Source organism: Mercenaria mercenaria, chromosome 19 (genome assembly GCF_021730395.1).
Source record: "Mercenaria mercenaria strain notata chromosome 19, MADL_Memer_1, whole genome shotgun sequence".
In the NCBI taxonomy this organism is placed as follows: Eukaryota; Metazoa; Mollusca; class Bivalvia; order Venerida; family Veneridae; genus Mercenaria; species Mercenaria mercenaria.
The window spans coordinates 29,172,024-29,244,112 of record NC_069379.1 but is presented as its reverse complement, the minus strand read 5'-3'; the positions used below and the strand labels follow the sequence as shown (position 1 = coordinate 29,244,112).

Sequence of the window (72,089 nt, the reverse complement as noted above, 5' to 3'; positions counted from 1 at the left end):
CAGAATAGTACAAAAACTCAATCACAATGGTAGAATAACAGAAAAACTCCAGCAGCATGGCAGAATAGCTCAAGCATAATAGCAGCATAGCAGAATGACACCAGCAGAATAGCAGAATGACAGAATAGCAGAGTAGCGCAATAACTCCAGCAGAATAACTCAAGCTGAATAGCAGTAGAAACGCCAGCAGAATAGCAGAATAGCTAAATAACTCTTACAGAATAGCAGAAAAACTCAAGCTGAATAGCAGAATAACTGCAGCATAATAGTAGAATGACTCCAGCAGAATAGCAGAATAACTCCAGCAGAATAGCAGAATAATTCCTGCACAATAGCTCCAGCAGGATAGCAGAATAAAAGAATAACTCCTGCAGAATGGAAGAATAGCATAATACCTCAAGCAGAATGGACAAACAGCAGATTAGAAGTATAAGAATAGCAGAATAACACCAACATAATTGCAGGATAACAGAATAACTCAAGCAGAATGGCGGAAAAACAGAATAGCAGAATAACTCCAGCAAAATGGCAGAACAGCAGAATAACTCCAGCAGAGAAGTAGCATCACTTCAGCAGAATAGAAGAATGGTAGAATAACTCACACAGAACAGCAGAATAGCAGAATAACTCCAGCAGATTAGCAAAATAACTTTTGTTCATTTTACCTCGCATCTGTATGATGATATAAGTTGGCCTTAGACTATGTGGGTGGTAAAGAGTTAACCATAGTTTGTTAGAAAATCAGTTTTGACATTGAAAAGAACAACTTTAATTTAAGAACGACTTTGATGCATAATACCTTTCGCATATTACCTCGCACAATTAACATTAGCCTAAGCTAGAAAAATAACAGAATAACTGCAGTAGCGTAGCAGACAAACTCCGGCAGAATAGCAGACTCCAGGAAAAGAGCAGAATACCTGAATAACGCCAGCAAAATAACAGAATAGCACAATATAAAGAAAAGTAAAAAGAAGGCTTTATGGTTTTATTTTGACTTGCATCTGCACGACAATTAATATCAGTGCTTAAGACTACTTTTGCAACAGGAGGTTTTTCTTTCTTCTTTGTTTTAAGCTCACCTGAGCACGAAGTGCTCAAAGGTGAGCTTTTATGATCGCCCTGTGTCTGTCGTCCGTCGTCCGTCAGTCGTCGTCAACACTTTGACTGTTAATACTCTAGAGGTCACAATTTTGGCCCAATCTTAATGAAACTTGGTCAGAATGTTACTCTCAATAAAATCTTGGATGAGTTTGATATTGGGTCATCTGGGGACAAAAATGAGGTCACCAGGTCAAATCAAAGGAAAAGCTTGATAACAATGTAGAGGCCACATTTATGATATATTTTCATGAAACCTGGCTAGAATGTTAATCTTGATAGTTTCAAGATCCAGTTTGAATCTGGGTCATGTAGGGTCAAAAACTAGGTCACCAGATCAAATCAAAGGGAAAGCTGGTTAACACTGTAGAGGCCACCTGCATGACCTTATCTTAATGAAACTAAGTCAGGATGTTAATCTTGATAATCTATAGTTCATGTTCAAATCTAGGTCATGTGGCTTAAAGGAAAAGCTTGTTAACAGTCTAGAGGCCACATTTATGATTGTATCTTCATGAAACTTGGTCAGAATGTTAATCTTGATGATTTTTAGTTCAAGTCTGGGTCATGCGGGTTCAAAAGTCTAGGTCATCGGGTTAAATCAAAGGGAAGGCTTGTTTACAGACTAGAGGCCACATTTATGACTGTAGCTTCATGAAACTTAGTCAGAATGCTAATATTGATGATCTTTAGGTCAGATTTGAATCTGAATTATGTGGAGTAAAAAACTAAGTCACCAGGTCAAATCATAGGAAAAGCTATTTTACATTTTAGAGGCCCCATCTATGACCATATCTTAATGAAACTTGGTCAGAATGTTAATCTTGATGATCTTAAGGTTTAGTTTGAATCTGGGTTATGTAGGGTGAAAAACTAGGTCACCAGATCAAATCAAAGGAAAAGCTAGTTGACACTGTGGAGGAAACTTAATCAGAATATTAATTTTGATGATCTGTAGTTCATGTTCAAATCTAGGTCAGGTGGGATACTAAACTAGGTCACTAGGTCAAATCAAAGGAAAAGCTTGTTAACACCCTAGAGGCCACATTTATGACTTATCTTCATGAAACTTTGTTAGAATGTTAATCTTGATGATCTTTAGGTTAAGTTTGAATCTGGGTCATGCGGAGTCAAAATCTAGGTCACTGAGTCAATCAAAAGAAAAGCTTGTTAACAGTGTAAAGGCCATATTTATGATGTATCTTCATGAAACTTAGTCAGAATGTTAATCTTGATGATTTTTAGATAAAGTTCGAATCTGGGTCATGTGGGGTAAAAAACTAGGTCACCGAATCAAATCAAAGGAAAAGCTAGTTAACACTTTAGAGGCCACTTTTACGACCATATCTTAATGAAACTTGGTCAGAATGTTGATCTTGATGATCGTTAGGTCAGTAGATCAGGTGAGCGATACAGGGCCTTCATGGCCCTCTTGTTTAAGCAAAATAATAGTTCACTACTAGAGTGTCCTTAAAAGTTATGACATTTAAAAGGCGTTTTATGATAATACTGTATGGTGAATACAACCTTCTCTTTCATATATAAATCACCGCCACAAAGGTATTTTCTTTTCTAATAATTTTCAAATTTCAGTGAATAAACATCTAATATTAGAAGTGAGAATCTGACAATTTTGAGAGACAAGTTATATGAGCGGAAAATAGCAATTTATGTAAAGTAGATGTTGCTGCTTTGGTAAGGCTATTTTTTGGAACTTACAGGTCATTTTCAAATGAATTTTTTTATAGGATTATTCTATGTTTTACCCGAAAAGTATACTGCTGGAGTTATTCTGGTATTCTGCTCTTCTGCCATTCTGCTGAAGTTATTCTGCTATTCTGCAATTCTGCTGAAGTTATTCTGCTATTCTGCCATTCTGCTGAAGTTATTCTGTTATTCTGCTATTCTGCTGGAGGTATTCTGCTATTCTGCAATCCTGCTGAAAATATTCTGCTATTCTGCCATTCTGCTGAAGTTATTCTGCTATTCTGTTATTCTGCCATTCTGCTGGAGTTATTCTGCTATTCTGTTTTTCTGCCATTCTACTGGAGGTATTCCGCTATTCTGCCATTTTGCTGAAGTTATTCTGCTATTTTGTTTTTCTGCCATTCTACTGGAGGTATTCCGCTATTCAGCCATACTGCTGAAGTTATTATGCTATTCTGTCATTCTGCTGAAGTTATTCTGCTATTCTGCCATTCTGCTGAAGTTATTCTGTTATTCTGCTATTCTACTGGAGGTATTCTGCTATTCAGCAATTCTGCTGAAGTTATTCTGCTATTCTGCCAATCTGCTGAAGTTATTCTGCTATTCTGTTATTCTGCTATTCTGCTGGAGTTATTCTGCTATTCTGTTTTTCTGCCATTCTACTGGAGGTATTCTGCCATTTTGATGAAGTTATTCTGCTATTCTGCCATTCTGCTGAGATTATTCTGCCCTTCTGCTGAAGTTATTCTGCCCTTCTGCTGGAGGTATTCCGCTATTCCGCCATTCTGCTGAAGTTATTCTGCTATTCTGCCGTTCTGCTGAAGGTATTCTGCTATTCTGCCGTTCTGTTGGAGTTATTCTAATATTCTCCATTCTGCTGACATTATTATGCTATTCTGCTATTCTGCCATTCTGCCATTCTGCCATTCTGCTGAAGTTGTTCTGCTGTTGTGCCATTCTGCTGGAGTTATTCTGCTATTCTGCCATTCTGCTGAAGTTATTCTGCTAGTCTGTCATTCTGCTGAAGTTATTCTGCCATTCTCCTGGAGTTATTCTGATATTCTGCTATTCTGCCATTCTGCTGGAATTATTCTGCTATTCTGCTGGAGTTGTTATGCTATTCTGCCATTCTGCTGGAGGTATTCTGCTTTTCTGTCATTCTGCTGAAGTTATTCTGCTATTCTGTTATTCTGCCATTCTGCTAGAGTTATTCTGCTATTCTGCCATTCTGCTGAAGTTATTCTGCTATTCTGCCATTCTGCTGGAATTATTCTGCCATTCTGGTGAAGTTATTATGCTATTTTGCTATTCTGCCATTCTTGCTGAAGTTATTCTGCCATTCTGCTGAAGTTATTATGCTTCTGCTAATCTAAAATTCTGCTGAAGTTATTCTGTTATTCTGCCATTCTGCTGGAGTTATTCTGATATTCTGCTATTCTGCCATTCTGCTTGAGTTATTCTGCTATTCTGCTGGAGTTGTTATGCTATTCTGCCATTCTGCTGGAGGTATTCTGCTTTTCTGTCATTCTGCTGAAGTTATTCTGCTATTCTGTTATTCTGTTATTCTGCCATTCTGCTAGAGTTATTCTGCTATTCTGCCATTCTGCTGAAGTTATTCTGCTATTCTGCCATTCTGCTGGAATTATTCTGCCATTCTGGTGAAGTTATTATGCTATTCTGCTATTCTGCCATTCTTGCTGAAGTTATTCTGCCATTCTGCTGAAGTTATTATGCTTCTGCTAATCTAAAATACTGCTGAAGTTATTCTGCTATTCTGCCATTCTGCTGGAGTTATTCTGCTATTCTGTTATTCTGCCATTCTGCTGGAGTTATTCTGCTATTCTGTTATTCTGCTATTCTACTGGAGGTATTCTGCTTTTCAGCAATTCTGCTGAAGTTATTCTGCTATTCTGCCATTCTGCTGAAGTTATTCTGCTATTCTGTTATTCTGCCATTCTGCTGGGGTTATTCTGCTATTCTGTTTTTCTGCCATTCTACTGGAGGTATTCCGCTATTCTGCCATTTTGCTGAAGTTATTCTGCTATTCTGCCATTCTGCTGGAGTAATTCTGCTATTCTGCCATTCTGCTGAAATTATTCTGCTATTCTGCCCTTCTGCTGAAGTTATTCTGTTATTCTGCGATTCTACTGGAGGTATTCCGCTATTCCGCCATTCTGCTGAAGTTATTCTGCTATTCTGCCGTTCTGCTGAAGTTATTCTGCTATTCTGCCGTTCTGCTGGAGTTATTCTGATATTCTCCATTCTGCTGAAATTATTATGCTATTCTGCTATTCTGCCATTCTGCCATTCTGCTGAAGTTATTCTGCTGTTGTGCCATTCTGCTGGAGTTATTCTGCTATTCTGCCATTCTGCTGAAGTTATTCTGCTAGTCTGTCATTCTGCTGAAGTTATTCTGTTATTCTGCCATTCTGCTGGAGTTATTCTGATATTCTGCTATTCTGCCATTCTGCTGGAGTTATTTTGCTATTCTGCTGGAGTTGTTATGCTATTCTGCCATTCTGCTGGAGGTATTCTGCTTTTCTGTCATTCTGCTGAAGTTATTCTGCTATTCTGTTATTCTGCCATTCTGCTGAAGTTATTCTGCAATTCTGCCATTCTGCTGGAATTATTCTGCCATTCTGGTGAAGTTATTATGCTATTCTGCTATTCTTGCTGAATTCATTCTGCCATTCTGCTGAAGTTATTATGCTTCTGCTAATCTAAAATTCTGCTGAAGTTATTCTACTATTCTGCCATTCTGCTGGAGTTATTCTGCTGTTCTGCCATTCTGATCGAGTTATTCTGCTATTCTGCCATTCTCCTGAAGTTATTCTGTCATTCTGCTACTCTGCCATTCTGCTGAAGTTATCTGCTATTCTGCTATTCTGCCATTCCGCTGGAGATATTCTGCTATTCTGCTGAAGTTATTGTGCTATTCTGCTGGAGTTATTGTGCTATTCTGCCATTCTGCTGGAGTTATTCTGCTATTCTGTTGCTCTGCTAACTTTACACAGATGAATGATACACACATCATGCCGTTGCAAAGAGTAAAACAGCTTTGTTAGATTTATAGAAACATTTCACATAAAATATCACACACATGTCTTTATATAAATCACGTTGTTAAAAAATCGCATTTTAATTAAATATATTAAAAAATCATTTGGTTCAATTCCTGAGCATCTGAGCTCTGTACCTTGATAAATCAGGTGGAAAACAACTCGGCGGCCTTCTTTATTTTTATTATTACATGGTCATTGAAATTTTATGATAACATTTTGCTGGGCTTCATTTATCCAAGTAGTTATAACCCGGACGTCATGCCACCCTTTGACGTCATAATGGGCTTCGTAATGCTGTCTTACCGGTCCGCGCGTCAAACGTTGTTGATCGCAGAAATTATCACAACCGAATTAATTTTCCTAGCTGATTATTTTGTATTTTTATCTATTCAAATCACTCTGCGTCCGTGGTCGTCGTCCTTCCTTCCCACAGTCCTTCCGTCTGTTAACAATTTCTCGTTGTCGCATCTCCTCAGAAACGTCTGGGGGGATTTTGACCAAACTTTGTCAGACTGATGTATTGGTAACCTAGATTTGTCCCCCTGAAAATCAGTCTGGTTTAACAATTTTTGAGTGAGTTTTTATAATTTACATAGATTTATATAGGGAAAAACTTTAAAAAATCTTCTTGTCCAAAATAACAGGGCCTAGGGCTTTGATATTTGGTATGTAGTATTATCTAGTCGTCCTCTACACAGATTTTTCAAATTATCTCCCTAGGGTCATATATGGCCCCGGCCCAGGGGTCACATGGTTTATACTTTAAAAATCTTCTTGCGAGTAACCTACAACATTCAAATATGGACCACATGTATAGTTTTGAGTGGCAAGATGAACCTTGACATGAGTTGACCTTGACCTTGACCTAGTGACCTACTTTCACATTTCTGTAGTTACAGCCTTCAAATTTGAACTACATGCACAGGTTTTAGTACCGAAATAAACTGTGACCTTGAAATTGCCCCAGTGACCTACTTTCACATTTTTCAAGGTACAGGCTTCAAATTTGGACCACATGCATAGTTTTGTATACCGAAATGAACTTTGACATTGATCTTGACCTAGTGAACTACTTTCACATTTTTCAAGGTACAGGCTTCAAATTGGGACCACATGCATAGTTTTGTGTTCCAAAATGAAATTTGACTTTGATTTTGACCTAGAGACCTATTTTCACATTTCTCAAGCTACAGCCCTCAAATTCGGACCACATGCATAGTTTTGTGTATCGAAATGAACTTTGACCTTGATCTTGACCTAGTGAACTACTTTCACATTTTTTAAGGTACAGGCTTCAAATTTGGACCACATGAATAGTTTTGTGTTCCAAAATGAAATTTGACCTTGATTTTGACCTAGAGACCTATTTTCACATTTCTCAAGCTACAGCCCTCAAATTCGGACCACATGCATAATTTTGTGTGCCGAAATGAACTTTGACCTTGATCTTGACCTAGTGACCTACTTTCACACTTCTGTAGTTACAACCTTAAACTTTGAACCACATGCATAGGTTTGTGTACCGAAAAAATCTATGACCTTGATCTTGACCTAGTGATCTACTTTCACATTTCTGTAGCTACAGCCTTCAAATTTGGACCACATGAATAGTGTTGTGTTCCAAAATGAAATCTGACCTTGATTTTGACCTAGTGACCTACTTTCACATTTTACAAGCTACAGCCTTCAAATTTGGATCACATGCATAGTTATGTACCTAAATGAACTTTGACCTTGATCTTGGCCTAGTGACCTGCTTTCACATTTATGTAGCTACAGCCTTCAAATTTGGACCACATGCATTGTTTTGTGTACTGAAATGAACTTAGACCTTGATCTTGACCTAGTGAACTACTTTCACATTTTTCAAGGTGCAGGCTTCAAATTTGGACCACAAGCATAGTTTTGTGTTCCAAAATGAAATTTGACCTTGATTTTGACCTAGAGACCTATTTTCACATTTCTCAAGCTACAGCCCTCAAATTCGGACCACATGCATAATTTTGTGTGCCGAAATGAACTTTGACCTTGATCTTGACCTAGTGACCTACTTTCACATTTCTGTAGTTACAACCTTAAAATTTGAACCACATGCATAGGTTTGTGTACCGAAAAAAACTTTGACCTTGATCTTGACCTAGTGATCTACTTTCACATTTCTGTAGCTACAGCCTTCAAATTTGGACCACATGAATACTTTTGTGTTCCAAAATGAAATTTGACCTTGATTTTGACCTAGAGACCTATTTTCACATTTCTCAAGCTACAGCCCTCAAATTTGGACAACATGCATAATTTTGTGTGCCGAAATGAACTTTGACCTTGATCTTGACCTAGTGACCTACTTTCACATTTCTGTAGTTTCAACCTTAAAATTTGAACCACATGCATAGGTTTGTGTACCGAAAAAAACTTTGACCTTGATCTTGACCTAGTGATCTACTTTCACATTTCTGTAGCTACAGCCTTCAAATTTGGACCACATGAATACTTTTGTGTTCCAAAATGAAATTTGACCTTGATTTTGACCTAGTGACCTACTTTCACATTTTACAAGTTACAGCCTTCAGATTTGGATCACATGCATAGTTTATGTACCTAAATGAACTTTGACCTTGATCTTGGCCTAGTGACCTACTTTCACATTTCTGTAACTGCAGCCTTCAAATTTGGACCACATGCATAGTTTTGTGTTCTGAATTGAAATTTGACATTGAATTTTAACTTAGTACCTACTTTCACATTTCTCAAGCTACAGCTTTGAACTTTGGACCACATGCACGGACCACATGCACAGTGTTGTGTACCGAAATGAAGTTTAACCTTGATTTTGACTTTGAGCTAGTCTTGAAATTTGGAACATTAAAAAAATGGCTCAATTTTGGGCGCCAAGATCACTGTGTGATATCTTGTTATATATCAATACATTTCCTGACGTCACAATTATTACGTCAGTCGCGCAGGAAAAGAAATCAACACAAAATTGAAAATAGGCAAATACTAGCATTTGATGGATGTCGTCAATGATGTACAATAAAGTCCTTCGTAACGTGTTAGAATCGAAATAATATATCTAATTTAGTGATTTGCTCTTCACTGTTTCTCCTTCTGATGCGTATTCTTATATCACTTGAGCTACGCTCCCGTGAAATTAATCCTTATTTCTTAAATATACAGAGATTGACTACTTTCTTCTTTGTTTTACTTGCAGCCAAATTCAGCTATGTCTGAATGTGCAATTTATTTAATGGTAAATCGCCATGAATGATTCCACTCATTCTTTTTGGGACCACGAACATTTTAATCTAAATACGTAAGTGCGTAGATACTTGTAATTAAGCAATATTATTACACATTAATCACGGTAATGCGACAAATATGCACAGTCTATTTCCATTTACCGATTACCCCCCTTTTAATTGCGTTAACTGATTTTTTTCCGGACAATGATATATTCGATCACGGAAAATGTCACAAAAGTGTAATAATTGTTGTTTTAAGGGTTTTGTATCGAAAAATGAATATTATGTTACAAATATTTTACGGTAATTTTGATAAAAAATAAGAACATATAGCTGTTTATAAACCACAATGAATATTTTTGTCTTTTTCTGAAATATATTATTTATTTACATTATTTCAGTTTTGCATTCCTACAAAAGATAAATTATATAACAATTTTGTCAGGATTCATTAAGAAATATAACTACTGAGAGCATTTTTATCAAAATAACGGAAGTCGTTGCACAAGAAAAAAACTTGAGAGTAAACCTGCTTTTAATAATATAAAAAGAATGATATTAACACAAAAAATACTTAAATCCCAAAAATCTTAAAAAATGAGTTTAATATGACGATTTAAAAAGAAATTTGCTGAAAATATTCTTTATATGAGTTGTCTGTCCCTAACAAGAGAAGGTGCGAAAAGTCAGTGTTCCGTATCCAGATTTTTATTTGACATAACCTTCAATCATTTCATGTTCATGGCTTGTCTCTACTAAAAAGTGCAAAATCGAATGACTTATAAGCCGGGCTAAAAGTATTTTGTTTTCTAAAGAAGAAAATATAAATAATGGAATGTTTGATATTTATAATATTTCGACAGAAATCCAGATATTACTGTGTACAACACCTTCTAATGATTCCATTGCCGATTTTCGCTAAATGACGGACAGTTGAAATTGCCTTCTTGTGACTTAAGACAGAAGCGATGATTATTCAAGATGTTTTACCATCGTCCTTTTATTTGATGGAAAAATAGATTCAATCTGGTAAATCTGCTGATCGTTTTCTTTTTATAATGAAAATTAAAAAGCTCAAAATCGATGTATGCCTTATAAAGAATTGCCTTACATTACTGGATGCACATGCCATTAAAAGGGTCATGAAATTGGCCGTAATTTTTTCAAACGTAAAAACGTTTGAAAAAGTAATGGTGACCTGTTAAAACTTTGTTAAAAAACAGAGTTTTAACAGGTCACCATTAAAATTTACCTATTACTTCTTACTATTTAATGGGATTTTCATGACCATAGTTTTAATGCCATACATTAAAAAGCCATGAAATAAGTATATTAAAACCCTAGTAAAATATACCTTGTTAAAATGACTTTGATGGCCATGAAAAGCTGCTTAAAATAAACCATTAAAATAAGTTAACAGGCTCCTTAAAACTCCATTTAAATTTTTAATTGGCATCAAATTCATTCCATATTAATTAGTAAGAACTAATGGAGCCATTAATTTTTTTGATTCTCTGTTAGTGGTCGTTAATTATTAAAAGATTTTTTAATGGTCTCATTACATATGTCAGATTCAATTTTAATGGGTTCGTAATATCTTAATCGTATATCAAATTAAGGGCCATGAAAATTTGCCATCAGAATTAGACATCTTAAGATAATCAACTTCATACTGATATTTGCCGTATTGATTTAAACTACCTATTACTACATATGTAATAGTATTTTTACATATGTACTGTTTTGTAAAATGCTAGAAGAACATTTGTTTCTCCTTTTTTCTCTCACTATTTTGTAATGTAAACACACGTAACAGCCTCTTACAAACATTTGTCATATTGTATCCTTATTCTGTCATATGTTCATATGAAATGAGAAAATAAATGAATATTGTATTGTGTTGTACTGAGAAGGTTTTACAGGTACCGGTTACTGTTGATGACAATGTCAGCGCACAATGGGCAATCACAATTTAGCTCTACTTCAGTACTTTGTGCTCAGGTGCATGCACTTAAACAGCTAAGAGCAAATGTTTGAGGGATTGCATCACAAGTAGTGACCGCCTCGGTAGCATAGTGGCAGAATGTCCGCTTCGAGTGCGGGAGGTCGTGGGTTCGATCCCCGGTCGCGTCATACCAAAGACGTAAAAAAATGGTACTAGTAGCTTCCTCGCTTGGCGCTCAGCATTAAGAGGGTAGTGCTAGGACTGGTCAGCCAGGTGTCAGTATAATGTGACTGGGCGGGGTATCATGTCACGTGTCTACGGCGTGATATTCCAGTGAGGCAGCACTATAAAGTTGGGCATTGTGCTCACTGCTACAAGTAGATACCGGCGTTTATATGACTGAAAAATTGTTGAAAAAGACGTTAAACCCGAAAACACACACAGCTTCCCCCCTCCCCAATCAAGCGTACCACACTCTTTGATTCATTGAAACGAAGAAGCGATTGATTTGCCCATGCCCCAAATGAATTTAAATCAGACTGTAAATCTTCACAATCATGTGTAATGTTCACTTCTCTATAAACCTTAGTTTCTACTTAAGGATTGGAAAATTTGAAAATCTAATCTGGTCTGAACACAATTTATAATGTAAATTCCTTACCCCACCCATTTTCTTATACAAATGCTGACTATTTGGACAGGAAAAACAAAAAACAGAAAACGTGGCATGCATCAATACGTGTTTACCCTTACCAAAATAATGTAGACTGGTGTTATCAAATAAATTAATATGTTTTCATCCGACTTCCATTGAAATAAATCAGATTTTTTGTAGGAACACAATTTTACAAACATTTGAAAAAAAAATGACGTAACTACATCAAGGGGAAATAACTTTAATGCAACTAAATATAACATCATGATATATTATAGACGATGTGTGCGTAGTATGTATTTATTGTGATTAAAGTCCATTTTAGAACAATATGGGACTGGAATTATAAGCATTTAATAGGGGTGCAAGCCAGAAACCAAAAAAAAAAAAAAATGAAAATATACGAATCACATTGTACAGAATGTAGGAATTAATGGGCATCACATTGCTGTTAAGGGCCATTAAGTTTACTCTTAAATGAAATTGTACAGAACCTGAATCAAATTTAAGGGCCATGAATAATCCTGTTAAATTTAAAATATACAGAATTTTACTATTTTTTCAAAGCCATCAACATTTTTAGCTACCACACTAAATTTGAAATGGCTTTTATGATTATATTATATTATAATTAATGATTCATTGTCAAAAATGGGTGTTTTAATGGTATTTTAACATGTAACCCATTAATATTGTGAAACCTGTTAAGTAAGTGATGCAAGAATTAATGGAGTTTATTAACGGTTTTTCCTATGTTTAACTTAATGGATACTTTACAGGTTTTAAACCATGTTTAATGGTATGTGCATCCAGTAGTGTTATTGGCATCTGTTCGTAACAGATGTATTTTCACCAAAATATATAGTAATTAACAAAAACTTTCAAATGATCGGAATTTAGAATCATCTACTTGGAGCGTGAAGAATGTTAAGAAATAATTATCCGATAATCAATATTGATTTACCAAGTGGGTCCATATAGGAAGTTTATTTTCAATGATTAATTTCAAATAAAAATTTAAGTTTAAGGAACTCGTATGCCAGCAAGTTTATAACCTACGATTCAATATAGATTTTGTTAATGATAACGTTCATATTTGTCTTATTAGACAAAAATAGAAAGAAAAATGAACAGAACAGAATAGTAAAGAGATTTTTTTTTTCCACCCAACTGTTTAAGTGGTTGCAACTGTGTGGTATGAGAAGAATACGGATCAACATAAATTACATTATTTCCGACTGAAATCTTAATATCTTTTGAATATTGAAATATTCGACGGCAGGAGAAAAACTACGTCAAAAAATAATTTTCTTATAAAATAGTGTAATTTGTAAGTTAGACACTCATTAAAAGATGGTGAGAAGGGGAGAGAATGTGTACATCTATTTAAACAAAAGACATAGCATGGTTTCCATGCTGTGCAAAGAAAGGATGAAATTAACAGACGCGCAATATCGTGTCTAGTTTAGAAATGAAATCCAAGCTTGAAACAAAACGAAACAAAACACAAAAACAACAACAACAACAAACAATATGATAGCATCCTTTCCATGAGTTTGCACGGTAGGATTATCTCTTTAGTACCTACATTTTTTTTCACGGTTTTGTTCGTGGAAAGCATGCAAAATAGCCACCTTTACAACTAAGACTTTAGTTCATGATTGAATTGTTTAGTATGTACAAACATATTTCTGAATGGCATATTTGATTTTTTGTATATCATTGATTTTACAAGTAACTTAGACACTATAAATAAGCTGACAGGGTGAATCAGAGCTTTTTTTTTTAAGAAAGTGAGTTCGGATCTCAATGATAAATGTACTTCAATCCTGATAAGAAAATACATAATCGTGATTCATAATGAAACAGATTCTTTCTTTTCTTAATTTCCATGAAAACCCTAAGATCAAGGCCATTAATAAAACATGTGTGTGCGTGTTTTAGTAACATGTATGATTTTTAAGTTTGTTAAGATTTTTTTTGTATTTTTTTTATCCCCCCCCCCATCCCTCCTTCCCCCCCCCCCCCCCCCCCCCCCACCCCCACACACACACCCCTCTTTTTCTCTTTTTTGCCATTGCCTGTCAAATACAGTGATTACATAGTTTATTACATTATTTTATCATGTTTACAGAGTAAACTTCTAGGCATGAAAGTTAAACAAAACATGATTTATATCGGAAACTGCCTACATGTTTTGTTGCTTTCTATGGAGTAACATGCGAGCTTAATCGCCGTGTATTATCTAAAGCAAATTTTAGATAAATGCAAAATCCATGACAAAGAATTATTGACTTGCAACATGATTGTCATGACTTGAGCTAATGTAAGGGAGACAATCCAGTTAGAAGGGAATTGCTTTAACACAGTCAATAATAAAGGGAGAGAATTCTTGCAAATTCTCGTTAAAAGCTGGCCATATAACACACAGTCTGTCAGAATCCGTCCAATGACGGATCTTTCAAACCGCTTTACTGGTTGATTCGAACGTAAAATATCTCATAATGTCCCACCTATGTTCGGCAAAAATAATCAATTTATACAACCGGCCATACAAAATACAACTCCCTTTTCAGGTAGTTAAGAACGCGGTTTGTATAATCTGTCACTTTTATTAAATGTAAATGGAAAAAAGAATTTAAAAAATCTTAAAATTTGTATAACCTATCAAAGTCGTAAATGTGTTACGCCTTTATTTAACACCATAAAAAAAACATTTATGACTGGCCATAATAACATGTAACAATACTAAATATTTTGCTTGGTACTGGAATTGATTTTAGATAGTAATTTTCCTCATTGAGATACCATCTCTCTTAGTAAATTGTCACGGGGTGCAGTTTTCAATTCGAAGTATCACCTGAGTATATTTGTAAGTTAATGCTAATGTACATACAAAAGATTTAATATTAAGTATAAGACTCATGAAATTCCTTTGTAAATTAACAACAGATAAACCCAAAAAAGAAAGCAGAAATACTAGAGATGAAGTACATCCTTATTTTACAAATACTAGAAAAAATGCTTTACTCGAAAAGAATATTAATTACAGATAATTATTTAAATATTTTGAAAATGGTCTAACAAAAACTGACATCATACCATTCTATCCTGCATGTAACTGGTAGCATAAATCCGACGATTATTATTAGAAGTCATACTTATTTCACATCAATACTTCTTACTCAAAACCTTTAATATCATTATATGTACATTGAGATACTTGTTGGGTTTATTGTCGCACAGACATAATTTTAGGTCAACATTGAGATATACTGATATGAGAGATATGAAAACATAAGGTAAGATGACTAGTTGATCAATAAAACTGATAGATTTTTGCGTACCAAATGTCTGTTTTCAGTTTAACTAAATATTTGCCAGCCTTGATTTATCAGGGCTAAAATAACAATTCTACTCGTTGCTTTAAAAACAATATATCTTCTTATCAGTTCATTTTCAAAAGAATGTCAATGTTGACACTAGTTAATTTTATAGTTAACTATACTATCAGCAACTTCTAGCAACTCAATTTAATGATACTCACATTTTAACGAATATTTGCATAACTGTTTGTTTTTACTTTTCTTACTATTGTTTGCTTTACTATATTTCAAAGATTTAAAAAAAAATATTAACTTACAGAGATATGACAGTTCGGTGAAAGAAACGTCTACACATGTTCTTTCTAGAAACAATTTCGTAAGCGATAGGATGTTTATTCTTTTGACTCGGCCGAACAAGAATTTATGCACTCTACATCGACAATGTAAAATGGTTAAAGACATTGGTTTTCATTCATATATCTGTGCAAAGTAAGAAATATTTCTTTGTTATCAAGTTCGAAAAAAAAACAAAAAAGATAACACTGTTCATAACGAAAAACGTTAAGGATGTAACAGCATTTGCCTAGATACAACTAGAAAGTATTAACATACTCATTAATGTGTACAAAAGGTAGTTAAATCTACACTATTACGTTGCTGAAATACAAATAAATTAGGATTGAAGATAAAACATGGCTATTGCATTAAACTTGAGTACCAAAGGTAATAAAACTGCCAGTGGAATTTAAATTATAAGTTTGTTGAAATATATCATCCAAACTGTTATCTACGGTGTTCCGTTTGGACAATCGTGACATTTCATTTAATACTAAACCGCTAATGGTACGATGACGAAAACGCGATGTCGCGATGGCACAATGATGAAACAACGATGGTACGATGATGAAATCGCGATGGTACGATGGTGAAATGTCGATGTAATATCGCGTTTTCATCATCGTACCATCGCATTTTCACCATCGTGTCATCACGTTTTCACCATCTTACCGTCGCGTTTTCACCGTCGTACCATCGTGTTATCACCATCGTACCATCGCATTTTCACCATCGTACCATCGCCTTCCGGTGGTCATGCGCAGTGGTACATGTACAATATACACTGTAAAAGTAGGGGTGTCAGTAAAATACAGGCTTGATACAATCTCATTTTCACATTGCACTATGTACCTTCTACATCCTAAGAAGAACCAGCTGAGTTTGAATAATACCAATAATAACATGTGACTATTACATCCAGCTTTCTATTTACTTCCATGCATACATAAAATACAAAGGACGAGGCCTTGAAGATTTTACAGTTTTAATGAACTGAGCACTGAACATTTTGTAAACCATTTTGCAAAACAGCAGAGTCTAAATGGTAAATTTCTTCTCACAAAATATATTGAGAGATACATTCATCTATTATTGACAAAAATACAAGTGTACGAGACTATAAGGATCTTACATGCCTGCCTGTGTAAGACGGGGTTTTCCCTACCCGAGGGACAGTGTGGAATGGAAAACCGAGCGTTAGTGAGGTTTTTTATCCATGCTGTCCCGAGGGTAGGGAAAACAGCTGTCTTACACAGGCAGACATGTTAGATCATTTTTCTTGCCTATCATGTTCAAAATAGATCGTGGAGACAAATAGGTTTGGGTATTTCCTGACATTATTTATAAAGTTTATGACGTCACAATGGTACCAGTACTATGTGACGTCACCTTAGTGCACGCTATTTTAGACAAGGGTTTTCCCTAGGGAAAGACAGGAATATCTATCCCCGGCGCGTGCTCGGATAAATGTATACTTTCCCCGCTAGGTAGGCAAGAATACGCATTTCTAACTGGAAGGCGATGGTACGATGGTGAAAACGCGATGGTGCGATGGTGAAACTACGCTAGTACGATGATGATAACGCGATGACATCATGGTGAAAACGCGATGGTACGATGGTGAAAACGTGACGGTATGATGGTGAAACCACGATGGTACGATGATGATAACGCGATGGAACGATGGTGAAAAATCGATGGTACGATGATGAAACGCGGTGGCACGATGGTACGATGATGAAAACGAAATGGCACGATGTGCGATGGTGAAAACGCGCTGGTACAATGATGGAAACGCGATATTACATCGACATTTCACCATTGTACCATCGCACAATCGTGGTTTTATCGTCGTGCCATCGCGTTTTCTCCATCGTACCATCGTTCTTTCATCATCGTGCCATCGCGCCATTGTGTTTTCGTCATCGTACCATCGTACCATCATGCATCGCGGTTTAGCATTAAATAAAAAGTAACGATTGTCCAAACGGAACGCCGTAGTTATCTGTAAAAGGGTTTATGAATGTGCTCTTCGAAACAGTGAGGTGTTTACATTGCAAATCAATAACAGTGTGTTAACATAAAACATAAAATATTTTAATCGCACACGAAGGACACATAATATTTTATCAAAGTCCCTATAAATAAAAAAAGTGCAACGTAATAGATACTATACTTCAATAATAACATAACATAACATATTCTTTATTCGACATACAATTTATGGTCTATTCAAACAGTAAAATTTTTGTAAAGCATAACACATGGCAGTAGTTTCCAAATATTTATCTGAGAAGTTCAGTAGATTAAAACCTATTACATGTACACTTCTATATCATAACTCCCGACAACAAAATGGTATGAAAGAGAACTTGATCATAATTTACTCTCATCAACACAACTAAGAGCAAGGTAAGGACAAGTAACTTTAGATTATAATAATATATAACAGCTTGCAGAGGTTATTTCCCTTGCATAGTTTAACTAATTTGGGTATATAATGGGTATTATTGGACACCGCATTGATACGTGACGCTAAGAAGTATCAACGGCTCATTGTTCGAAATCCATCACTTCATAAACAAGTAGGCTTTTTTAAAAAAAAAAAAGAAACCTAGGAGAGGTCCAGTGCTGCTCCATTTAAAGTAATATCAAAGACACCATTTAAAGTCATCTCAGAGACATATATAACAATTGTTATCTATATCTCTGGTTATATGATAGGTTGTGCTATAGACGAAAAACAGTTTCCTTGTTGCAGATCACAGTGACCTATTAGGGGTCATAGTCACTGTGGCATGCCATGAATTCCCAGTTCATAATCACCACTTTATATTTTCGAGTAGCGAACTGTGGCAAGTCTATACCTGCATGTTATGGTGGCTGATTTCTGCTATTTCGTGTTGGCGGAGCGAAAATACGACAACACGAAAACCCGACAAAAACCTAATTTGTCGAGTTTTCGTGTTTTCGTGTCGGCTGGGCGAAAATACGAAAACACGACAAAGTTTACGCGAAAACTCGACGTTTAATGGGCGCCGACACGACAGATTTATCAGTCGAGTTTTTTTGTTGGTGGGTATAAATATGTCCTGTTGGCGCCCTTTATTTGTCGTGTTTACGTGTCGGCGGGACGAAACACGACAACAGGAAAACGCGACAAATTATGTATTTGTCGTGTTTTCGTGTTGTCGTGTTTTCGCCCTGCCGACACGAAAACACGACCAATACATTATATGTCGAGTTTTCGTGTTTTCGCCCCGCCGACACGAAAACACGACAAATTTTTTTCAGACATATATTATAAAATGTTGAATAATTAAAATATATGTATAAAATGGTTGCCCCTACTGCATTTTGAGCCCTAATTTTGAGGTACGCGGTTTGGGTATTTCCTGTGAATAAGTTGATCTTCATTGAGGCCCACGCATATACGTAATTATTTTTCTATTAAATTTTGTACAAGCTCAGGTCCTGTGCCGGGGCCGATGGCCGTGCCATCCCCCCCCCCTCCCCCACTAAAGTTAACTGTACTCGTCATAGTTGCACCCAACCCAACTATTTTGGCAAAGGAATAATATTTTTTCAAAATTTAGACCCCCTAAATAGGAGGACATAAAATGATAAATCTGTCGTGTCGGCGCCCTTTAAACGTCGAGTTTTCGCGTAAACTTTGTCGTGTTTTCGTGTTTTCGCCACGCCGACACGAAAACTCGAGAAATAAGGTTTTTGTCGACTTTTCGTGTTGTCGTGTTTTCGCCCCGCCAACACGAAAACACGAAATGGCAGAATTCAGCCACCATGTAGCATGTAGTTCTCGTGTGGCTATCGGTGTGTAACATTATCGTATTCGCATTAACCGTTAATTATAGGTTATAGCATTTATTTCTATCCATCGGTATTCAAGAAATTAGAAGTGTTAAAGACCCAGCAATACATAGTGGTCTAATGTTTCCTCCCACATAAACTTTGTGCAAGTAATTCTGGTAATACTGGTATAATACAACTATTCTACAAGATGACAGGTAATCTAAGCCCTGTTTTCACATCTTCATCTGCAAACTTATTCAGTCATTCTCTTCTCAGTATAATTTTATAAACATAGAATTATAACTATCTTACACTGTAGAAACAAAGTGTGGTCTAAACTCACCTTAATACATGAAGTACCGTGCATACCTCTACTTTAATTGAATAAAATATTTAGACATTAAATACATCGTCTTAGCCTTATATCTGTTACTGTCAAATTGAAACTAGATACTTGTTACTTTTCATTTCTCCATACAAAAAAAATTGTATAATTACCATCATGGAAATACAAATGATTAAATTTATTTTGTTGTGTCTTTAAAGTAACTTGACAACAGCCAGTATTGACCTTGATGTTTTTATTGTGAAAAATACAAGTATATATAACTCTCAAAAGATACTAAATATTTAGAACTGAAGCTCAAACAAGAGCTGACACTGTTAGTGACAAACGCCCTGAAGTGTGCCCAAGAATGTTACAGTTGTCTGTGCAAAATATGCCAGAATCGTTTAGTTATGACTCATTTTGCGACCATTAAACAAGTTCTCCGAAGGTAACCTTAACCTTGGAGCTAGGGTCTGGGTCTTGAGCATGACACACCAACTCATCATAATAAAGAATTGTGACAAGTAATTTCTGATGAATGGCAGAGTTATTGACCGGACAAGAAACAAACAATGTTAATTTTTGACTTCTAATCGTGGCTTTGACCTTGAAGCTAGGGTTGGTCTTGGGCTCGTGTCTGACCGGTCATCTCAATATAGGAAACGTTTTGCCATGTAATTTTAAAATCTCTTCACCGACGGAAGAGTTAAGTAACGCACCATGTAAACCGTTAACTTCTAAATGTGTTCTTGACCTTACCACTAGAGGTCTGGTTGTTATGCATGACACGTTTTGTCGTTATGGGGAATATTTATGCCAAGTTATTTCGAAATTTCTTGATGAATGACAGAGTAACGGACATGAAACAGATCCTATTAACCTTTGACTTGACTTCTAAGTGTAAACTTGATCTTGCTCTTGTCTCATTATGGTAAACATTTATGCGAAGTTGTTTCAAAATCCCTTCATGGAGTTATATACCGGACGCGAAAACGATCTTATTAACCTATGACTTATAAGTATGACCTTGACCTTGGGACTGGGTCTTGCGCATGACACATTGTCAGATTATGGTTACCATTTATGCCAAGATATTTCAAAATCCCTTCATGGATGGCTGAAATATAGACCGGACACAAAAACAGATCCTGTCGACATTTGAACTCATCGAGATTTTAATGTGCCCACCTTCGGGGCATAAAAATCAAAGAACATACTGTAGTGTAAATAAAACGTTATTTGCTGAAACATCGTTAAAAGATGTGAGGATGTTATTGTTAAATAAATTATCAACTGCTTTCGTAAAATTCTTGAAAATGATATATACTTAATAACTTAATAATAACATAATATATTAACAAAACCTGAAAAGTATCTAGATCCCTCGGAAGCACCGAGGACAAGGCTAATGGTGAATATTGCAGACTCAATTTGATTGAGACCGCATTAGCTGTGGTTGATTTAATGTGTACACTAGTCAGCAGTGTACATGTATCTAGATAATTTAGAACCATGCTTTGCACGGAATGTCATGGATCAGAGGGATAGACTGGCTATATTCATCACTACAACCGGCAAACTGTAGGGAATTTAAAGTGGTAGTATATTCATGGCATGGCCATGACCTAATGACCTCAAAATCAATAAGTCGACTTCTGGTTTCATATACATATCTTTGAATACTGCGAACAAAGAATAGTAAATATATATCTATATATGTTTTGTTAATAACTGGACCGTTTCCAACATTTGTAACAATAGCATTACACTATATTTCTTTATTTTAAACGCACAATTATTTTCGTCTTAAAGGATTTCAAAACTTACTTGTGCGCAAGTGCATTGGAACATTTTAGACTGGCTCACCGTAATTTGCACTAGAAAGTGAAATCTAACGCCGAAAAGTTAGCAGATTAGTCTAAATCCTCCTAGTTTGAAAGCCAACACTGTGTAGAGGTATTGATAGACCTCTCCAAAAAATAAGTCATGACTTGCCATTACATATATACATCGGTATCGAAATCACATTATTACTTGTTTCATCTTCTAAACTCAATGACGTTATGAATCGAAATGTTTTATACGAGATCATCCTCAAATAGATTTACGCTGAAGAATTAATCAAGGATTTAGTTACGATATATAAAAGCTAGTTTCTTGACAATATGTCGAAAAGTCAAGGTTAGTCGATGTTATATAAATATTTTCGGATATGATTTATGTCTATGGACCAAACGTCGGTCGGCCTTTCCGAAAACCGAAAATCAAAGACCAGCTCGTTTGTCCAGGTTACACCAGTTCAATTCCTTATTTATTTCATATTAACAATAAAATATTCAGACCTCATTTTCAGCACTTTAAAGCATTTCAATGACATGAAAACCATATGTGGTCATTTAGTATGACATGTCTTCTTACAAAAAATAGAAAAATATGGACATGTTATGTTGTATATTAGAAAAATAATCTGTTCTGAGAAATATCACCCTCTAAAAATGCCCCTATAAAAACAGCCGTTTAGCAAGTACGCGTAGGTAGACATTTTTCGCAAAGAATAAAACTTATTCCAGGAAATTCACTATGAAAATGGTCTAGATCTTTTCTCAATATAATAAGCAATAAAAGTAAGCCAAATATTTAACTGTCACCTCCTCATGTCACTCATTATAATAACAGATTTCACCCAAAGCATGGAACTACATTTTGGACTACTTCACATGTAACACTGTGTAGTTACTTACGGTTTGGTGTAATCCGTCCTCCATGTAAAATTAAATCTACTACCTGCAGAATTTACTCAACTATTGTACTAATAACGTTCTCGGATGACGACGTATATTATATACATAGAATACCACTGTATTTATGTAAGGTATTCGTGTTTGCAAACACAACATAGGTGTATTCAGGTATTCATGTATGTATTCAAATGACATTCGGCTCAAAGGTCGCCACAGAACACAATCTCGGTAGATGCACAAACTAGCAAACACTGAAATCATCTATCGTTTAGTCGTAGCAAAAATGAGTAAAATATATTCTAAGTTCGTACATTGAAAGCATGATATAAGTAAGCTGCCAGGTTATTTAGTATCTTAATATTTGTACTTGACATAAACGATTCAAACTTCTGTATTTCCGTCGCAGTTCATAGTATTTCGGACATACTAGTAAAAAGTGATACTCTGTCTCTACCAAATTTAAGGGACAATTTCGACATTTCCTACTTTCTCCGGGGATAATTTCGTGCCGATCCCTCTCTATTTCTAAATTATGAGCTGACATTCTAAATTTTGTTAAAGCGATTCTATGTTTGTTATTGTTTATTACGTTGAGATATTTTTCTAGTTCAAATGTGTGTTTGTGAATGCTATATGATGAAAGTCTGTTGGAATTATTTATATTTGCGTGCCAGCTTATGAATATCTAGTATTCTAAGTTTAATTATTTGTAAATCAATGTCAAGTTTATTTTGCTGTAACCAAATATTTAACTTTTTTTTTTCTTTTATATGACATGTTATTATCTGCATCTTCTTTAAGCATGTTATCTGTTTTTTAAGTATAAAGTTATTGTTTAGTTTTAGTATTTTAAACCAATATTTTATCATTATTATTTTACAGCGTATTGCCATTGGATATCGTCCTAGCTCTCCATATAATGCATCTAAGTTGGTTGATTTTCTCACGCAAAGTGTCCTTCTAAGAAATTTACAATGTACTAATTCAATACTTTTAACTTCGTTGTACCAAAAAACGTCAGCACCATAATGTAAAAAAGATCATACCAAGGTATCGAATAATTTACATTTATCCTGTATTTTTAGATCTAAATAATTGAATACTGTGAATAAATTATGTAATGCATATAGGGAATGCTGAGCAAGATGTTGCTGGGTTCGATACCCTTTCCTTTTTTTTAAATAGATAAATACCGAAATACTTGAAGGTTTTAATAACTTCTATAATCTGATTATTTAATGTGAAAATATTAGTAGAATGTCTATCTTGTTCGAATATCATTATTTTAGTTTTAGCTATGTTAACCTTTAAGCTCAAAGTTTGACAATATATCTATAAATCATTTAACATTGACTGTAATGCCTCTGGAGTATGAGCAAATAACGCAGTGTCTCCGTAAATAGTAACATGAATAATTACAAATCATCTAAATAAAAAAATTCTTTAGTATTTCTATAAATGCTATTAATTAGGTCATTTACAAAAAAATAATTACAAAAGACTTTAACTTGGGTCGCCCTGTTTGGCACCTATATTAGATTCAAAGCTTGGCGACAATTATTTATTGTATTTTTACAGATGCTTTTACACAGCTTTACATACCTTGGATTGCTTTTACAAATTTTGAACTAACATTTTGTTGAATAAGTTTATGGAAAATGAAAGACCGTTCTAATTTATCAAAACACTTTTCCAAATCCACATAGGCTACGTGCAACCTTTTCTTATTAGATACTGTTTTTGCTATAATAGAGTGTAAGATAAAGATGCAGTCTACCGTTGATTTTCCTTTTTGGAATCTATTTTGCTTGTCTATATTTTTTTATTGTTTATTGACCATGTTGTTGGATGATATAGTAGTACTTGACAATATTTTTTTTTTGCAATTATATTTATTTAAGTTATGCCTCGATAATTTTTAGCATTTTCCACGTCACCACCTGTATGTATTGGTACAATAATTCCGGACCCCCAAGCCTAAGGGTATTCACCTGTGAGAAATATTCGATTAAAAAGAGTAAGAATAAATTGAGATGTTTCATGAAATGAACATTTATAAATTTCTGCTATTATTGTATTTTCGCCACTACTTTTATTATTATTTTGTGAAAGGACTGCCTTCTCTATTTCTGACATGCTTATTTCTCTATATAGCTCTTCATCTATAATATTTTGGTCGTATACTGCATTATCATTTATCGTATCTGTATTATACAAAGTTCAAAAATGTTCGTATAAGTCATTTGTTGTTAACGTTTCCGCACTTTTACTGTTTTTTACATATTGTTGTCTGATTTTATTCCAAAATTACGAGGTTTGGTTTTACTTATCTTATTAAGATTGCTTTTTTTTTTTAATTTTCTTTTTTCTTTTTATTTTATTATAATTATTTTTAGCATTTATATACTCCTTACGTAACTGGTCACTATTTTTATGTTTAACAAAGGCATTTCTAGCTTTTTTGAATTGAGCCCTGGCTACGTAACATTCGATATAAAACCATGGTTTCTGACTTAAACGTTTATTGGTACAGCTATTGCCCGTGACTCGCGTTTTACCAAACACAGCATGCGAGCACGCTAAGAATATCGATAAAGGATTGTACAATAACATTTATATCTTCATTTTGGTTAACTTTTTTAGCAATAATAGATAAATACTTATGGACGAATCCTTCTGTTCTCTTTCATGCAAATGTATAACACTTTGTCATGCTCATCATATATAAAGCAAACAATCGTATTAAAATGAAATAGAACATATATTTGCATTTTCCTCTTTACGAAAGGTGTGTGTTTGCGGTTTTTAATTGCTGTCTTAGAGACTCGCTTACCGTTTTAGTACTCATGTGTAGCAGGCAGCTTACAAAAATGTGATGTGATCTATTGAGCAGATTCTATTGAATAGATCAACAGACCAATAAGTAGGCACTAGGAACCGTTAACGGCAATTCAAATGTGCATAAAGATCCGTCGAAGCTTAAAACTCTATGAAGCAACGAACCAACATGATGTCAGGCTCAGTTTGTTTGTTTCTGTTCATGAGGGGCAGTGAAATGTGCAACGCCCCTTCCAGTTACTTTTGCCGGCCTTAGTTGAGTTATATGATGGTATAAAATGAATGTCCTCCATGATCTCAAATTACCAGAAACTAGAACAACATAGAGTTGTTTGAATTTCACACTTTAAGGTATAATAAATGTTTGTTAATTTCAAAGAATATTTTTGGTCAATTTCCTAAACTGAGTGCGGTGTTGAAAGATAAACGTTTTTTCAAGTTTCATGTCCTACAAGCTTATTTCTGGAATAGTATACAAAATGTATTAATTTAACCTGGGCGGTTTAAAAATATATTACGTACTTAACGTCTTCAAACTTTATATTGAGGTAGTTTAATACTTCATGTACCACCGCGGAAATATTTATGATTGCAATAAACCATTGGTATAATTCGTGTAATCACTATCCTGGATGTACATGAGACGCAGGAAAGGGCTTTTTTTCCAGCATTCCACTAATATATTTTACAGCTTCAGCCGCGCACGACCAAAAGCAATAAGCCGATTACGGTGTATTGCGAAGACATATCGCCGCGTATCGCGGTGATGTGACGATGGTTCGAGGTTAACTTCGGCGGATCACCGCGATAGACTGGTAAGAGAATGACAATATGAATGCTAAATACAGTGTAGAATGCATATGCACTTATTGGAATTTTAACATTTTTTTTTAGAGGAAAAATTAAGTAAATGGCTTATTATCATCTATAATAATAATAATTTCAAATATATTTTGCATGAATCCTTTCAGTCATACGTACTTTTGCAATGAAGTCTTTATCTACTGACAAAACCTAATAACAACTGTCTTTATATAAAATAAGACATTCCATTACTTATTTGTTTAGTTTGTTTTATATTGTGACCGTATTATGTAAAAAGTAAATATCTGTATATATAGTGAGAACTCAATATTTTTTGTCAATATCATAATGATAAAATAATAAAAAAGTCTTACCAGTTTGTTTTTGATATTGTTATTTTTATATTTATATTTTATCCCAAACGTGCAGTCATTGTTATTGAAATATAGCAAAACAGGATAAACTCAGATTTTTGAGTTTCACCTGTGCAAGAAATGTCAACGCTGATGGGGATCCTAATGAATGGATAGGGAAGATAAATCGGATATATACATTATCAAAGAACTTCTCCTAATTCATTAAATTAATAGGATGCATGCAGTTGCTTAAAAATGCAATACGAGCAGTCAACGCTCTTCAAATAAGAGTTGTTTTGTAATTAGTAATGTGATATTCCGATAGTGTTGATATATATGCTATAATCAAATTTACAATAATTTGGCAAAATAAAACTAAAATTATTACTGTAACAAACATTGCATTTCGCTGTTAAAATGTACGGTAGTACATAAATATTATGAGAGAAAACTCTTTTGATATGCAGGGATGTAATACAAACCTGCTTAACATTTTTTTTATTCTCTTATTATTTCTAAAGATGCAATAAAATAAATATTAGTAGTAAGAAAGGAATAAGGTAACCCTTTAATTTGGCGCATAGAAATCTTTGTTTTTGTGTAAGAAGAACTTGTTGTAACTGCGACAAGTTGCTTATAAACAAAGGACTCACTTGATTCAAGAGTTGCACGAATATACGCAAGAAAACTTAAAGTTTCTTTTTGTGCTAGGTATTCCGCTCAAACAATTAGAATTTGAAAGCTACATGTAGGCGTTAGATTTTCCTTTATCTATAATAGATTGCAAGGTCTTACAAAATCTCGAGACTTATCACCTTCCAGTAGCATTTCAATGTGAAAAAAATCATCGCAATTTTACACCCAGGGTAAATATTTGAGCCGATTGTAACGTGGGAAATGCAAAATCCGCGTGCCAGGGACTGTACTTGTAACCTTTCGTGTAGGACAAGTATTGCTGGTACAACATTTACTTGAATTATACAAAAAAATCTCTACTTGTTCTGGTTAGCTTTAAGACTCAAAGACAATTATCTGGATATATATTTCATTATAAGTATTACAAGGCAAATTGACAGCTAAAATACTTGACAGTAGTGTAGGGGTTGGTTTACTTGTAAACAAACAGGCGCCATCTTGGATGACCTAGTTACTATTTATAGTAACTCATTTGCATGTAAGAAATGAACTCATGCGGTGGCCATTATAAATCTATTTTAAGACTGTCATTATGATACTGAAAAGGACTTTATATTCTATGAATAGAAAATGTCTGCCTGAAGTATATAGAGCTGACTTATATACCTATCAAGGGCGTGTTCGCGCACATTAAGGGTCAGGTGCTCAGCCCAAGACGGGGAGGTAACACGAACACAAAATATTTCAAGAAAATCAAATAGATATTAATCATATTTGAACAAATAGATTTATCTATGACCTAATTGAATAATTACATTGTATGGTTAACAAAGAACTGAATAATAATCTAGTAAAATATGTATCACTTTTTAAATTAAAATGAAAGCTTTATTTAAGATAGCTACGTTAGAAGTAACGTTAACTGAAAATAAAATGCTATTGTTTGCTTACGATGTTTCGTCCTAGACGTCCACTAAGTAAATGACCATGTATCTGTTTTAGCAAGAGGTCATTCAAATGAACTCATAGTCTTAATTTTAGAATGAACTTTCGACGTCGGTGCAACTATTTTTAGGTACTGTATACTCATAGCGATGGTCATTAATCAAACAAGTCTTTGATGGTTTAGTTTTGATATCCATGCGTAAATTTGTACCGGATGAAAAAGTCATTAAATTCTCCATTTGGCACTCAGGCGTGAAAGTGCACTTTTTGCCTCTCTGAGTCCATGTGGAAAACTCATCTTTAAATTTTCAGAATAGCGCTGAAGTGTGATAGTGCACTTTCTGCCTTTCTGAATCCATGTCGAAAACACATTAAGTTTCCTGACTTGGAATTCGCGCGTGACAAAGTACTCGATGCCTGTCGGAGCAAGTATACAGAAAACACATTAAATTTCCCGACTTGGAACTCGAGTGTTAGTGCCTATTTCATACCATCAATAATATGATGTTACAGAAGATTATAATAGTTTTCTAAAATATTTTCCAACATTTTCAATGACCATCTAGAGTTTTAGAACCGGTAAGGTACTTCTTGAGAAGGTTTCTTAAAATCATCAAAGATAAGACGTTTAAGGGTCCCTTTTTCATTTTGGGTATCAGACATTTTTGAAAAGCCTATAGGGTGCACTTTACCATAACCAAGACGCCAACCGGAAATGAAGTCATTAAATTTCAAAGTCATCGTACAGGCTTGGGATCGATACCGTTAGAAAGATCTTTTTGGGTAGGTTTCGGAAAATAGTACTATTATGGGGCTATCTCTATCCGTTTTCCAGATATTGTGGTTAAAACCGGAATCATTCATCCGGAAATTTCCGGCTTCACGCCTTTATTATTAAGATAACCTAGCAATTTTGGTATCTAACCGAAGGTCTCGACGAGTACTGTAAGTTGGTACACACAAACCGGAAGTGAAAACAATCATTCGTAAAATTCATATTTTCTGCGCGTTCCTAGACTCGAATCTGGTCAAGTGAGGTATCGTTGGAAAGGTCTTGTGAAGAAGAGTCGAAAAAATGTATATTTTGATAATCGTATTTCCAAAATGGACCAAATAATGAGCCAAAATCACTCAAGCGTTCAACCGGGCTAACTCCTTTATATTTGAACTAAGGATAGGCATGTAGGGTATCAAACGAAAGTTTGCGATAAGTACTATCAGGCAATGAACTTTAATTGGAAGTCAAATCACTCTCCCACTTTGATATCCAAAATGACAGTGAATGAATTCACAGGACGAAGTATAATAAATAGAGTCAAAGCAACGTTCTGATTAGTCAGTATAGCTTATAGCAATGCTCTGATTGGCTAGCTATATGACGCATTCTGATTGATTTAAATGATTATTCCTCAAAGCCTGGCTTACATGTTAAAACGTGTCAGTCATTTGTGCGATTGTTTGGTTCAAAGCTGTTCCAAACTGGAAAGTTTGCAACCAAATTCCTATTGCCCCTGTAACATTTGTACGGAATCTGAAGGACCCGAAACTATCTACAAAGATGTACTTTCTATGCTCTGTGATCAACATGCAAACAGAAAGTGGTAGATACGAGCATTTTAAGTGCGTCTGTCTTGAACTTGTTGCTGAACTGTGTTAATCAATTACACGAAATGTGTAAGAAAGACAGACTAAAGAGACAGCCACATACCATTCCCATCCGCACCGTACCTCAACAAATTTAATCTGCGAATGAAAATAACCCAGTCGAAATTTCGAGCCCGCTGAGACCAGACGAAAGTGGTTGGAAGGCAGTAAGCAGATTCTCCATTTGATTTTATCAGGCACTCGGCAACGGGTTCGTATCCTAAACACACATCTATATTCATATATGTAAGTTAAAGCTTCTGATCAATCCTTTGAAACTACATTTCGTCTTGCAATGTTAATGCTTTTGAGATTACTTTGCCAATTAGAGCCTCTACTATCCGAAAGCTACTTATGTATGCCTCGAATAGTGAGAACAAAAGTTACATTTGTACTTTATAGAAAAGACACTTGTTTGATAATGAATACGTCTACGTTTGTAAATTTCAATATTTGAATTGGTGTGCAGATTAAATTTGTCCCGGAAACTAAAATTATTTTATTAAAATATTCTGCATGATATGATGCCTTAAGTAAGTGAATCTAAAACGAAGTTGGCATATAACGTTTATCCTAGCGGCTCGTCCAATATGGTTTTCTCAGCTGGGTACATGTCCAAATATATCTACGTATTGTACAGAACAATGTTAAATAACCTAATAGTGTTCATCGTTTGACATTATAAATGTTACACAATTGTGTAACTGTCAATCACAATTTTCACTTAGAAATGCAGAATTTATAGATGTATAATTGCTTAAATCTTATCAGCGTGTCAACTATATCAATATAGTATATACAAGTGTAGTTGATATATTTGTTTTCACTGTTCGTCATATCTGTATGTATGCTTGTTATGCCTTAATTGAGCTAATAGCCTTATGAAATAAATAAGAATAAAACTGAAAAGCTGAAAATTTTACCGTTTCAGAAGAATTGCGTTTGTATCTTATAGCGTAAGAGATTTTATAGAGGTTCTAATAGAATATTTTGATATTTTTTAAATGGGATTAGATTATATGGTTAGTTATTAACTATAATAGATTGACATTTTTCAGACGGTTAGTAGGGGAGAAAAGTGGGAGGGGATGTATGGGCTGACAGGGGTGGGTGTGTCACAGAACTTCGAGCATCCTGTGGTCTGACATGAAGCACAGACGAACAGCTATGTTTTCGTTTGGTTATGTATTTATCCATTTTATGTTCGGTACTGTTTCTCATACCAGTCAGGAATTATTCGCAAAACTATTCCAATCAAATTCAAACACTGATACTGTTACACATTGTCATAGAGATGACCATTGAACCAATACCTTTGATAAGTAAGGTATTACTGTATTTTCTGGTACTTTAAAACGACCGGAAACATAAAAACATAACAATGTTCATTTTGAAGACTATTATCGGTCACATGTTAGGGAATTCTAGCGACATATTGTGATTTGTCGAACATAATTTTTAATACATAAATCATGTTACCAATGCAGGATATTATTGCTATTAAAAGTTTTACGCTAACTTCGAAGACAAACACAAAACATGACAAAAGGCAAGAAAATTAACGACTTCTTTTAGCCATGTTTGCACTGGGTCAGAGTCGCTGAAAAGAGTCAAGATTATTCGGGTACATAGTGTTCAGGGTGCCGAATTGTTTAGCGTTACGTTAAATATCATTAAATACCTTGGTTCGTTACCTTCAGTAATGCTCAGCTTAGATAACAGAAATCTGAATTGCAACATTGGACAGATCAATTTATTAAATCTTCAACTTCAGTTTAAAATGTTGCATGTGCACTTATTGTTATGAACATTCTTCAACATGTTAGCGGCGATATCATTTCAAAATCAATGTTTTTATTTTTTACAGAAAAGCAAACAAACAAAAATGAAATATTTCTAATTGAAAGAGTTTAGTAGGAGGTTTGTACCTAACATATTTTTCTCTTTTGTGCAATAGACAAGTTAGTGACAAACATTATGCAAACATGTCTGCATTAAATTGGTTAAAACAACAAGAATAAAGAGATAGTAATCAAGAAGCAGCAGCTTAGCTTTAAATACATTGGGATGGAAACCTATAGGCTTAACAGTTGGATTATTAGCGTCAAACATGTACATTCAGCACACATTTTTTAACGGCCACCTGTGACATTTGCTATTTAAGAGGATTCAAAACTGAAGCAAAATTAACTGTAATTAAGAAAGATGTTTTCTTAATAGTAATAATTCTTTTTTAAGGGGGACTACCATCTTTAAGCATCCAATTCTACGGGACAGAACGGTGAAAAATGTATCGATAGTATAGATAGTTTACTTGTTGCTTGTTCACTAAATTTGTTTCGGTTTTGTAATAAACTGCTTAAACGTAAAAAATACATAAGGAAAATAATGCTTACTTTCGACCAAGCGTTTCTTTATCTCGTGGGTGTACTTTTTTTCTGCCAAAAAATTCAAACGTTTCTCATACATTGTTGATTCAGAGGGAAAGTAGCCTTTTTGTACCTGTTGTTACTTTCTAAGACAACTATTGTGTTAGATTTTAAACCCTAAACTTGGACCAGTACAACTAGTTAACATTTCAAATCTTTAACCTGAATTTTTGAGTTTCAAATAAATTCATAATTATTCATTTCAAGTATTGATTAATGAATAATCATGGCATTTGAGAGGTTTGTCGTCTTATTAACCACGGTTCAGAGTTCAGATGCGAAGGAATTAAATCACGAGGGAGTTAAACCGAATACTGAAACAATTGAACCATAAACCGTGTTAAATTAAACGATAAGCCACAAGAAATTATAGAATGTTTCTATGTTAATTAGTTGTGTGTGGTTGTGTGTGTTTGTCTTTGGTACATGAATGTCTGCGCTACTGTGGTTTAAATGTAGTGTACCTTTGATTATGGAATGTAACATTCCCTTTGTAAATTCATCCTTATTGTACTTCCCCTTTTAACCCTCTCCCCTTCTCGCATTCTACCCTTTACCCTTCTCTCCTATATTTTGCATGAAATTAAATTATTCTTACTAAATTTTTGAAGCAACCCGTCTTTAATACTTTTCCGTTACAGGTTTTTTGTTGTTGTGGGCCTACTTTGCAAATGCGTGGCTCTGAGTCTGTGTTTGTAGTGCTCTATGCTTCCAAGAAATCTACCCGTACCTATTATCTTTCATTCTTACATGCTTATTGAAATATTTTGATAAATACAATGCTGGACTTCATTTACCCATGTAGTAATGAATCGGACATCTCATCTTACAGTGAAAGAAATTGTCCTATCTATAGCTCAAATAAGTTAATTTACAATAGGAGGGAATAATCACTCAAAATGTTCAAAACATAAAAGAAATGATCCAAAGATGGAAATAATACGGAAAACAAAATTTCTAACTTAGAAAACACAGGAAACAGTGTACAGACATTTGAGGGGAAGAGACAAGATGGAAAAAAAGTCATCGCTGCATAAAAAGTTGATCAGCCAAATTATGACTTCACATCACAGATTCTTTGCCAAAACATCGTTGTTTCAGCGGATAACGAAATCCAGTAAAATACAGATAAAAAGCATATAGTTATTTTAGAGCGCAAAGATGCAATGATATGTTAATTTTCATCTTTGAAATCAAATTGGTAGAATACCTTCATACACGGCAAGTAGATATAAAGGAAGAGGGTCAGGGAAAAAGTCTTCTTTTCGTTTTTGTTCTTCTTTTTTTATCCGAAGAATTTTAGGAAAATATTGACTGACTTTTCACACTGGTTCCACAACTGCACCCTCTACCCGATCCCAATATACTAAGTAAACGTTTTTTGTAAATCCCTTATACAACAAAGAAGGAGGAGGAGAATTATAAATTTCGTGTTGTTAAAAGAAGTTAAATACTTGATGCATATCCTGTGACAAGAGCTACAGTAACGAATTGTATATATCGCACAGACTTACACAAGTTAACAAGAGCCAAATAAATATCAATTTATATACGGCAACGAAACACCACAATTGTAGTTCATAATCTCACTACAAATATATGTTTCTTGGCCATTGAGTAACAAACACATAAGTCATACTAAGGCTTGTAATACCGCGAGTTGTTCACATTTGCTTTCAATCATGGAAGAAATGTGACTTTCATCATGCAATAACCACTGAACAAATCCAGGAGCAAAGCATCACTAATTGTACTATGATATATATATATATATATATATATATATATTCATTGCACTTGAGCATTGTTGAGCGATTAACACCTAAGTCATATTTGTCTGATATTACTACGACTTTAAATATCATGTGCGGTTCTCCTTTGCTTTTAGCCGAAAAAAAGATGTATTTTCTGACACACTGAAACAATCCAGCAAGGGCCAAAGACATTTCACGGAACATATATGTAAACTTTTCGGTGTAGAATTTCAATTATACAATCATATTGAGACTACCATCGTGCCATTACGACTGCTTGAGCAGAAAAACAACTCTATTTGTACTTCGCACACTAGATACACATATAATTCCATTATATTTTAGTAGCCAATACTTAGGCCACAGTTACCCGGAATTACGAATTTTTGCAATACTATTTGAGATTCTCTTTGCGTTCAGTCGTATAAATATGAGTTAGGTATAATATTGAGTGCGGCTCTTATTTGCGTTAAGCCGTTTAAGGAAATTTATTGTCAACATTGAGGCTGTCATTTTGTCCTAATGATGAAGCGATTTGGCCGTGAAGTACCTCAACTTGTAGTTCATAAGCTCAATACAAAGACTTACATTCTCTGCAGCTGAGCGAAAAATACTTCTGCCATAGTAGGTGGATCTAACTAAGGCTCATGTGGAACTCTCAATTGTTCTCAGTCGTACAAGAAATGAGACTTTCATCATGCTCTAACCAGTAAACCAATCCGGAAGCAAAACAGCACTTATTCTTCGACCGCTTAATACCGAGATAAATAGCGCGAAAGATATTTCATTGGCCGAGTACACTGGCACAAGACCGGAAAGAAAATGCTTCTGTACATGCTATACCCTACCACTAGGTATTCTATAGGAACCACGGTCATGAAGGGGAAAATATACTAACCCGATTCAATCCCACATTTCATACCTAAAGCACGCAGTTCGGTAAATGTGTACTATAGATATCAAACAAGTGGCAATTTATCTTCAATTGTGTACTGGTCACATTTCTTCAATACTTCTTACCTTACAAAACACAAAGCGTAGTTTATTGTTTTTTCAACGTTACATAAAAAACTTGCTTGACCTTCCCTGGTGGAGTTCCGTTCTAGATTACAAAACCATTCTGATTGGCTGTTGTGAATATGTATGTCAATCATCATTTACTACACGTGTTCGCAAATATGTGAAAATGCAGCATAAATGTGCAAAATGAATAAAATAAACAGAACAGATGTAGACCAATATGATTTCAAACTAAAAATCATATACAAGATGAATTTCATTCATCATTTCGAGTTTTAGTTTAAAATTGTGTTTGTTTTTCATTCTGTTTTTGTTTGTTTACGTTTCGCCTTACATGTGCACACTGCCGTGACCTCTAGACCGCATGTTCATTAGGGAAGGTCACGCAAGTTTTTTTCTTTGTAGTTTTTTCTGTAACGTTGACGAAAGCATAAAATATGTTGAAAATCTCAGCAATATGGAATATTGAGACAATGTGACTGATGCACGTTGGAAGATAAATTATCGCTTGTTCAATATACTAGGTACCCATTCACCAAACTGCGCGTTTAAATTGAGAAATGTACGATTGAAACGGGTTAGCATTTTTCCACGTTCATGACGATGGTTCTTATAGAATACCTAGGGGTAGGATATAACGTGAACATAGGCATTTTCTAACTGGTCTGATGCCAGCCGCCGTGGACATTAACTTTTGCTGGTAAAACTAACAATTTTTTTTTACGAATTTAAACCGTCATTTGCCCTAAATTACAGCTGCACCGAATCATGTTCTAGTTCAAAAAGTTAAACTTACGTGTGTGTTTTTAATTGCAGCTGAGCAACAAACACTCAAATCACAGGTGTCCAATATTTCTATGGCTTGTAATATGGTGTGCGGTTCTCATTTGCAATAAGCCGTATAAGGATGAGTTCTTTGACAGACTGAAACCGTGCAACAAGCGCGAAATATATTTCTTAGACCATGTATATCTTCTTTTGCAAAGTTAGTGTGCAATTAATTGTTCACGCCCAAACGAACACTGACGATATGCCCTGATGACTGATCTCAAACTTAATGTACAGATATATTTTCATTTCAATTGAGCAACACAGTTTAGTTGTACGGATACTATTTGCGTTCTGTGGTATCAAAATGAGTTCTGATACAGACTGCAACAATTTTATAAACAAGAAAAATATATTTTATAGTCAATATATATCAACTTCTTGTTTTGTAAAATTTTATCTATTTTTTTTAAAGGAAACCTTTACCGCTGAGCCAGGTTTGATACGCGGATATATTATTATTGTGTATGAGAGTCACAGTTGCCCGATATTTCTACGGTTTGTAACATCGCATGTGAGTCTTATTTGTGTTCAGCTTTATAAGGATAAATTTTGTGACAGATTGAAACTATTCAACAAGCAAGCCTAATATATATTTCATAGGTAATTATGTTTTCTTTTGCAATCTCAAATTTCAATGTCTTATTCATGTTGAGACGATTATCATGCCCTAACTACTGAACCAATTTGGCATCGAAGCATCTTTTATTTCTACTTCGCACGTTTAATTCACAGATATATTTTAATTGCGACTGAGTTAACTTTTACGTCACAGTGGCAAGATACCACGTAAACACCGGCTTGTAACATTGTGTACGGATCTCATTTGCATTCTGGCGGGTAAAGTTGAGGTATCTTACAGACTGAAACAATTAAAAACAGCGCCAAATATATTTCATAGGTCATGTATATTAAATTTTGATGTGCAATTTCACTTGTTGTCCATTTTTCCCTTATAACTGAGCTGATTCGAAAATGAAGCGCCTCTAATTGTAGTCTACGAGCTTAATATACAGATATATTCTCAGTTCAATAGAGTAGCTAACCATTAACTCACAGTAGCCCGATATCCCTAAGGCTTGTAATACTATGCACGGTTTTCATTTGCGTTAAACCGTAAAAGAGTAAGTTCTGTAAAAGACTGAAACAATTCAAATATTTCTTACTATATTTCATAGACCTGTATATTAATGTTTGATATGTACATTTTCATTCCTTTTAGTAGAAATTGCGACCGATTCTGCAGTGAAGCACCTCAAATGAGTTTAACAAGGTTTATACATAAATGTTTTTTCATTGCAATACAGCGACAAAACTTTAGTCATAATTGCCCGATATTACTTGGGCTTGTTATGTCGTGCGATGTTCCCATTGACTTTTATCTGTACAAAGATGAGTTATATGATAGACTAAAACAATTCAATCAGCCCCAAATATATGTATATTCTCCACAAACATGTATATTCTAACTTTTGCTGTGTTCAATTTCATTTTAACTTTGCTTAATGAGAATGTCGTCCTGCCCAAACCACTCTACTGATTCGGCAGCAATTGCTTCAAATAGTATTTAATCAGGCTATTTTTTAGATATAATTTTACTGCAATTAAGCGACAGTAACTAACAGCAACCCGAATATACTCGGTCTTTTAATATAATGTTTGGTTCTCATTTGCATTCAACAGTATAAAGGTGAGTAACTGAACTGATTCGGCAAACACCTCAATACAGATATATTTGCTCTCTGCAGTAGAGCGTACTAGGGCTTTGGTAAAATTATAAAACGTTTTATTAAAAGAGGTTACGACCCAACTGTTTTGAGACATACCGCATGTTTAGTGTTCAACCCGTTTACAGTTGGACACTACGCTTCCCTCTTTGATTGTGTTTGACGGAAGAGGGGGAGGACTCTATGATAAGCAGTTTATAAATCCTACCAGGACTGAACTGTTTTGATATTTGTCTTCTGGCCTGTTTCGTCGGGCCCTTAAGGGTGTTTCTCTTGTTGCTCTGTCTTCTGAAAAGGCATTGAGTACATACGTTTTTGGTTCTTAAGGTTTGCTTTTTATATATTCATACACGAGCATTTTTGTGTTTTACATGCCATGCCTTTTTGTTTCCATTACGTGTGTAAGAGATTCACCTGGAGGGGATTACTTTTATTTACACTGCCCCGTGTCTTTGGAACATGGTGGGGGTAAGAGTGAGGTTGGGTGCGCACCAAAAACCGGTTTAAGCTCCCCAGTGGTGGTGTTTTTGCCACTGACCATTCCAAGGCGGTGCCCCACTGTGTTCCTTTGTTTGTTCGTTTTGTCCTGATGTGTTGGCTTCGTGTGTGTGTGTGTGTCCCTTTGTTTGTTCGTTTTGTCCTAATGTGTTGGCTGTGTGTGTGAGTGTGTGTGTGGTGCACGCGTCTGCGTGCTGTGGGTTTCGTTTTGGAGAGGCTGCGTTTTTGGTGCATGGCATTCCCTGTTTGATATTTGTCTTTGTTTTTTGTAATCTGGATTACGTATCTCATTTCAGTTAAGCCGTAAAGGGGTGAATTCTGTGACAGACTAACATAATACACTTTTTGTTTCATTGCATTTCAGTGGTAAAAAATATATTGCGGTAATAACGTGTGCGGTTCTCTTTTGACTTCAGCCGTTTCAAGAAGAGTTCTGTGACAAATTAAAACAATTCAACAAGGACAAAATATTTAAAAAGGCCATGTGCATTCACTTTTGCCTTATAAAATTTCAACATTTTGTCCAAATTTCGACGACTGCTATCCTACACTTATGTTCGATCCCCGGCAGCTACTCCGGAATTTTCAGAAACGCTTTTCAGTGTTTCCCACCCAACTAGAGGTATACTGTTCAGGAACCCAGGCAATCCTTGCGTGTATCAGTGCTATACGCTGGGCACGTTAAAGAACCAGGCTGTCTATTCGAAACGAGCTAGGCTAAGTTAGCCGGACAAGCCTGTATCTGATTTCTGATCTCTCTGTCGTGGGGGCTTTGTCTCACTCTGTCCCTCTGGTCAGATCGCGCTGTGTCTGTACTAGTAGAGGATGACTTATGCGCCCTGTGTGGCTGCATTTGGACTATGTAAAGCGCCTTTGAACGTGAAATTGATCATGAAAAGGACGCTATATAAATCTGGTATAATAACAATAATGATAATGAATGAAACGATTCGGCATCGAAGTTCCTCCCTTAACTATTACTAAAGCTTGTAACAGCGTATGCGTTTCTCATTGGCGGTGAGCCGTATAACGATTTGTTTTTTAACAGACTAAAACAATTCAACCACCGCCAAAGATATTTCATAGGTCATCTATTGTATTTTTCCTATGTAAAAATTCAATGTTTGTCCAAATAGAGACTGCCTTCATGCCATAATGACTAAACCAGCGGCAGCGACCTATTCGAGCGTAATAGGAAGATATATGCTCATTGCAATACGCGACAAACTTTAGTGTGACTTACCCGATATGACGAAGTCTTGTAATATCGTACGCGGACCTCAGTTGCGCTGAGCCGTATAAAGCCGAGTCCTGTAACGGACTGAAGCATCCAACTAAAGCCAAATATAATTCATTATTATGTAGAATTTCATTATTTTTTTCAAATTGAGACTGTCATTTGCCTCAACCACCGAACCGAATCAGCTGCAAAGACAACGGAATGGTACGTCATAAACTTAATATATACAATGTAATACACAAGATACGTGTAAGTTTCTTGCATGTTGCATTTAGGATTTCACAACAAAATCATTTAGTCGTTTATTCAAATCGAAGAAATAAAGATGGCATGAAAATGGGAGGCGCCCTTTCGTCCTTCCGTCCCGCCAATCGGGCGTAGCACTTTGAGTCCGGTCCATAACTTTTCAATCCATAAAACAACTTGAAAAAGTGTTCCAACAATGAGACAACGTGTATTGCGTAAAACCCAGAAATCCAGCAAAATGATCCAGGTAAAAGTTTGAAGTCGTACTCCAACATTGTCCATTTTGTCTCTGGTCCTTCCATAACACTGCAAGGATTTTACTTGCTACATATGTTCCTATGTCGTGCGCAAGACTCGAGCATATAGCTATAAAGTCAATGTAACGCTGTAAATTCAAAGGTTTACAGGTTTGTTTCGTGTCCGGTCTATAACTCTGCATCATATCAAGTGGTTATCAAATCATTCGTTGCAAATGTTTATCATGATAAGACGACGTATCGCCTGCAATACAAAAACTTCTAGATTATAATTATGTCAAAATTACACGTCGAGGTCAAGTATAATATTATTAAGTCATTTTCTTTTTATTTGAAGAACTTTAGTTCGTATATGGTGGGATATGCAAGAAACTTGTCAAAGTCACCATAACATAATTATGTTGTCGCATACAAGACTCAGACCTCTAGCTCAACGTCAACATAAAATACTTGTTGTCTGGTTTGTGAATTTCTTATGCATGGACTTATATTAAAATAATTTGCGTACATATTAACCATGCAATTCAATGTTTCTTGTGCAATATAAAGACCCCTCTCTCAAAGGTCAAGGTCACAGATTTTGCCCAAGTTAACTTTTGTTTGAGTTTTACGTTTACGGTAAGATGACTGGTATTGGCAGATATAGAAGAGCTATAAACAACTGTAGCTTTCCAGAATATAAACCCAGGTATGAGCCATTTAAATACAGTATCGTTATGGTTGCAACACTTTAAGGTTTCATAACTCTTTTGCCAGTTTATAGTATTCATTAAATTCTTTCTTGACATATACATTGTCAGATGTTGAATATTCACTTTCAAACTGGCTAGAGGGTGTGGACGGTAGCATGCATTTCCATGAACAGGCTCAATCAAACCGAGCCTGCAACATTTTTGGTTTGGCGTGTTGAGCGACCTGTGATGTTTCCACTTTTTCTATTTCATTCCATGCAGCACCTACATGTTAATCTTCCCTAAATTGGCTTGAATGTAGTTAGAGAATAAGTTTCATTAGCACCATATAAATGTTCTGTTCAAAAGTCATACATTTTATTTATATATTACTGACTTCATTTCAAAATGATTAAATATTTTATCAAAATCGCATTGAATTCCTAAAATACTGCTATTGATATTTGGAAGCATTTTTAAAGGGGAATGTTCAACATTTGACAATGTATATATTAAGAAAGAATTTAATGAATACTATAAACTGGCGAAAGAGTTATGAAGATCGGACAACAAATAAAGATGATATGGTAATTTAAATAATATTAATTAATGATACGGCAGTCATTTTGGGCACAGTGGCGTATTCGTCCTTTTCTTATATAATTAAGCATTGTATTTCTTGCAAAACTATGACAAATACAATTCAAAATTGAGCTTAAGATTAAGGTATACAGTTTTACACACAAACTAAGGTTCATACATATTATATTATGGCCCAAAAATACGTTTTCTCTTAGTTGGTATTCATTGCTTTTCATATATGCTTATGTCCTAATAAAGAAAGACAGATGACGCCACTGTGCCCAAAATGACTGTCATTTAAGTACAAAGATGGTATTCAAATGGCTATATCTTTTTCTGTTTTCAGTCCTATTTTGATGCTTTTTTCGTTAGTATTAAAGTTCCACCTTGTTCTTTCTATTAAGAAAAGTTGTCAAATGTTGCATGAACCCCTTTAATTTTTTCAAACTGTTTAAACTATATACATCTTCATGAATTATATAATACCAATATATAAATCTATGTAGTTACACTTTTTAGTCTGTTTTAGTGTATTGGTCCCTCAATTTTAAGAGGATGTACAGTAATCGAACGATAATTTGATGTTTGTAAACAAACGCAGTCGACCGTATTATTTACCAGTTTAGGCAAATCACGCATAGACGATATGGATTAATATCTCAAATGTATTAGCGCAGTGCGTAAGGCCGCTACGTATGACACCCGATGCCCGGAGTTCGATACTAGGTTGAAGTAAACATTTTTTTGTTTTTACTTTTTTCAGCATAGATACAATACTTTTTTCCACTGGCTTTGAAAATAATACGGTAATACAGCATACGCTGTTTTTTCTTGAACATCCATTTATATCGATGGAATGTAAGTACAACACCCCCACATGAAACACTAACATACCATTACATAGCTCGAAATGGCGAACATTGAAAAAGCTTCTGATGAGCGATTTCAGTGACTCTGACACAGAAACAGCGTATGAAGGTGAAAAGTCTGAAACGGACACAGCTGACGATTCTGCAACAGATACAGCGGACGAGCCGGAAATGAAATGAATTGTAAATTGTTTTGATAAAAAATGTATTGATATTTAAAAAAAAAATAAAAAAAAAAAAAATAAATAGGTAATATCCGTAATAAGAAAAAAAAACAATAAAAGAGAAGACAAACAGAGAAAATCAAACTGAAATAAAACAGAAATAAAGCAGGCTAACATAAAACATTTCCTTAGAAAATAAACCTCCTTCGAGTTTCGAACTCGTGCTAGTTTTCGCACTGCATTTGAAAACCGACAGTTTAGCCATCTGAGCTATATCACCAGTCAGGTAAATGCTTATTTTTATTTGAAAAGTATCATAAAAACGCCTATCTAATTTACCGTGATAACTGACCAACCTAATTTATCTTTCTTAGACTCGCCCGACATTTTCGTGCCATTTTTATTATCGTTCGCCGACTGTATAAGCGGGTAATTTTTTTTAATGTATTTGTTTGTTTATTTGTTTTGAGGTTAACGCCGTTTGTCAGCAGTATTTCAGTCATGTAACGGCTGGCAGTTAACCTAAACGGTGTTCCTTGATTCTGTACCAGTACAAACCTGTTCTCCGCAAGTAACTGCCAACTACCCCACATGAATCAAAGGTGGAGGACTAATAATTTCAGACACAATGTTTATCAAATAGTCACGGAGAACATACGCCCCGCCCCAGGATCGAACTCACGACCCCGCGATCCATAGACCAACGCTCTACCTACTGAGCTAAGCGGGCGGGCTAAAGAGGTATTTTAGAAGTATCCATATTACCGATACATTTAGGTGGTTAGAAAATGTACATCATTGATATTAAGTAAAGTTAATATTAGGGGAATGTTTAATCCATTTTTAGTTATGTTTTACACATGTTTATATTAGAAGGTATTTAGCTTGTTATCACTTGTGAATGATTAAAAGTGGTCAATGCTGGAACCAGTTTCATTGATTAGTTCTCAAGTTTCAGAAAACAAATTTACATATGAACTCTAAGTTCCTGAGCAATTTCTGGTGTAACTGAAATGCAAGAGAGATGACCCATACCGATTAAATTCTGTGTCACCAAAAGCTACTTCCCTTTGATTTCTATTTGCTGAAAATATGTATACAAATATTACGCTGAGTAATTCAGACAATGATTTAAGTCTAAATAAACTGTTGTCGGATTTTTTTAGTTATTCTAGCAAAGGAAAGGCCGATCTTAATTATTTCGTACATGGATATGCTTTATCTAGTGCAGCAGATTTTAATCGTAGCTGTTTATGTTTGAAAATGTAATAATTTGTTGTTTTAACTCAGTTAAATATATATAGTAAGACAGCCGAAATGATTGTTTCAGGTTATCATGAGGCAATAATCGCCACTAAAATAAAATTATTGAAATAATGAAGTATAATATAATGTAGACATGACAAAAAAGATAGAGGTATTATATCACTGGCAATATTTAGAATGCAAAAAAATATGTTTCTTAATAGAAAGCATAGACTGGTTAATTTGAATAGTTATTTCTTATGCAATAAAGTCTAGATAAAATTCATCTGTCGATCTTAGCCCATCTGCTGTATGTTTCCACTACAGTGCCTACTTGTGGCGGTGTTACCTTTGTGGTGTTTACCTCTAGATGTATTTGCTGAGCTCGTTTTTTCCTGCAACTCTACACTTACCGTATATCTTCTATAAATGAAAATACAATATGCTGTAACATATACATACATACATAAATAAACTGATGTCAAATAACAGACAGCTGTATGGACAAAGCGTACATCTACCTGTCTTGTGAGTCTGAGGTCAATTTTTGAGACCTGTCCAGTTCGTTTTCAGCGGTTTCCATTGTCAATTTTTTTTTAAATTTTTAAATACTTACTACTTGCCCCTCACTGTTCTTGTTCCAAACCATGCTTGTGTTGTACAACTCATTTATGTGAGAAAATCAACTAGCAATCGAGTAATCGAATGTCGGTTGTTCAAACCAGGTATTCGCACAAGACCAATTAATGCTCGGAAAAGCACCGAACTCTTCTTCCACCAGCAAAAGCTGGAAAGTCGCCTATAAGTGTGCATTAATTCTCGAGAAAACAGCAATGCATATCACTACTAGAACTAAACATTCTTTTATGTACTTGTCAGAAGTACGTTAAAAGATAATGGCCGAAAAAAGGAAGCATGGAATAAATTCTTTTAAAATAATTAAAAAGACAGGAAGGCCTTAATGGCCCTACGTTTCTCGCTTGTCTTTGATTATTTGACATTGAATATATGTATAATATTTTGAATGGTAACATGTGTGTTTACATGTAGTTTGAAAAACATCAATGTTGAAATACGCTAAGATAAGAACAAGATCAGAAACCAGGTTTCTGTGATCCTGGCCTTGAAGATAGAAACGTGAATACGTATGTCAAGACACATTCGAAGACCAAATAAGTGGTTCATGAAAAGCAGTGGTCCAAAGGATTTTACAATTTGCAGACCTTAAAATGTGTCTTGTGTCCCAATTTTAACAATGTCGGGATATGACTTAACGCGGATGATACAGGCCAACTTTGGTGAAATCGATCAAAGGTTCTTGAGAAGAATCAGTCCAAAACTTAATCTATTTTTGCTGTGGAGGTATCTGGAAGTAATCAAGCTTAACAGTTTAAACAAATATTAGATATATCTTACAAGGATACAGACCAAGCTGGGTGATGATCAAGTCTTTCGTGTAAAAAGTCGATATTAAAATTCTCCATTTTCAGCTCCATTGGCCCCTAGAACGAACAGAAAAGTTCCTTACTTGTATGCTACAGATCAGATTTGGTAAATAGAAATCCTTTTAAAGGCATGGTGGCCCCTATATTGGAAAAAATAAAACACAATAGAGAAAGGAGCATACATGGATAAAACGCTTTACCCTTGAGCAAAATATAATTAGAACTAGTTATTGCCAAACAATGTGTTATAAAAGGTAATACAACATGCGAAACAGCCACTTACATATGCCTCTTAATTTAAAATATGAATTTTTTTCAATGTTTTATACGCTGATGTCTTACAGATAACACACTAAGTCTATCAAATTATTTTTTTGCACACCTGGCTGCACACATACGTGTGACTCAATTAACCTATATCTGAAACTACATCTCAGCACCTACAAAACATTAAATTCATGTTTTGCCGCCGGTTTTAAACTCAGACTTTTTCAAAAAATAACGAATAATCATTAGAATTGTAAAACAAATGCATAAACTATATGCAAGTGCACCATTGAAATTGTCGGTGTTTTAATCAACAAAACAAACTGCATGATTGTATTTTTAAATTTTCAAGACAGATTTATTTGAAAAATGTAACTTATTTTGCAGTTTTACTTAATGAAGTACAATAAGAATTAGTCATATTAAATCAGCTAAGTTTGTCAATAAAGGTAGCTATCAGAGACGTAACGACAACTGGCATTTTTTGTTCAATTTTGAATTTTCCATATGATATTTCGACATTTTCCTGTTCTTACGATTTTGTTTTTGTTTTGGCCGAAATAATTGCGTTGTTTTGGGTTGAACGCCGTTTTTTCAACAGTATTTTAGTCTTGTAACGGCGGGCAGTTATTCTAACCAGAGTTCCTTGATTCTGTACCAGTACAAACCTGTTTCCAAAAGTAACTGCCAACTTCCCCACATGAATCAGAGGTGGGGGACTAATGATTTCAGACGCAATGTCGTTTATCAAATTGCCACGGAAAACATACGCCCAGCCCGAGGATCGAACTAACGACCCCGAGATCCATAGACTAACGCTTTACCTAATGAGCTAATTGGGCGGGCGAAATATAGGAAGTTTTCTAAGGCAACAAGTCGAAGTATTAAAAATATTGCAACAAGTAGTTCCAGACACTCATTTAATGAAGAACTAAGCCTGTTCAATGGATCTTCTGATTACATTAATCTATCAGTCATGTTTATCCTCTTACTACTGCTTGACTTTTTCCATTTTGTATATTTGATATGTAAAATTTCATCTGAAAAATAAAACGCTCACAAGATGTCATTAATATCGCTATTTTATTTTAAGTTAAATGATACTGAAAAGCGACTTTTATAATGCCTATCTCACGACTTTCTCTCTGAAAGAGTGCTGTGTTTCTGGTGTTGGTAAACGAGAATTATTTTGAAAAAAAAATCACAAAAAAAAAACACACCAAAAAACTACATATCCCCGAATTATGGGTATATCCCTCTGAATTGAAGGGTACAAGTATTGATATGTAAGCAGCTCTAGACTTTCGGGGGGTACTTTCTAACTGCAGCGGTGATGCTCTCGCGTTTGGAAGATGAACACCAATGATGAGTCTCTTGTCATGTAGTACAATCTCATGTGAAAGACTACCAGACGTTAAAATCTGTATTGAAATGTTTTCAAAACTTGTCTTCTGTGTGTCATTCACGTTTTCCTCTGAATGATTTTACTCAAGGTCTTTGCCATACACTTCCGCTTTGGGGAACATATATATTAGGCACATTTATCAAAAAGATAAACATTGCATGATGCAGACGACATTGAAGCCGCGAAAGAACACAAAGAACATAATTGAGCTGTGCCATGAGAAAACCAACATAGTGGGTTTGCGACCAGCATGGATCAAGACCAGCCTGCGCATCCGCGCAGTCTGGTCAGGATCCATGCTGTTCGCTTTCAAAGCCTATTGAAATTAAAGAAACTGTTAGCGAACAGCATGGATCCTGACCAGACTGCGCGAATGCAAAGCCCCTATGTTGGATTTTCCATGGCACGGCTCATATGATGTTCGAATCAAGTTCTTGGGAGAATTGAAGTCGTATTCCGCCTTTTTATGCAATAGTATAAAGAAAAAGAGACAGAAAGTAAAAAAAAAAACAAACAAAAAACAAAAAAAAAACACCACATTTTTATATACTTCCACAATTTCCGCAATATAACCAGTTATAGCGTGCCAGATATTGAGTGAAATACTTTTGGAAGGTTTTCCGAAATTCAACAGGGGTCAGGTCAAAACAACCTTGTATTACTGCTCAAGAACAGACTCAATTAAACCGAGCCTGACATTTTCACTGTTTGCCTTGTTCTCAGTGCTTCCGAGGGATCTACTTCCAGATTTTATTTACTTCACAACAGTGGGTGTTAAGTGCCCAATTAAACCGAGCCTGCTATTTTCACTGTTTGCCTTGTTCTCAGTGCTTCCGAGGGATCTACTTCCAGATTTTATTTACTTCACAACAGTGGGTGTTAAGTGCTGTGTGGTGGCCGTAAAAAGTCGCCCGACTTCATCTCAGTGTTGTTATATTTTCTAGTCCTTCGGGATCATTGATTTCAACTCCTTTAGATTTGAAGAGTGAATACTACTTAATCTTGGGGCGATGTTGCATTTTCCATTACTGCTTATGAACAGACACAATTAAACCGAGTCGGCAATTTTAACTGTTTGCCTTGTTCTTCGGAGGGATCTATTTTCTAAATATATTTATAAAAATATCAAACGGCAGATTTCTTAATAAGCGGATTTTAAGGTGTTTCTGAAGCATTTTGATGGCATAGAACGATGAAAGTTTCCGCCCTTTTTTTTAACAAAACCTATAGTTTACGAATGTACGGTACGGGTACGGTACGGGATTAGAAAAAACTGTGACTCAATGCAGAGTTTGAGCGCTGGTATAAATAACAGACTCCAGTATATGTCGGATTGAAGCATTTTGAACTAAAAGTACTTTAAATGTATATATTTTGTAACCATGGTGATACTTTCCCTATACTTTAGTCAGTATATTATAATTTTATACATTAAATGCATGCGAACATACAATAATTTGCAATTTTTTTGCCGTACGCGACATTAGATAATCACTTCCGGGCATGCGCAGAAAACCGCACCAACCCTGCAGTGAGTTACATCGAAATCAATTTGGCACGGTGTTGGGGTAAATATCTATCCGTCCGGAAAAACTGTAGCGAGTGCCTTTAAAAAACACACGGTTGCTAGTATGACATTTTGTACAAAACAATGACCTATTTCGCGTTTTGTCCTATCTGCACTTCAAACGCATTAGTGACTTTTGTTAAAACGCCCTGGGCTTAAGGTAGCGAACCCGCAATGACACTCGGCAATTTCCGTACTATTACGTTTCCTTGTTATGCATTTCGACATTCCTCGGACGTAAATGTGACTTAACGCGCAGATGACTCTCCGTAAAATCCGGAAAATGCCGAAATCGCATACGGAGAAAACATTATTTACCGATTGTTATTACCGGTTGCTTTACCTTAAAGTGAATAAACCTGTTTTATGGTTTAAAATTTTATCACTCCCTCAAGGACGTGGATTTTATCAATTTAATGCAGAAAAAAATATTTTGCTTTTCAACGCCATTTCTACAAATAATATATTAATGTTATAAAATTAAGCCTGTTGTTAAATAAAAGGAAAGGCAGTTTACCAGAAAATGCGATACGAATGTGCTAGACATGTTGTTGTTTTGTTTCTTAAAATAGATTAGCGTGGCTCTTTGTACGGTCCCGTACGAACGCTTATTTAGCATGGCTCGTATTACGGTCCCGTATGTTTCACAATCAATTTGTCTACATCTGCACAGTAGACCCTAGCTAAAAATTCAGCTCAGAGATGTTTATATAATATGCTGTTACGGATCTCTGAGCTAAAATGAATCCCGTACTGACACCTAACCAGGAATCGTTCCAGAAGTCTGTCACGCTATAATTTTATCAAATGCAATGGACTCACATTTTACTACACAATATTTCTAATCAATTTTCCTTTTGATCTGGCATAAATAATCCATGCAACATAATTTGAACACAAGTTTCAAATTGGTACCCCTGTCTGCAATATTTTGTCCGTCACTGCAGTTGTCACCTGATCAGGGTACTCTTCATTTTGAAAAACAATGGGCGGTAGAGAATCGATATTTATTGACATTTTCTGAGAAATTGTATGATGTTTTATAGATTTTATGTGATTAAATTATATTCATAAATATGTAAAATTTTGATACTGATTTTCAAGAATAACCACGTGCTCTGAACTGTTGCATGACATCATGAGTTTCTCACGAGAGACTGTGCGAGATGTTGCGGTTTGATACTGGTTAGTTAAACAAATGGGGTTTCGCCATAACTTAGTGAATGCGACCATCAGAAAATAAAAACAGTGTCAGTTAAGTTATGTTAGCCAGAACTAGTCCCCATTGCCAATGACTGACTGTGACTGGGAGGCAACTGTCTGGCCGACACTTTGATGATTAAGCCTTTATTGAAAACACAAATTAGTGTGCAATATTAAAATCAGCACTATTATATTACAAGTTACAGGTTAAAAGATGATAAAACATATATTTCAGGTTTGAACATCAGTAATCTAGGCCACTCCTGAACTCATTAAGAGTAGCACTAGATTTAACATGATGTGGTAGGTTGTTTCAAAGTCTAATGGTTCTTGGAGAAAAAATGAGTTCTTGTGATAATGGGTGCGAGAGGAGGGAATATAAAAGTGAAGGTCCTGAGAGTCTAGCCGGTACTGGTGATCTACAAAAAAAAATGGAATGACGGATTTTATATAAAAGAATCAGGAATGTAGGGATGTGAAATTTCTCCTTGTTTCTAACGTTTGCCAGTACAGTTAACATTTCTGTGATGCTTCATCTACAGACAGTTGATTTGAACATATCTGGTGGCAGACTTTCGTACTCTTTCAATTACATATGTAAGAGATTGTTGAATGCCAAACAGTTGAGCAATATTCCAATTATGGTTGAACATGTTTTATACGGAGTTTCTTAAATTTGTACATTTATCATTTGTTTGATCATTTCTTTTCATGTATTTTAGGGTCTTGTTTGTCTTTTTTGTGTGATCTAACACTGCTGGTTCGCCTAAATATTAAGCATTTTTATAGTTTTAAATTCATGGATATGTAGCTTATAGCGAAAAGCAATGTTTTTTTTATTTCTTTTTATATACCCTAATCACTTCGCATTATCGGAATTCAACTCCTTTGACCGTGTTTTTTTTCCAAAGCTCTAATTTATGGAGGCACTGCTAGAGAGTCTCACAATCATGCATGATATTTATAGTGAGATAAACTACTGTATTACCAACAACGAGTCTTACGGTGCTTTTAAGTGAGCATGGCAGGTGACTGATATGTTAAGAAAAGACAAGGCCTAAGGAATACCCTTGCGGTACCCCTGATACAAAATGTGGCATATCTGATTGAAGACCTTTTGTGTTCGTATTTAAAGGAAATATTTAATCCACATGAATGTTTTTCTATATATACCTAATTGAAATAGCTTGTAGACCAGACGATTGTGATCGACTTTGTCAAACGATTTGATAAAGTCCATTACTATTAGGTCTGTCTATTTACTAGCTTCAAGGTATCAAACATTCTTGATTAAAATTTAATAATTGAGATTCACAACTGTGCTTTGAGTGGGAGCAATGTTGGAAGGAATTAAGTAAATTTTATTATCTAGATGATTAATAATATTTGATACTAAAACATGCTCCATCAGTTGGAAGCAATTGCAAGTAAGAGAATAGGTTTGTGATTGCTGGCTTTGCTTCGTGGGCCCTTATGTATACAGGGACAACGATAGCCGTTCTCCAATCTTGTGGAACACTGCCGGTACCAAGTGAAGACATTTAAATTTTAGTCTCATTTGTATAGAGGAGCAGTGTTTAAGCTGTGGGCGGACATTGTGTTGTAAGCTGTTTCTTTTATTTTCAGGATTTTTTTGTTGTTTTTTTTCCTTCTGGTGAATCTAAGTGAATTGTTTGCTTTTGATGTGATGTTATCAACATATTCTGACTAAATGAGATATTTACTTAGTGTGACGTTCAGATATTTAGGAGCGTCTCTAGTTTTTAGTAGGGAGAGAGGGACAGAGAGGGTGGGGGGGGGGAGAGAGAAGACTTATTATTGTCAATAATTAGTTCCAGTCTTATCAACCGAAATATGAAAGAAAAAGTAAGCATATTAAATGATATTCAAACGATGATGTGAACTTCTATAGATGTGTCATACGATGACAGCAATATTGCACGCAGACATAAAATTAGCCTTTTTCTATATTCGAAATCATTTTCTGTTTATGTGCGACTGAAAATTAAAGAAAAGTAAAGAAATCGGTTGAAAATATATCAGTTGAATGACTTCAGTACAATGTAATACAAAACTGCCGTACGAATAGCCACCTGTGGTTTATTTCACTATTCACACGGGACCGTACGATTAACCACTTCCTTTAGCGTAGTCACGGACGTATCCGAATGATGTGTCACTGAAACCGAAAGTAACATTTTTTATATCCGTCTCCATCGGTGGAATCTATCAATTTACAAGTAAATTTATCCAGCCAATGTCTTCGTGAACGGATGTTTTATGCGATGCTGTAGAAAAATGACCTTCCTATTACTTTCGCTACGTAATCTTATCTGGCCAGTATTATTTAAGTAATATCCAAAATTACGAATTTTGTGGTGATTTGAAACTATGTATGTACTTTACACGATTAACGTTTACCGTGTATACACGCAAATACGCGCAAGAGATAAAACAAATAACTTTTCATGACTGTGTACTGTGATTCACCCCCTTCAAAGTTTTGACGTCACAAATAACCGAACATCGAATTATTTTGTTAAGATCTAGTTTGCTCAAGATTTTTACGGTTATAGCAAATCACACTATATTTTGTTATGCCACAGCAACTTTTTTTCCGGTAAAATGGGGTTCAGATTTATGCTATTAGAGACAAGTGCATCAATACGCTTAGTTTGTCCTGTACGAACTGATCAGTTTTCGTACAGGCAGGGTTACAGACTAATCAAAATTGGTGCTTAATTAATTTGAAGGCTTCTATTAGGCTTGGCAGACGGATAAACTGCCCATTCGTGTTAGAAATATTACAGCATCTTTCGGTAGCACCGCGTGATATTTTCGACTTGAGTGACCGGCTGGTCGTGTGGATTGAATGTTTACCTATATTTTATGCATACGCTGTAATTTCTTCGCGCGGATTCAGTGCATTTTGCTTGAGATTTGCCTCTGTTACAGAGAGGCTTTAATAGAAAATTGTAAATGTCTAATTTTTCTTTGATTTTTTGGGGGATGAAATTTTTGCAAAATTTATTGTGGCGGAAAACATCAATACATCGTGAGGAGACGGGACGCCTGGTGCTTGTTAATCAGCGTTCTAGCACTGAGTGTTTGGCAGTAGCCCTTGACTTTCTTCTTCGTGGCATCGTTTTGGTGCGGAGCCGTGGTGAGCTGAGGTCTACTGTCATACATTCGGGTGTGGTCCGTGTGCTGGGTGCCGTCTGCGGTTTTTAGGGGTCATCACATCGCGTGTTGTCTCATGCTTGCGCCTGGTCACCTCTCGCTTGAAGATAGAGCAGCAAAAACATGCCAGCTTAACTTTTCAATGTTATCTCAGATCTGTTGTTGCATTTACCTTAGCAGATGTAGAATATATTAATTAAGAAATCAAGACTTTTAAGTCATTTGTTCGTCATAATGTGTTACGTTATATGATCTTAAAAACATTTAACAGTATAACAATGAGGTAAATAAAAAGACAAAGAATGGTACATGTTCTTATTTTATTTCGAGTAATATGAAATAATTGAAATTTAATATTGAGGCCGGAATATTTATTTAATTTTTCTACCGATTGTGTCTGAAATCTTTCGTCCTCCGCCTCTGATTCATACATGTTAGGAAGTTGTCAGTTACTTGCGGAGAACATGTTTGTACTGGTACGTGATCCATGAACACGGGCTAGGTTAACTGTTCGACGTTACATAACCGAAATACTGTCGAAAAACGACTTTAGACCCAAAACAAACACACAAAATTCAACATTATTTTCGTACATAAGTGCCCAATACAGTTTGTCATTTTGAATGAAACTGCCGACAAATGGCATCAAATGGCATCATAGAAAACGTTATAGCAAGGATGTTCTATTTGTATCCGAATTGATTTTTGACCGTTAAAAAAGAAACATTTGCTTGAACTAACTAACATGTACAAAAGTAACAAGAGCTGTCGGAGGGCAGCAACAGCCTTGTCAAATAAATAAATATAAAAGTTTAATAAGGGGCATAACTTTGTAAAAATGCAAGACTGGGTTATGGAACTTGTACAGTCCATATCAGCTCATTACATTGGACAAGCCGTGAAGTTTTGAACCATTCCCAGTAGTGGTTGCGGAGATACCAGCTTGCATACAAACACTTTACAAAAAACTAAGTCGAACAAGGGGCATCATTTAGTACAAATGCAAAGTAGAGTAATGGAGCCTGTACAATGCAAATCAGCTCATGACAGTTAACAAGTGTGTAAAGTTTCAATCCATTCCCATCAGTGGGTACTGAGATACCAGCTTACATACAAAACGTTAACCAAAACTTTTAAGTAGGATAAGGGTCATAATTTTGTAAAAAAGAAAAAAAGGAAAATAGAGTTATGGAACCTGTTTAATGTGAGTCAGTTTATCACAGTGAATAATTGTGAAGTTTCAATCCATTACAACAAGTGGTTACTGAAATACCAGCTTACAAACAAAGACCAAATCGGGACGCCGACGCAGACGGGTGAGTCTAATATCTCTAGTCTTTCCTAGAATAGTCAAGCTTAAAATCGTAAACCTAAGTACATCTATCTGCACAATAAGGTTAAATGACAAAAAGAAATTAAACTGTCTGGAAAGATTTATTTATATCAAACAGCCTTTCATTATATTGATAGATAATAAAACGCAGCATATAGATGTGAAAGATGTGTATGCCTGCGACAAGAATGTAACGTGTGTTTATAGCAAGACTATACAAAGCGTAAAGCAATGTTTTAACTGATATATTAGCATAACAAAACAATTTTCGATGCGTGCATTAAATATATATCTCTTTTGTGTAACTGACAGCTCATTAGCCTTTGAAAATGTGGTGGAAAGCTATCATTACCTGTATGGTAATGTTATGTCTTTCCTAAATGAAGTGAAATTACCGAAATATGTTTATTATTTATTTTTGTTATCATGATGCATTAATCACATAAAATGCTTCCGATCAGTTTTAAAGAAAATGAAAAATAATTTTTTTTTTAGATGATATGTAACACAAAACAATGTTAAGTTATGGACATATTTCAAAACAGAACATAAAACATACTTGACATTAACTAATATAAAGTTTCCAGGCAGTTAATAGAGAGTTTGAGATTTCAAACTTCGCCTTCCCCTTCAACGTCTCTCATATATATTTTGGGTAAAACGTCACCGATATGCGTGTATTTTATTTAAATCACACGTTGCTACTAAAGTTTTCCATGTAATATCACGTAAGCCTAAGACTTCGCTTTATTACTATGCGAAATAAAAAGCTTAGTTTCAGGATTTCTGACTATTTGATTATCCATATATATAATTAGACTAAATTTGATGCGAAACACTATCAATAGGTATAAGAATAATAAAGTTTTGTATGGCTAGTGATTTTAACTAAACACATTGAATTGAACCTGGAAGTATAAAGTTATCAACTGATTTTGAGAAACTTTGAGATTTTGTTCAAACTTTAACTTCTACGGCATATTTGTGTCCCCAGGCGGTATCGATTGTACCAGATGGGCCTTTTTGTCGTATGAAGTGAAGTTTTGAACGTCCGAAGATGTGATATCACGGAAGTCGAAACTTCATTCTTTTTACATCTACTCTGTCCACATATTCGGCATCAAAGACTGAAATCTGGATGGAGGCACATGGCATGACAGTCATTTTACTTGAAAAATAAATAATTACGCGTGATTATCATTTGGTGGAACATTTTATTTTCACATCCAAATAAAATCAATCTGTTTCTGTCGGACACTTAATACGACAATTGCGTTTTAATTATAAACATAAAATGGTAAGACGGAAAATTCTTTTGAAGTATCAGACAATTTCAGATTTATGATATCATGATGAGAGAATTTTCCTGTTAGCCGTATGGGATAACTCCATTTTTTAAATGCACGGAACCAGAGCCTGGCAGAGAGACATTGTGGGTTAATTCCCCCTTTGATTCTTACATTTTACAAAGAAAGTCAGTCTTGAAACTCGGTGTGACCCTACCCTACCCCTACCCTATCAAAGTGTAAAAGTAAACAAAATGTTGCATAAATTACAAAATAAACAAATACACAATAGCAACAAAAATCTAAAGAAACGAGATTCGCAATGGACGGACCGTCAGGGGAGGTAACTAGAGTCACGGATTGGAACTAGTCCGATATGAAAGCGTTCAACGTCATGATATGGAAAATATTGCACGATCGCGGTCCATTGAAACCCAATGGAAAATAATTTTAGGTATGTAATAATCATTTTTATTTCCTCTCGTGTATGATTTACAATCGTGCATTGTATACTGACTATACTGACATAATTTTATATAAAACCTAAATGTTTGGAGCAACACTAACGAGTTTTTACATTGTTCACATTGTTTTATCGTGTTTTTTTTTTCTTGTTGTTTTTGCTTTTTTTGTTGGTTTTTTAGGTAATCGCTCTAATATCCATGCGATGATTATATTAATTGAAATGTTTTTTTTTTTCATTTAATTTTCATTCTTTTCATTTCTAAAACCTCTTGTAAAATTCCTGCCCTTTCGGACAATTGGTATCAAAATGCACGAACAAAACGATCATAATTACGGATAAATTGAATGGGCGGATTAAAAGAAGTAAGGTTCATTCTAATGTTTGAAATCTCAAGGAATTTTAATCGAACTTCAACTTCATACCTTAACTTCGCAAGAGACGTTGAAGGGGAAGGCGAAGGTTGAAATCTCAAACTCTCTAATAACTCATATCGGAATATACTTTAGAATAATCAGATATCAATTTAAACCTAAATGTTCATTAAATATTTATTTCAATTCACATATACACGATAATCCACCACAATGATCATGTTGTAAACAGGTCTGTACAGATTCGTATATTGTTGGAGAGTTTATGTTTTAGAAGATATGTTTGAAGACACTCATACAGACACATGCAATGGTTACAACAATGCTAACACGTGACAGGTATCGCTCTGATGCTCCATTACAAAGTTCTCCTGTGCAGTAACAGACGTTCACACCAGCAGCTTCTTCACAGCTGTTCTTCTGCACAATAGGAAAGCAGTTTCTCGCTGCCTCTGCAAAAGTCAGAAATAAAAGACGGTTTGACATACTAGATTTTATAAATATCCGACTGATTCTAGAAAACCTTTTATTGTCACTGTAGCTCTACATAAAACATAAGTGTATATATATTTAGGAAGGTAAAGATTTTCTAAATGTTATCCACTTACAAACTTCGTTGATTAGATACGTTAGCCAATACAAAATTGAAAGAGTATATCATAAACCTTCAAGAATGCTGGCGGCAAGTTAATTTGCCTTTACGACCAGTGTAGACTATGATCAGACTGCACGGATGCTATTCAGTCAGTAATTTTCCAGTAAACACCCCATCAAGTAATAAATGGTTTTGCCAAAACTGAATGATGAACCAGCCCATTATAGAAATTTAGCAGAGTAAAGGTTAAGATTTTCTTTCTCCCATTTCCTTCCTATTTGATGATTTCATATAAACCTCTTTAATCTTGTATATACTCACTTCCATCTTTTTCCGTTTTCGTACATGACCCGTTACAATCAGTTTTTGACACGCCATTGACACTGAATGGGTCGTCGCAACCAGTGTAACAATGGTAGCACTCCAAAGCTGACACCTGCTGAACTGCAACTGAAATTGAAAAATAATATTCCTTTCGAAACAGTACATGCAAATCAATAAAATAGAAACAAACCATTTCTTTCCCTTTTGTTTCTGATGGTTAACGTTTGAATAACTAAAAAGATCATATTGCATCTTTCTTGCATTTCACGGTGAAGGAAGATCCAAGGTAATCCGTCCAGCATTTTTATTTCAGGCACCGCGTTACAATCATCGATCTTCTTCAAGCCCGTGTAATGACTAGAAAGATTAATTCCGCACCCAAGCAAGGTTTCGAACCTACAGGTTGAGATATAAGTTATTTGATTTCGATAACCATGACCAACCGGCCAAGGAGGCCCAGTTCATAATGAGCATGGATCCAAAATCAATAAAATGATTTCTGTGAAAATAGGAGTATTATACATGTGTCTGGTTGAATGCATGGCTTAATGGTCTCTTCAGAATAATAGATTCTAGAGAGCATTTTCCTCTATATGCTATTTAGAAAATTGTGAAGTCATGTTTGAAACATGGATCATAGGATAAGCCTGCATAAAAGTACTATATTTTGGTGTCTGTCATGCTAGTTTATTGACTGAATCACATTTGAATAGTCATCGCTCATTTGTAGGATATGTGTCTGGATCACTTCTTATAACGAAAGCCTATGAAACAATCTATTACAGCGACCTTTCCTACTTTAATTGAACATGTGAAATACATTTATTATGGTCTATGAGACGCAAACACTTAAAACAAATAATCGAAACACAAATTATTACAGATTTTATGATACAACGGAGAACAAGTTCTTGTGTGTGGAGGAAACAGACGAAAACAGCTGAGGTAAATCTAATTCTACCATATTTCTTACAATAAACGTTCAGTGTTTTGTAATAAATGCATTGCATCGGACAAGATCCGAATGAATATAAATCAATTCACAATATCCTATTAATACATACTGAATTTATAGTCCTACCATAAAATATAACTCATAATCAAAGGTAAACTAAATGTATTCTTTGTCCTTAAACGTTGATGCAGTGTCATACATTTTTAGGAAATAAAAGCGCATCATGATGATTAAACTTAATCAATCGTCTTGTTCAAAATAATTTAATTTTTTGTGAAACCATTTATAATGTTTCATTCTTATGTAGACAAATTTGTGTCATTAAAAAAAATGGACAAAATTTCGTCGTGTTTGTCCACTCGTTATAATCAGCCAAATGCACTATTCCAGTACTACCCATGTTTTATCGTACTGGCCCTTTTATACCTAAACTGAGTCTGTGATTGGCTAAATATTCCATACGTATCAAATATCATGTCCACCTTGATGCTTTTTGTATTGTTGACTAGTCAACAAAAGTTGGAATACGACATAAAACATATCTGTTATTTAAATGACACGTTTGAAATGTTATGCATAAATGTTTCAATAAAAATACTTTTGTCAATGAAATCTAAGACTATTAGTTATTAAAAGAATTTCTTACCAGTCAATACAAGCAAACAAAGTCCAAGTGCAATATTCATTTTTCTTTGTTCCAAGCGATAATCTTATTAACAAAAATACGATGTTAATTTCCAAAAAGCCGACACGCTTATGGCCGTTTCGTTTATTATTGCGAAGGTTTATTAGATGAGGGATTATTCATGCGTATAATTACAGAGTCTGCATAGTTAAATTAAAACAATAAATTAGATATGAAAGTCTCATTTTTGTGTGGTAAATATATAATGAACCACTCAGTGGTAAACACATCCTTGAATTAACAGGAAATAAAACATGACAAATAAGGCAAACATAAGCTATCATTAAAATAATGTGTGCAACCCGGATAATACAGATCAGCTCACGCGGAAAACCCACTTTTCGTTTTTCTCCGAAGAAAAAATATTGCAAAACGAAGATTGCATAATCCTGACTCAGCATATAGTTTGTTGTAGCCATATTAAGTCAGTGGAATTCCGTTGATCCCCTACGAGAAATTGTTTTATGGACCTCCAAGTCAAAAACTATATATCAACCGGTATTGTATGCCCACTCCGCACGTCCCCTAGTCTGTAATAAAGAACAGGATATTTCGAGTACCGCAAGATGTCATCATTAAACTGTATAGCAGTATGTACAATTGTGGTTGATTTCTTTTTATTATGATAAGTTTGTTTATTTTTAATTTCTTTAGATTTCTTCATGTATATTATTGAAATCATTTCCGACAGCGGGAATTAAACAAAAGATACCTTTTTTACAATGAACACTAGATGATAAAAGATTCTTTTTAAACATGTCTTCAAACAACCTTATATTCAAACACAGTAGTAAACAGATTTTGGAATTAAAAGCTAAAGATGACTGACAGGTCAGACATGAGCTTTTAGTAAAGTATATATAGTATAAAGAATATGTAATGTTACCCGGACACAAGAGGCGCAACAGGATTTATCTATAGGGCGTGAAAGAACGGGACTTACATGTAAATACATTCAAGGGAGAGAAATATGTCGTGCATGTTAAACTTAATAAAAATCTGTACATGACTTAAAATGTTATAAAAATAAAAAAATTAAGTGTAAATGGGGAAATAAATCACTAAGTCATATTGTAGGATGGTTTGCTCATCATCTCATGCTTTTTTATAATTCAGGAACCTTGGAATCCACATCTGTAGCTGTATGTTAATTATGTCAAAGGGCACAGATCTTTAAGAGGCACACTGCAAGGTTCTTTTTCATGATAATTATTATAAGTAAATAAACTTATGAGTTAAATAATAGTACTTACTTATGTTTTTGTTATAACTGTGGTATTTGGAGGAGGAAACGTGCGTTTATATAGAGAGGCGTGTTTATACTTGGGTATGCAGCAGTACATTGTATATGTACATATCAGCAATATGAAAAAAGCTGAAATAATCGTTTAAACAAACAGGAGCACGTGTGCCTTTAAAGTACCGAGAACGTTTATATTAATGTATTTCGTACGATTTGCACATCCTGATTATATATAGTGTAGTTCATGTATTTACAATGTATTGACGTGAACCTTTTTATTTTTTTGGCAATAAAGGAAGGGGATAGTGGAAATTTATCAGGAAATGGGGAGTGTTTATACTGGTGTATGTGGTAATAAATGTACATGTATTGTCTGGCAATGCATACTTTAGTATAAGGTAGTACATGCATTGATTGACAATATGAAAAACAAAACATTTTGCCGTTTACACTGGGATACAGTTGTACTTGAATAACCTAACAGTATATCTTGCGGCATATAGTACTACAGGCAGCATGAAAACAATTGACAAACTGGAAAAAAAACATGGTTTTATGGCCGCAAAGTGGGGTTAGGTTTATCAACTGTATGCGAAAGTAACTGTGTATCCTTAAGATGCACATGGCTGTTCACTAATTAGCACAGCAGTTCTGTTGCTTGGGCTAGATCTCTTGAAAACTGTAACAAAAGTATTAGCGAAATACAGCATAATGAAATAGATAAAAGGAGTCATAAATCCTAAACCAGGAGAGGTAGATGTATGTTCTGGTAATTTGTATAAATTTACTTCATAGTAATAATTTTCTGTAAGATATTTTCCCGTTGAAAACTGTAAGAGGAGTTATTGTGACAAAGCTTATGTCATATTTAGCAATATACAGCATTGAATTTCTGTAAAAGCATTAAATATATTTTCACTCTGTACTCCAGTCGGGAGTACTTGTAATAATTTACAATAATGGTGCCAAAACACTGTCATAATGGTAGGCTAAAATGACATCATTCACAAGACAACATGTTAATTTATATCTTCATATCACATACAGGGATATCAATGTCAAAATGTCATAGTTACGCCACTCCCACTCTATCCGAGGAAGACATAGTATATTGTTTTGCTCAATGTCGGTCTATCCGTCGGCAGGTCGGCAGCCATTTGGTTTCCAGCTAGAGAACAATTGGGCATACAATTATCAAAATTTAGTGCAAGTGTTCTGTGAAGGACTCTTATAGTTTTAGGGATCAGCAGGTCAAAGATCAAGGCCATCAGGATCTTGAGATTCAAAACGAATTCGCCCTAAAACTAAAGTGCGCTTTGATCTTTTGTTTCCGATCTTAACAGAATAATTGCCTGTGACGAGCAAATGATAACCTTATTGATGTTGGGGTCAGTGGATGAAAGGTCTTGGTCTCAAAATTCTTAGATTAAAAACAGATTCCGTTCTGTAAAGTGTTTTGGACTACAAACTTCAATTTTCGTAGGATGTTTGCCTTTTGTTAGTAACTCTATCATTATTGGTCTGTAGGCTAAAGGTTTAGGACATTCTGATGTCTATTCTTAAAATGGTTGCCGCTCAATAACAAGAATTTTGCAGTTACTTTCGGAGAACATGTTAGTATTGGTACAGAAATGTTGAACTGTAGATAAAAAGCGCTTAACCTAAATAAACAAAACAAAACTTTATATGTCTATATACAGTGAACTATTAAGTATCATCGGAATGCGTTATTTTACTTTTAATAAAAAAGGTATGCCTTTATGTAAGTTAAAGCTATGAAGAGAATTGAGAAACACTGTAATAATGCAAGTTATGTACAAAATGTACATACATAATCTCTACAAAGATGCATGAACGATCCTATTGTATATAAAATTAGGAACTGATATATTGAACCTATACATCAAAATATTTCACATGTATATACTTGAATTTATGTAATGAACAGTATAAGGGCGTCACGTTTTGAAAATGCTGCAAGTCTTTTTAGTATTTTGAAAGCTATAGTGCTATCATCAAAAGTAGGATTTTTTGGTTACTACGGATTGTACCAAATATATTGTGCTTGATCTAACATAGTCTGTGTTCAGACCTTATGTTTTGTTCACAGGAGATAACTCCTGAGGTAATACAAATTTTGTATCATTATGTCCCTTTTATTCTCAAAACATACGGTCTGTGCAAATCTGGTTTGAGCATCTCCTGAATTCTGGAGATCGACCTTTATCTAAGGTCAAGCTATTACAGCTGAAAATGATCATGTTACATGACCTGGTGGTTCTTGGATATTTATTGCCATTCACACATGTTTATAAACGACCCCTTGACCTGTAGATTACAGGGAGCACTTTGATAAAAATTATTGAACTAGAAAGAATACCTAATGAATAATTGATATATAGTAAATTAATCTGTTGTTTAACTTTTTATATATTATGTATTCTGTGTTTAAATTTGAATGATTTAAAAAAAAAGATGTTGCACAGATGAAAATGCTTCTATATAATAATTCATGTCTTAATTACTAAAATAAGGAAATGCTGATTGTAATCTACAATGGATAAGAATACCCGGCAATAGGAGTTTTAAGAACAGAACTAACACCTTCCTACAAAACAGAAATCATGTATAATGTGGGAAGTAGTGAAACTGCTCCCAAGGGACAAACAGAAACTGACAACAGTTGGCAACCCAAACAATGATTTAAGTGTTTTATGAAACAACTGAAAAATATATCTGCCTATCACTGATCTGTTTCAATTAATTATTCTAAAATAAATTTCTTTATTTTGAAATAAATAAGCGTGATCTGTAATAGTTTGCTTTGAATTTCTCTTTCTTGGTTTTCATTGACTAATTATGTACTAATAATACTGTATTATGTTTTGGTAAACATTCCTTTTAACAGTTAATGGTACTGTTCTAATTGAAAGATGGACAAGTTCATTATAGAAATTTTGCAGTGTAAGGGTTAAAAGATTTGCTTTGATAGATGATATAATAATATCTTATTAGTGCTTCGAAACAGTTCTATTAGCTTGAACATGCTTGGCATCCGCTTAAATTATGACAGTATATACTGCTGTGTCAAAAGTGTAAATGCGTCACAAACCAGCATTAAATGATATTCGTTCCTAAAAACATATTTTTTATATATATTGTTGTGGGCTTACTTTGCAAATGCATGGCTTTGAGGCTGTGTTTGTGGTGCTGTGCTTCCAAGAAATCTACCCTTACCTATTATCTTTTATAAATCATTGCTAAAACGTAATATAAATGAACATGGCGTATCTGTTGTGTTCTAGCCAACATACAAAATATCCAAAAATACACAAATCTAACAGAACATAAAAAAAGAGAAATAACAGAAAAATCTGAAGTCTAACTGGATTTAGAACGCATATCACGTCAAACTATGTATTTCAAGCCGTTCCATTTCATTTCAAACCACAGTTTGTGGTTACCATATCTTGCTATCCAAATTAATTGCCTTATTTTTTCAGTTCACTTAGCGACACTCATCTTTAAGATATGTAAGTGCTTTTTGCATTGTTTTAAAGAAATGAAAGTAATATTCAAATCACTGAACTTAGCGCAAATATCGGTTAAAAACCACTAAATACCGGTATGTTGTTAGTACCAGGTAGATAAATGGTTTATAGCGGTGGAAGAACAATTCATCAGATAATAGTTTGTACTGTTTTTCAAGGAATTTGTTTAATTTTTCAAAGTTTCTTTTCAAGAGTTTTACTTCAGTTTAGACCACAATTACTGTATGTGCTTCTGAACATGTAGAAAATGTTATAAGTCTTCTTATTAAACAATGCATTGAATAAGGAGTTTCACATTCTGAGTACATTTTCATATGTTTTTATTGAAAAGGGAAAAATCTGGGTGAATTTGCCAATTTCACAATAGATACACTACTTATTTGGCAGATGTGAAATAAGTTCATGCACTTATTAAAGGACGTGGCTTAAAGAAGCTGCATAAAAATTTTGGGTATTTGATCTTTTCAAGGAAAAATAAGCTTTCTTATACCACTTGCATTTGGTCTTCATTAAATGTTCATTAACATTAAGTCACTGTTAAATTTTGATTGGAAGGTAGGTGCATTTTCTTTCGGGTGGTGATCAAAAATTCATGCATTAAGGCTTTCATTGCCGGACAGTTACATATTGTGTGTGTTTTTGTTTAACATAACATTGACAGAAAAATGTGTCATTTGATGATTTTCCAGCCTTTCTGGTACTAGAGGAAGAATCCAGGCGCCCGTCAGGCACATAGGAAGCATTTTTAGAGTGGGGGCGGGAGGGCGGTACACATTTTGAAAGTCAGCCGACCTATAACAAACCCAGTTCCATGTTAAACAACGTTTTTTAAAAAAAATATTTTGGTTGTTAAAACACCAAAAACAACTACAAAACTCGTTGTCAAAAGATTGCTAAGAGAATTAACTTAATTGGTCAAATTATTGGGAGGGGGGCGCCCCTTTCCCCCCGTTCTTACGGCCATACCCCTCCAAGCATGGTACAAGAGGAAAACATCAGGTGCCCCTCCATGCATGGTACTAGTGAAAGACCTCAGGTGCCCCTCAATGCATGATACCAGAGGAAGACCCCAGGTGCCCCTCCATGCATGGTACCAGAGGAAGACCCCAGGTGCCTCTCCAGACATGGTATTAAAGGAAGCCCAGGTGCCCCTCCATGCATGGTACTAAAGGAAGACTCCAGGTGCCCTACCATGCATGGTACTAAAGAAAGACCCCAGGTGCCCCTCCATACATGGTTCTAAAGGAAGACCCCAGGTGCCCCTCCATACATGGTTCTTAAGGAAAATCCCAGGTACCCCTCCATGCATTGTTTCAAGCACAATCATCCAGCTAAATGGCTTCCTCACCAGAGAGTTCTGCACCATAAGCAAGGTTTTCAACCCACAGGGGTGAGTTTAAACTCGAAACTCACTTTTCTAACTCGAAACGCACTCGAAATTCACTTTTTTAACTCAAAACTCGCTGCTCAAAAAACAAAGAAATCCTCAAATTTATTCGAGCTATAGGTAGCTCGAACCAACTGAATTTCAAATATAATTAGGTAAGCTTTATAGAGAAACAAGATGTACTACATATCTTACTTAGCAATTGACTAAAGAAAGTATGGAGATGCTATGAATTACAGTTTTATGCTTATTTAAAAAAAATCACATTAATTCTATACGGTATGAAGATAGAGGTTTTATAAGGACCATAGGTCAAGAGTATAGCAGGCTGAGTTCGTGCAAATGAAGTTGAATGTACCATAAACCTTTATACCATGCACTCAACGCTTTTTATCCATAAAACCTTTTTATATATACTACAAGACGGATATAACAGTCAAAAACATGTTTTACTGTGTTTATTTGCCCCTAAAAACTAACCAAATCTGGGAGGTTAAGATGTTTACTAACCAGAAAATTTTAATACAATATTCAAAAACACATCATAAAATGTACATATAGTATTTTGCACATACTTTTTCAACTTAAAAAAATAAGAAAAACGAACATCATTAATTACGTTGTAAAACTTCTAATCCCTTCTCTACAGCTGAATCCATTGTTAAAATATTCATTCTGCCTATGACTGCTTTTCTTATTATGCACTGTGCTATTAGGTAAGACTTACTGGTATCAATAGTATAAATAGTTTATACATATTTATTTAATCTAACCAATAAGAAGACTATTATAATAATTAATATGATTTCATTTAAGAATTATTGTTTTTACAAAATTATGATTGAAGACAAAGGGCAATTCTGACTTTTTTAATTTTTTGGTGTATAATCAAAACTAGCCAGATTAAAATGAAAGACAAAATTAAACCTCAGCTCATGTGCTCACTACCTGTTAACTAAATGCTGATTAAGATCTCTATCCATAGGAGAAATGTATTGCAGTGTGTCATACTGTGTGATCGGTCAGCTAACGGTTTATCATGAGATATCGGTCACAAGCTCTGACAAGAGTTTACCAGACTAGATAATCAGAGCCAAGACTGATGAAGTCAAAATATATAAAAGAATTATTTTCTCTAAAAAAAAAAATATCTAGTCGGTAGCCAGACTAGATCTAACAAATCTTTCTAATATATTATCTAATGCTAAAAACAGACCTTGCCGTATAAATTGGTTTATATGACATATAAGCAAGTATCGTTATAAAGAATAGTTAGTTAACCATAGCATCCCCTTTTGTGATTTTTCACATATAACATTTATCAGACTCACATGACTTTGATTCACTGAAGTTTTAGTCAGTGAAAGAAGTGACCATTTGCCAATACGTTAATATTCTTTGATGTTTAAAACATAACTAAATCGTTTATATTTGTAAAAAGAACTTTTAAACTAATTATACCGTTGATACAAAATATCATAAGATAGCCTAGCATTAGAGGACACAGATCATATTTATCGTGTTCGTTTACGATTTCTGCAAGATTATATGGTCAAAATTAGGTCCTTGAATTAATGGGAAAATTTTAAACCATTTCTTTCAGCCATCGCTTTTTAACTAATGTTACTAGGAAAAAGACAGGGGTTTTTCATAGTACCAACCATGTCATTTATCAAATACACACATGACTGACTATATCGCAAATAACATTATTGCAATACTTTTGTAACAAGTGCATTTTTAAAGCTGTCAAATTTTGCTATGATTAGGTTTCTATTTACTTCTGTATTGTTTATATTTTCTTCTTTTTCTTTGGCAATAACAGATCCAGTTATTAGAAAATCAGTTACTATATCATTCCTAAATTAATATAGTTAATACTTTTTCGACTGGGGTGAATCAATTCATTCACATACTAAACTCGTTTTATTTGTCATTTTTTCAAGTCGCCATTCTTAATAGTGAAATTGGTAACAATAGGGCTAATGTACACACTGTGCTTCCTTTTCGCCGAAGGAATAAACAGATAGTCATTTCACTTTTGCATGCAGGTACACCTGCTATATTGATAATTACCTACAAGTTTGATTCGATCGGACATCAACGGCACGCGCTTACTGATAACATAGCGGCAAGTATGGTTGGAAGTAGATTTTCTTTTTGCTTTCCGTCCCTTTTGTTTTACACTATTGATTACAGCAGAATACTACTTCCATTCTCACAAGTACTTTATTCGAACATATTATTTTGGAAAATGTGGACTTCTTAGTAGAGTATAAATCGGAATGGATAAGGTACGGAGTACGGAGGCACTAGAGTTAAAGATTGGCAACAGCATTACAAACTTATCAGTCATTTACAGACTGCTTACCTCTGTAGTCTGAGGGAGGACATTGAAAATGTCCTTTAAATTGATCTTATTCACTACACGCTGTCCTGTCATCACGGCTTTAAACTCTGCCAAAACAAGATTATTCTTCTCATATTTGCATCATGGAATGTAGTTGTTTCTGTTGCCAGACAGACGACTCTCAAAGCAGTAATAATGTTAATAATGTAATAATGTTAATATGTATGGTGAACATTTTGAGGGATTATTTATAAAGGATCATTTTGAAAATCTGTCAGTATAAATTTATGTAGTCTTTTTACACCAGATCCTTCTATATCGCAAACGAGACTCATCATTGGCGCCCATCTCGCAAACGCGAGAGTATCGCAACTGCAGTTAAAAAGTACTCCCTGCTTACATATCTATATCTGTATCCTATAGTATACACGTTTGTCAAATCCAGAAACACCGCATTCTTTCAATGAGAAACTTGCGAGATGGGCGTTATAAGTTTAAAGTCTCTTTTCAAATATCATGGATTAAACAACTTAGAATACTTTTATTAATGACTGCTTGCGAGCGTTTTATCGTTCAGATGCAATTTACCGTGTACAATATATAAAAAGGAAATAATCTGGCAAAAGTAACAGGACAAACATGACTGATGTTTATGAATTAAGTTAATTAAATGCTTCGCCATTAAATACATTAATGTACCACTTAAAACATTATTTAATAAATGAAAAACCAACTGTCACAATTCAATAGACTTTTGCCAGGAAAAATGCTACATTTCTAGCTTGCAATTTTGATAAAGCATTATTTTAATAGCTGCATTGTAAATAAATATACTATGAAATCATATTTGTTCGCGTAGGTCGAATTTTACCTATTTACCTTTACGTCCACGATAGAAATGCGCTTGGAATGATTTTAAACCGCGCTATGATTTATCCCTTAAGTACATTAATAGTTATTTGAATTTATTTCCTGTCCGAAAGATATGTAAGTTTGTGTCTTTCAAATTGTGTCAGGACATCACCGCTTATCGGTAGTTAGTTAAAGGTTGTCTTGATAGAAAAGTAATTTAAAGTAATTATATACAAAAATTGAGTATGTAAACTTTTTTTAATTAATTACATAAATTTGTTATACTCTGCTTACCATTTTTATTTACAAACGCTTCGGAAACTTGCGCTAGTATCATCCTCTAACATGTGTTACGAAGTGTTTAATATATTAATGGATTATCAGGTATTGTTGTTTTATAGTAATTAGACAAGCGCCATTCATAAAGAGATTTGAACAATCTGTTTTAGTTTTGATCGTTCTTTTGTTATTTTGTCACACATTACATATCATAGTTTCAATTAACAGCAATAATCAGTTGGACTGTCATATTGTTTATTCAACAGGGTAAAAAAACACGGACTGTTCTAATTGACAGTTTCACAATGTAATGGTACCTGAAAAAGTACGTGCAGTACTGGTGTCTTCAAATAAGTGTTTGTTTGTTTTTCTTTCTGAAATTGAAAATGTGCGAATTTAAGTCCGCGCGAAACTATCTTTCCATGCCAGCGAATTCAAATATGACTGTATTGTTTGAAACTGTGACGAAGTAGTTCATATTCCCATTGGAACAAACTGTGCACTCCTTGGCGGGGATTTGTTTTCCTATTGTTATGAAAGTTTTTATGTTCAGCATACGCAGGAAGACATAATAACTGCAATTAATAATACATCACGCTATCTGGATGATATCATTGCACGATGTTGCACCTGGGGTCTTCTTCCCCAACCACCGAAGCTGGAAAGCCACCATATGACATATACTATAATTGTGTCGGTGCGTCGTTAAATCCAACAAAACAGAAAACCAATCGTGGAAAATCGGCCAAAATTACTGGTAAATGGACCCTGTAGCAAGTCTACAGATCAACGGTCGGGCCATATAAATATCATTCAGGGAAGAAGCTGAGTTGATGATTTCTGAATGTTTAGATTATAGGAATATTGTCAGTAATTCGGACACAAAATGTACTTCCCTGGTGTAATCGAAAGAAATCCATAGTAAATAGATATTAATGTTTCCGTTTTTACGCATTTTCAGGCGTTTAAATGATAGTTTTTCACTGCTAGAATGCATTTTGCATTAAATATGACGGGTATCATGTTTGAACGATGGAAAATTTTGTAGTCCAAGAACAAAAGTGCAAACAAGGGCAAACATGCTTCTTTTCGGGGGTAGCGGACAACCATTGACTGGCATTTGTCTAGAAACTATGCAACCGTATATGTTGTTTCTTTTTTTCCCCCGTCAATTTAAGATAGAACTTACATGAAAAGTAGGTATCAAAAAAGTGATGTTCTAGGTGCATAAATCAAATCTAAAGTGGTCGTTATTGTATGAAACAATGAAGTATTTAAAAAAGTGACCTTCAGCCATAAAAAGGAATAAGTTTCTTTTTGGGATTTTTGCGATCCCGGCCGACACCTGCGTTTAAGCCCAGACGACAATTAGTTCGCGATTTAAACATAAACAAACTATTTGTTTTCCATTTTGATTAATTGAACAGGGGTTAATTTTACTCTGCATTCTAAAACACGTACCATTGCTAACCTGCCCATTAAAACATATGTGAGGACAAAAAGCTAAATATGATTATTTCTGGCTGTTTTATTTATCTAAAACACATAATCAATTCTGAATTTCCTTCGGTTTGATAAAATGTAAGAAATAAATGTATTTCTGCTTCCTATTGTAACTAATCTTTAATGATTTAACTCAAACAATATGCATTTTGTATACAAATAAATTTATCAAAATCAGTTGTTCCGCAATGTGACTAAATTCTTGTTAATGATGTTATTATATTAATAAATATTCATTTAATCCCCTGGGAGAGAGAGCTTTCAGTCGTCGAGTCTAATTATACAATAAGTTCACACCATATATCGAGTAATGAATGAATATTAATCAAGCACCATGTTACTACCATTATGTGCACCTATGAAAGTTAAAAAAAAGAACAGTAACTGTTCCACATTGGGAACATTAAAACTTTTACTTATCCACGATTTTCTTTACCATCTCAAATACATAAATAGATAATTAGAGCTTTAAAATTTTCAGTGAGTTGCATACTACTCGTGCCCTTTTCACAAACAATGTATTGTTACAGATTCAAACTTCTTGTTTACAAGAAGTACGTTTTGTTTAGGTAGATAGTACTTAATAAGACAATGAAGCGTCCTATACTACAGTTAGTAAGCTACTTGGGATACTTAAGTTACCATCATAACACATGCATAAAATGATGTGTCATACTTTCACATATTATCTATATATTCAGAATCGAAAACAGAAGTTTTTTTTTTCTTTTTTTTTTTTTTTTTTTAAACATAAAGCTAGTACATTTCAAGATGAATTAGCGAAATGCGATACCATATAAATGGATGGTCCGGTGACAATCGTATATAGCCCATCTTTCTACGCCATCATATTTACTAAAACATTTTTATGATTAAACTCCACTTGGTCTGTCGTATTCTCGTACGGACATTCTCCATTTTTATTCAAATGGCTCCACTTGACCCATTTATGGGCAGATGATGCTGAAAATAGTAAAATATTTAAACGATTTATCACGAATATTTTGATTGGGTTTCACCAAACGTGGTATTGAGCATCAATATAAAGATATTTTAAGTTTATTTAAATGGATTTGACTTGCACCATTAGGGACCACCAAAGCTTAAAAGGGTCACAAGTATTTACAGGACTTCTTCTTATGATTCACTGGATATATTGTAACTAAACTTAGTATGTGGATTGATAACATACTATCATGTTCGTCCAAATGGTTCTGCTTTAACAATTTTGTGACCGGAAAAGTTAACCTTTAGCATGCTGGACACGACTGACTGCCTTTGCGACTAGTGTAGATCATGGTCAGCCTGCACATCCGTTGCTGTTCAGTCAGTATCTTTTTGTTTTGGTAAGCACCATTTTCAACAGTTAATGTTACTATCCAAATTGATAGATGGACGATTTCATTTTAGAAATTCTAGTAGAGTAAGGGTTAAACATGTTATGAAATGATTGATTGATTTTCATCGAACTTGGTCTGTAACGTCACTCATTCTATTGATATTTCTCAAATTCAAATTCTGTCAAGTTTGTTTTAAGTGTTACTTCATAACAGTTTAGGAATTGTAGAAATTGATCTTTTGCAACAGTTAAGCGATCTTTCAGGTGCATACATGTATCATACAAGTGTTTAAAACTATGCAAAATAACCTATAAACTTGGTCAGAATGACTGCCTTGATGGAATCTAAGTGGAGTTCGAATATGGGTCATCTGGTGTTGAAATGTGGATTATCTGGAGTCAAAAACTAGGTCAATAGGTCAAATCAAAGAAAAACCTTGTGTATGCGATAAAGGCTGTCTTTTTCAGTTGATCTTCATGAAATTTGGTCAGAATGATTGCCTTGATGAAATCTAGGAGGAGTTCGAATATGGGTCAAAAACTAGGTCTCTAGGTCAAATCAAAGTAAAACATTTTGTATGCGATTGAAGCTGTATTTTTCAACTGATCTTCATGAAACTTGGTCAGAATGACTGCCTTGATGGAATCTAAGTGGAGTTCGAATATGGGTCATCTGGTGTTGAAATCTAGGTTACTAGGTCATATCAAAGAAAATATATTTTTAAACTTAAGAGACCACATTTGTGGTCCAATCCTAATGAAAATTGGCCAGAATATTTGTTTCCATGAAATCACGAGGTCAAACATGTTTGCACTGTAAAGGTGTGTTTCTCGGGTGAGCGACCTAGGGCCATCTTGGCCCTCTTGTTATCTTTAAAATATGTATTTGTGAACACATTTTAAAGCTAAAACTTTAATATCCGTCATTTAGAGTTAATTCTTGTGTGAGATTATGCAATGTTATTTTAAGTCCGTTTTTTTCCTGCCTCCCTGAGGGAAGTAAATTTTCTGTGTTGAAATTGTAACTGTAATAACTGTATGTCAGAGAGCAATACAATATTATTAAATCAAATATGAGTCTCTCTCTAGACTGATCTTTTTATTACCCTACGATCAGTTTTTCACCCTAGCCCAATGGACTTTTCAAGATAAAATATTCTCCGAAATTTCAAATTAAGTATCAGCCTTTCTATTTATTAGTCGTCTGTCAAGTTTGTTTTAAGTGTTACTTCATAACAGTTTAGGAATTGTAGAAATTGATCTTTTGCAACAGTTAAGCGATCTTTCAGGTGCAAACATGTATCATACAAGTGTTTAAAACTATGCAAAATAACCTATAAATTATAAAAAATGAAGTGTGCAAAAATACGACGTGTCTTATCTAAAATCTTATGTCGTAAAAGGAAATAAAGTAATTCTCTCAAGTAAGTGATACTTCTTAATAGTTAAGAATTTGTAGAAATAATTATTATTGATCTTTTGCAACAGTTAAGCGAT

General features: G+C 34.7%; 1 protein-coding gene across 1 annotated transcript; it reads right to left on the bottom strand.

Annotated features, from left to right (window-relative positions):
- Nucleotides 1-53,488: 53,488 nt before the first annotated feature.
- Nucleotides 53,489-58,301, bottom strand: LOC123542335 (uncharacterized). The gene is made up of 3 exons (XM_045328142.2): nt 58,050-58,301; nt 56,446-56,574; nt 53,489-55,981 (listed from the first exon to the last, which is right to left on the bottom strand). The coding sequence occupies exons 1-3, from the start codon at nt 58,087-58,089 to the stop codon at nt 55,800-55,802; spliced, it is 351 nt and encodes a 116-aa protein (XP_045184077.1). The 5' UTR covers nt 58,090-58,301; the 3' UTR covers nt 53,489-55,799.
- Between the last annotated feature and the right edge of the window lie 13,788 nt (nt 58,302-72,089).

What these genes read in the sequence shown, in the direction of transcription:
- LOC123542335 (XM_045328142.2), bottom strand. Translation starts at nt 58,089, where the DNA reads ATGAATATTGCACTTGGACTTTGTTTGCTTGTATTGACTG. An exon ending in TTGTTTGCTTGTATTGACTG is followed by an intron (nt 56,575 to 58,049) that starts GTAAGAAATTCT and finishes TTTCAATTTCAG; the next exon opens with TTGCAGTTCAGCAGGTGTCA. An exon ending in GAAAACGGAAAAAGATGGAA is followed by an intron (nt 55,982 to 56,445) that starts GTGAGTATATAC and finishes TGACTTTTGCAG; the next exon opens with AGGCAGCGAGAAACTGCTTT.